Raw genomic sequence first — 70566 nt, forward strand, 5'->3', positions numbered from 1 at the left:
TGGCACCGGTGAATGCCGGAAACCCTCACTGAGAGAAGCCAGATCCGAAGGAGAAATGCTGTCGGATGCACTTGTATGGAGTATCTGAGCTGGGTGCCTGCAGAGACAGAGAGTGGACTGGAGGTTCCCATGAAGAGGAGAGTAGGTGTTAATGCTTGATGGTCAGAGTTTCTGTTAGAGACGATTTTTAAAATGTTTTGGAAACAGATGGGAGTGGTGGTTATATGACATTGTGAATATCATTCATGCCGTTGAATTATGCCTCTTCAAATGGTTAAAGTGGACAATTGTACGCTATATGTATTTTGCCACGATATATTTTTACAAAACAAATGGAACCAGTCAGACATGATGGTGATGGTGGTCCCACCCCAGGTGGTGTCAACAGCCAGATCCTGGCTCAAGTCCGACGCCCAGCAGAGCCCAGCAGGCACACTCCAGGAGCTTGGGTCCCTCGCCTTTCTGTCCAGGGAGGTGACCTAAGGACAGCTGGTTTTCCAGGATCTCTGTGGAAAATCTTGCTCTGGTCAAGGCTAGGGACGATCCTGAAAAGATCCATTTCTACCCCCTTTCCCAATATCTGGTGAAGAAATGAAGGGCTGATGGTCTCATACAAAGTCCTGGAGCTGAGGGGGGAGGGTGAGTAAAAGGAGAGAGATCGTGGTTTCTCCCACAGGTGCAGTCACTGGTGTGGGTGGCAAATATTCAACAAGTGTCTCTTCTGTAGAAAAATGTGTGCGTGCATCTAATTTTACTGTATGCACACAGTATTTATATAATCTCACTGAGTCTACAATTTTATTGATATAAAGGATTTAGAGCATGAAATTTACAAATGATCATCATATTCATACCCTTCCCTTCCCGGCAAATTCCACAGAGCCAACTGATTGTCACAGAACACGCTTGCTGACCCTCAGAGCCCTCTGGAATCTGTAGCCAGCCTATGGTTACAGCTGACAAGTGGGTGTCATTGCAACGTGAGTGGGGGCTGCTGCTTCCATTGACATGAGAGGGCAAACTGAAAGTGAAGCAACAAAAAACTATGCGCGACTTCTTTGCTTCGCTGGGTAATAGGTTTCAATTACCGCAAGACTGTTTCCTCAACGTTTTCGAGTGAAATAGGGAAGACGCAACACAGCTTTAGGGTTAATCTGCATTATTAAGATTTTCTCCATTGCTTTAAAGAGTCTACCATGACCAAACAATAGATGAAGTCCTGATTTGTAACATGCGCCGATGCCCAGGCTGGGAATACTCCCACCATGGCCAAACCCAAGTCACCAACGTGAAAGGTATCGCTGGATTTGGAGCTGGGAAGAGATGCCCAGCTCACCATCACAGCCAAGTAATGCATGTGCTACACGGTTCTGCAGACTGTGCCACGTCCTCAGACACCGGTCTCCTATGCGGCCTGAGTGTGTTATATGGGGAGGGGGGTGTTTTTACATGTGGAAATAGGAGGCCCTGAAAAGTACGTGGAGACCCCATGACCTTTGGCTCCATTTTTGCATTTGGTAGGCCCCTCTCACACTATTTCCAACTCAGACCTGCAAGAGATGTGCACAACTTTTAGAGCATACATAAATGGAAGCTGCAATAAAAGAATTGGAGCGGGGGTGGGGCGAAATGCTTGGAGTATTTGTTCCCCTTGTGTTTGAACATAACTTAATTAACTGGGCATTTATGCAGTTTAATTTTTAATAATGGTTGCCTTTATCAACCAGCTTGCACCCTGGCTGAGAGGTTGCATCGATCTCATGAGTCAATGACACAAGCCCAAACACCCCACTGGCTGTGTGTCCCCCAGATTCACTCATCTTCCTCGCAGGCTGGGGGAAGCTGCCACGCCAGAAACAGAGAAGCGGAGCTTGGAGGGAGAGGTGCGTTGCTCAGAGCACCTGGTAGCTGGTGTCCCAGAGCAAGGTGGCCGAAGGAGTGTGGTGGGAGTGGGCGGTAGGGGGTGAGGGGAGTGGCAGGACAGTAGGGGATTCTGAAAGAGCCAGGGCTCGAGGTTTCAGACACGGGCAGACAGTGCCCACAGAGGTGTGTTGGCACCTCCTTCTCTTTCTGCCTGTGGTGTATGTCTCCTAGATATTTAGCCCCCGAGGGCTTAAGACCCTCATTCAGATCCTGGCTTGAATGTCACCTGGGACAGATGTTTCTCTGTACCCCTTTATCTTGCTGCTGCTCATTGTCTAGTGGATTCCTCCCTGACATGGTGTTCTCCAGTAAAACCCATCCAAACAGAAACGACGAGAGGACGAAGCCTGTCAGAGAAGGAAAGCGCAAATCTGCCGAAGCCTGTGAGAGCTGGAAGTCAAGGGGATGCCTTGCTGTTTCCACCTATGGCAGGGCAGCCTTGTCAGCTTTCTTTTTCCTCTCTTTAATTGGGTGAACGTTTACAGAGCAATTGACTTTCTCGTCAACAGTGTATGCGCCTCTTGTGGTGTGAGTGACAGCCCTGTCAATGTGACAGCATTCTTCTCGCTTTCTCCCTGGGTCCCTGGTTCTAGTGCTCCTTCCTTGCTTCCTGGGCTTTGTCTGGGGGCAAATGCTGCCCCGTCAGTATTGTGTGCTCGCCGGTGCTGAGGACACACCCCTCCCTGATGCCCTTGCTCTCTCAGTACTCCTGTCTGCGCTCTGCCTGGTGGCTGATTCCTGGGGATCGGTGCAAGTCCAGATTTGAGAAATGTCTAAGGGTTACCGTTTCAGGGATTCTACCAGTCTCTACCAGACAAGTCTGGCCTTTTAAAAAAATCATTTAACATTGTGTCTGTATGTTTCCCTCCCTCTCTGTCCTGGACTTTCGACTGTGATCCTGCCCCGAGTGTTGGTCCTGGTGGCATGGTTTCATCTGCTTCCTCTGGTCTCAGTCTACAGGGTGTGTGTGTGTGTGTGTGTAAGTGGGGGCGGGGGGACCTCAGGCAGTCCATCAGTTTGGACTGTTTCTTTGATTTTCATCACTCTTCTTTCCTCCTGACAGGCAGAGACCAACAGCTGTAGCTTAGACGGCCACTTGCAAGCTTTTGAGACCCTAGTCGCTGCTCACTGCAGTAGCATGTAGAACATTCATGGATCAGATCACGCTGGTTGGACCAGATATCTCTGCCGACCGTAGACCTAAATCCCTAAGCCTGGGGAGTCATTCCTTCTAGGTGTTCAATTAGGGATAAAACCTCGGCCCTGTGTGCTCTCCAACCTCCTCAGATATATTTGCAGAACCTACAAGTGCATCTGTAGAAAGAGCCTCTGGCCAATGGCTACCCATCGGTGGTGCGCGGTCCTCAGATGGTTGCAGGATTGTGTGCACAACATTTCCCTGGGTGTACACCGCCCAGGCCCTCCCCTGCCCTCGGCCATGCTGGGCTGCCCGCTGTTTCCTTCAGCCTGGGTAATGCGTTTCTAATTCCTATTTAGTGATCTGCCTGCCTTTTCCCTCCCACACCTGGTAACCATCAAAAAAGTGTTTCTTTCTGTGTGTAAACAAACCCTCTCTTGACGCTTGATAATAGTGGTCTCGCACAATATTTATCCTTCTGTGTTGGACTTATTTCACTCAGCATGGTGGCCTCCGGTTCAGCCTCAGTGTGCATGTGATGAGGTGTTTCGTAGATTTTTTTCTGCTTCTCTCACATCAGGTAGCCTTCTGCTGTGTGTATATGAACCATTGTTGGTTTATTCATGTATCTGATGGGCACTTGGTTGCTTCCATCGTTTTGCTACTATGAATAATGCTGCAAGGAACACGGGTGTGCATGTGTCTGTTAGTCTCGCCACTCCTGTGTCCCTAAGGCATATACCTAGTAGTGGGATTACTGGATTATATGGCATTTCTATCTCCAACTTTTTAAAAATTCATTTCATTGGGAGCTCTTACACATATTGTAGCAATCCACAATTCAATTTGATCAAGTGTAATTGTATAATTTCTGCCACCATCAGTTTCAAAATATTTCTTTCTTCTTGAACTCTTTGATATCAGCTCCCCTTTATCTCCTCCCTCCTCCCCTACTCCCACCCCAAGGAACTCTTATTATATTATATATTATTGTTGGGATTTTTTTTGTTTGGGGTTTTTTGCCATATCTTGCACCATCTAATGTATCTGTTCACCTACAATCCTGTTATTCATTTCCCTAGAGTGGGGTTATATAGTCATTATTCCTATCAGTTCCCCCTGCCACCCTCTCTTACCGTACCCTCAGGGAATCGTTACTCCCGTTACTATTTCTGAAAGATTAATCTTGGACTTCATGCATCGAACTAACTCAATTATAAAAGTGAACATACACAGGTCTAACGAGATTAATGAGGTAAAACCAAGACCGTAATAGTAGAGGAGAGGAAATATTAAAGAACTAGAGGATAGTTCTGTGTTTCATAAGTGCTATGTCACACCCTGGATTCATCATCCCTCCCATGTGGCCCTTCTGTGAGGGACTGTCCAATTATCTTACAGATGGGTTTGGGGTCTCCACTGTGTCCACTCTCCTTCACCTCAATTTGATTGCTTGTTTTTGAACTTCTGATACCTATCCCCATCAATACTTCATGGTTTGCTTCTTCCATGTGGGCTGTATTGCTTCTTGTTTAACGTCCAACCTTTAAGACCCCAGACGCTTTATCTTTTAATAGCTGGGAACCTTAAGCTTTCTTCACATTTGCTTATGCATTCATTTTGTCTTCAGCAATTGTGTCAGGAATGTGAGTATCATACATTGCCACATTATTGGAACAGACCATTCTTATACTGAGGTGAGATTTAAGTAGAGGACCAAAGTCCATCTGCTTCCTTATTGTATTTACATAAGTATATAGACAAATACAACTGTCTTCATGTATTTACATATATAAGTATCTATATTTATACCTGTACATGTAATGTTTTACTTTCTTGTTCTTTCCTCTATTTCCTTTTTCTTTCATCCTATCCAACCTTCATGTTTACCCATTGTTCACCTCTCAGGAATTCCTCAGATACATTTCAATTGATCAAACATGACCAGGAATACTATACCCTCCTCATGGTCAATTTTAGATCCCTTGTTATTCCCCTGTCCCTGTCATTATTGGCTCACTCCTCCCCCAGCCTCCTCCTCTCCCATTCCTGTCCTCTTCCCCCCAACCATCAGTCCCATTGCTGTCTCCTTGGGATTGCTTATCCTACCTACCTTATATTAGACACCAAAAGAAAAAGAAAGAGAGGCCATAAAAATAGTTTCAGGTCTTGCTGTTGTCCTGACCCAGAGTAGATGTGTATCTCTCTGATAAATAGTGAGCAGGGCTGTTATATCCATCAGTCCAATTCCCCTTTCCTTCAGAGTCCCATGTCCCAGGACCCGCCTGCCTAACAGCACGTGTACCCTTTCAGTCCTTCTGTTTCCAGCGTCCTAAGGAAGCGCCATCATCCCATTTCCCATGGCGGTTGCATGGAAAATGTTGCAGTTATTGGCAGGTCTCCACAGCCTGACCAGCACTGGTTGTTTTCTGTGTTTTGTTGTATAACTTTGCTCCTACTGCCGGGTGACATGGTATCTCACGGTGTTCTGATTCCCATCTCTCTAATAGCTGAACATCTTGAGTATATTTTCACCTATTTGTTGGTGGCTTCTTACCGCTTTCCTCCAGCTGCTCCCTGAGTGGGAAATATTTGAGATTTCCTCCTCTGACAGGTTTCCGCCCTACACGGACTCCAGCTTCCACGAGTGTTACTGCATCATTTGGTAAAACAAGAGGAGAACCATGGAAAGATGGCACCGGTCAAAGGCAGGCGTTTTCTGAGACGTAGAATGGGGAAGTGGTGCTATCGAGGTTTCGCTGTCACAAGTCTCGCTGCTGACTGCACGTTTGCCTTTCCTATTGGTTACGTAACTTTCCTCTCACCGGAATCTAAGCTCCCTGAAGGCAGGAGCTTTGCGGCAGACCCCGTACAGCAGGTGCTTGGGGGCCATGTTGAATGAAGGCATGTGTACGTGGTTAACTCTGAGACTCTGAAGCCACAGCTAAGGTGACCCGTGGGCCCACTTACCGATTCCCACTGCACAAGTCCCAGCACCTCAGTTCTGCCTGGCTTGTTTCCCATTCAGCGCTGAAGATGGATTTGAGGTATAGGGGAGTGAAATATGTTGTTGTTGTTGTTGTTGTTGTCGTCGTCAGACATCACTGGGCATCTGTCCCTCCTCAAAGTGATACCATGTACAACAGACCAGAACTCTGCGCTGGTGCCATTGTGAGACGACCCCTGCTACGTGAGTCTCCATTGTTGTAGCCACTAAGCCACTCCACCTCCCTGCGGGTCTTCCTCTTTTAACGCCATCTACTCTTCCCAGCATGGTACCCATCGGGGACAGGCCGCTCCTGAGAGCATGTCCAAAGTATGAGAGGCAAAGCTTTGCCATCCCCTCGTCCAAGGAACAGCCTAGTTGCACTTCTTCCAAGACAGATGAGTTTGTTCCTTGCATGGTCTAGCCAATATGCTCTGCCAGCCCCATATTCTCTGGCTCATCATTGCCCAGCATTCACAGGACTAGGAGACAGTGGAAAATACCATGACTGAGTCAGGTCCGTCTCAGCCCTCAAGGTCACATCTTTGCTCTGTAACACTGTTAAGAGATCTTTTGCAGCAAATGTGCCCGATGTAACAGGTTGTTTGATTTCTTGAGGGCTGCATCCATGAGCAGCGATGCTGGATTCAAGGTAAAGGAAATCTTCCATAACTTCCCTCTTTCCGTATGTGTCATGCCATGGCCGATTGGTCCAGGTGGGAAGATTTCTGTTTCCTTTATGCTGAGTTGTAATCCATACTGAAGATGTTATTCTTAGTAACATTAGTAATTAGTAAATGCTGAAGATGTTATTCTTTGATCTTCATTAGCAAATGCTTCGAGTCCTCTTCAGTTTTCACAAGCAAGGTTGTGTCAGCCGCATATTGCAGGTCATTCACGAGCCTTCCTCCAGCCCTGAGGCCACCTTCTTTAAATGACCCAGCTTCTCAAATGATTTGCTCGGCGTACAAACGGATGCGTATGGGGAACGGATAGCACCTGGAAGCGCACTGTTCTTTGTTTTAAACCACTCGGTGCCCCCTTGTTCTGTTTCCACAGCTGCTTCTTGATCTGTGTACAGATCTCACAGGAGCACAACTAAGGTTCTAGAAACTCCCACTCTGAACAATGTTATTCTTCATTTACTGTGACCCACCCAGCTGAATGCTGTTCCACAGTCAGTAAAACACAAACGGGCATCTTTCTGGTTGGTATTCTCCGGTACTAATAAAACCCGAAATCAAACCCACTACCAAGGAGCCAATTCCAACTCATAGCAACCTAGGTAGGGTTTCTGAGACCATAAATCTTTATGAGAGCAGACAGCCACATCTTTCTCCCTGCGGAGCAATTAGTCGGTTTGAACCACTGCCCTTGAGGTTAGCAGCTCAGTGTTTACCCCACAGCACTCCCGGGGCTCCTCTAGTTCTTGAGTCAAAATTCTACAAGGCCCCACATGGTCATGAGCATCAACTTAAAGTCATGGCCCTGGGTTTGGATCCCAGGTGTGTTCGGTCCGACCTGGGCTCTGGGCATGCCCACTCAACCTCGTTGAGTCTCAGTTCCTTTTCCTGTAAAATGGGAGTAACAGAGGTAGCTCCTGATGGAGTCACCATGGGGCTCAGTGAAATAAGGTGTGTCGTGTGCTCGGCCTGAAAGTAAGGCAGGTGTAAACACGGCGTGGTGCGAATTTCAAAGCATTCGGAGGCAAGAAGCCCCAACTATTCCAGAAAGAAAGGAAAGAGCCTGAAAGAAGCAAACTCACTGCCATCGAGTCCATGCTGACTCATGGCGACCCCATAGGACAGGAGCGCACTGCCCTGTGGGTTTCGGAGACTGTACCTCTTTACAGGAGTAGGAAGCCCCATCTTGTCTCCCGAGGAATGGCTGGTGGTTTCAAACTACCGACCTTGCAGTTAGCAACCCAACCTGTAACCACTATGCCACTGCCACCGGGGCTCCAGGAAAGAGTCTCAGCCTATGAAAAGGCAGTCTCTTGAAAATGGTATCAGGGTGGGGAGAGATGCCAAAAACTAAGAACCGGCATTTTCCTTTAAAGGTTGTTTTCTCAAGTGACAGCAGTGGCAGCCTTCAGACGCCGGCAGAGCAGCAGCAGGGCACGCTGATGACCTCGAGCCTGGCGTTGGGGGGCAGGGCCACTCAGACCTCCCTGCGCCCTGATGGAGGCCACGGTGTGAGGCTGTCGCTGCTGCACCTTCCCGCCACCACCTCCCCGGGCCAGAATCTTGCTCCCCCAGGGTCCTTCCGGGCAGGGCCTGGCTCTGGGTTGCTGTGTGGCCTCCATCCAAGGATCCCCACCTGGCCCTACACCCACAGGCCGTGGCACCCACCCACCTCTAACCTCTCGGGGCGTGGGAGAAACGCAGGGGCCCGAGAGTCCCACAGACTCCAGTCCCGCCACTGTTCTGTGCCTTGTTTTCTGAGAGGTGTTCTCGAGCACCCAGTGGCCTCTGTGCAGACCACCTGGTTCACCCCACCGTCTCCCCCATGTGCCTCCATGTGCCTTTCAAAATCCCCAGCCCCTATTGACAGCTCAGAGCATGGTATGCTGCTCAGCTCCAGAGAGGCGCTGAGATTAGGCCCAGCTCAGGCTGCTAGCAAGCTCAGGAAGGGGGGGAGGGGTGAGTGGCAGCTTCTAGAGAAACAGGGGACAACCGGCAGATAAAGAGACGCAGAGACCTGAGTGGGAAGGCAGGAGGCATCAAAGAAGTGCTGAGACAGCACTATGAAACTGCTGTAAACCACCCTGCCTGCTGCTCCCAGCGCCCAGAGCCCCCGCAGCAGGAAGGGGGAGACCAGGGACATCCCTGCATGGCTGGAGAGCATTGGGCAACAGTTTGTTCTAAGTTGACAGGCCTCAGTTTACCCGGCCACAGTGAGAGGAGCACCCTCCCCTCCGGGGCCCCTTGCAGAGACCCTGCCTTGTGTGGCCGGGCACTGAGTCCCCCCTCACCCCACTCAGAGGTGGGTGGATATGGAGCAGGGTCATGATTCGTAATTACCATTCCTCACGGCATAACGAGGGAATCTCACAGAGCTCGGGAGCACGCCTCCTCCGGGCTGTGGAGTATTAACTGTGGAGTGTTTACGCCGCACCTCGCAGCGGGAAGACCACGGGCGTGGGTATTTTTCTCACTGGACTCCCACGATGACGCGGCTATGCAGATAAATCAGAGAACAGTTCCCCTTGTTTCACCAACCAGGAATTCAAGGTTCCGAGCGGTAAAGGGGCTGCCCTCAAAGCTGTGGAGGGGATCAGGAGCGCGGTCTCAGATTCCAGACCCCACTGCCCCCCTTCCCGCTACCTCACACAGAATCAGCTAGGTCCCAAAAGGATGATCTGACTCGGAGGTACTGAATCCGGGGAGTAGGTGGGACAGGGGTCCAGACACGGTAGAGAGCGCCCCTGGAACCAGAGGGCGGGCTCTTCTCCCAGCAGAGGGGTATAGGCTGGGCTGTCATCTCCAGGTCAGCAGTGCTCCCCTGGGGAGAGAGAGGGGCTTTCTACCCCCGTAAAGAGCCACTGTTTCAGAAGCTTCCAGGGGCAAGTCCACCGTCCCAGAGGGACAGGGTCACTATGAGTCACAGTTGACCCAGTGGTGGTGAGTTGAGCCACTGACGGGTGCTTGGAGCTGACCTGAACTCAAGATAGACCCGGGACAAGAGCCTTGTGTTTCACCCCAGACGTGCCCTGGGACGAAGCACTCGGCAGTGCAGAGAGCATGACTGATCTGAAAGCTAACTCAGCCTCAATTTGCTCAATGGCAGCAGGAGATGAATCCAAGACATTGTGGGGATTAGATAGGATGATCTGGGCAAAGCGCCCCTTCCCTTTGTCTCTGTGAGTGCGTGGACACCGCTGTTTCAAACGGCAGCAGACTAGTCTGTGCCGGGCAGGATTCCCTGGAGCTTCCAGACTCAGACAGACTAGGAAGGAAAGCCTGGCAGCCTACTCCTAACAGTGAGCCACCAGTGGCAGAGCTTTGTAAAGACCAGGGTTTTTCCTGTGTGTGCCGTCTTCCTTGGGCTGGATCCCCTCCAGTGGGCTGTGTGGTCAGGCAGGATGACGGGCAGGCTGTGGGTGGTGGTCACAGTGTTTGGTGTGTCCTTCCCTGGTAGCACTGTGGGTTAAGTGTCGAGCCACCTGCCATAAGGTTGGAGGCTCAAATCCACCAGTCACTCTGGAGGAGAAAGTTGAAGCTGTCTGCTCCCATAAGGAGTTCTGGTCCTGGGAACCTACAGAGGGTCCTGCGGAGTCACTGGATTTCCCACTCCCTCAGAGCCTGGCAGCATGGGCTGCCTGTCATGCCTCTGATAACCTCATTTTCCTCTAGAAGTCCAGCTGATGGCCTGGCACCATGCCCTGCCTCCTACCCTGGCCCCTTGGCCCTCCTCCAGGACTGTCTTGACCTCCCTTTGCCCACTTGTGGGCACTGGGCACGCTTGGCCACTTGCATTGGCCCTCGGGCGCCTCCTGTGGTCCTGGCCTCTGCCAGCAGCCAGCAAGGCCGACGCCATGCCCCAAGCTCGGAGGTGCTCCGCCGAGAAGTGGTGTAATTGAGCCTGGTCTCCATGTTTTGATTTTGCCCAGCTGCGTCTGTGTGCATTTACATTAATCCTGTTAGCCGGCAGGAGCGGGGCTACCTGCTGTTTATCAAGAGCGCTTGTGTGATTCCCATTTGATATGCATCCACCTTCCTCGTGGAGAATCCTCCACTCCCCTGCCTCCCACAAGAGCAGAGGCAGCGGGCCCACTGGAGAGACTGCTGGGGCCACCCACCCACCACCTACAGATCCATCCCCCGGCAGCCTGCACCAACTGCCTCCCGGACTCCGCTGTCATCCCTAGCTCTGCCTCCCTTCTAGAAGTCTCAGCATGGGGCATGCGTGTGGCTGCTCCTCCACCTAAGACCCGCCCCCCTCCACCTTTCCTCCAGGTCACACTCAGGGTGGTGTAGTCTGGACCCGGAAAACCCCTCTGAGCTGGGAACTGGAGAATACCTGCCCTGCTTCTGCTGAAGCGGGCCATGAGGTGAAATGAGATGACGTATTGAATGTGGTGTGGAATGTGCAGAGCTGGCCCAGCTACCCAGGGAAGGCAGTGGGGGGTGCATGTGGTGGCAGACAAGGTCCAGTGTCTGTCACCACCCCCATGGTTACTGTTCCTTTATCTGTAAAGTGGAGGCAATAGCCCTGTCCCTCTACTCAAAGGGCTGCGCTGGAAACAAAGATAAACGCAACCGGTCTTTACACTCTTGCCATGGGCTCTCCACCCCACATCTAATGTCACACCAATAACCCAGTGAGGCTGAATGGCCAAGTGCTCAACTGCTAGCTGGAAGGTTGCTGGTTTGAACCCACCAAGGGAACCACGGAAGAAAGGTCTGGCAGTCTACTCCCCCCAGATCAGCCCTTGCAAGCCCTCCAGAGCACAGCTCTGGCAGTTTGTCGTACTGCCGTGATTTGTGTGTTGCTACCGTGCTGGGAGCTAAGTCACTGGTACTTCAAACACCAGCAGGATCCCTCAAAGTGAACAGGTCTCCGTGAAGCTTCCAGACTCGAAGCAGACCATGAAGAAGGAACTGGTGGTCTGCTTCAGAGGAATGCAAAACATCATGCAAAGCATTGAAACATAGATACGGAAGGCCCAGTGAACAGAAGCAGCACTTGGTCAGAGATTGTGCCCGAAGATGAGTCTTTCAAGTCAGTAGCACCCAAAATGTGACCGGGGAGGAGCTGCCTTTGCAAAGCAGACTTGCGCATGGCGACAGGAATGGAGTGATGGCTTCGGGCCGCCATTTGCTCCTGGGCTACAACTCAACATGAGAAGAAACAGCTGTAAAAATGACTAATGAGTGGAACTTGGAATGTGCAAAGTATGAATCTGGGAACATGGGAAGACATCAAACATGAAGGGGAGCATATAAAGAGGGGTATCCCGATGTTACTGAACTGAAATGGACCAGTATCGGCTGCTTTGAAGCAAAAAATCAAATAGTTGACTGTGTCGAGAACGACGCGTTCAAAGGGAATGGGGCTGCATTCGTCGTCAACAGGGACATTTTAAGATCTACCCTGAGGTACAATGCTGTCTGTGATAAGATCAGATGTATCGACCTCCAAGGAAATCCAATCAATACAACTATTATTCACAGTTTTGCACCAACCAGTAAAGCTAGTGATAAAGACATTGAAGAATCTTCAGCCTGAAATTGATCAAACTTGCAATCAAGATGTGCTGATAGTTATTGGTGATTGGAATGCAGAAGTTGGAAACAAAGAGGAAGAATGGTCTTAAGATATGGCCTCTATGATCGAAACAAAGCCAAAGATCACATGACAGAACCGTGCAAGACCAAGGACTTGTTCATTGCAAATACCAGTTTTGAACAAGTCAAGTGGTAACTGTTGATGGACTTCTTCCGGGTGGAACACACGAGACCATGTTGACTACAATTGTGGGGAGAGGGGATGGAGAAGGCTAATATCAGCCACTGAGCCTAGACCAGGGGCCGGTGGTGGGACAGATCATTAATTGCTCATTTGTAAGTTCGGGATAAAACTGAAGAAAACCAAAACAGGTCCCCAAGAGCCCAAATGCGACCTTGGGTCCCTCCTGAATTTCAAGACCATCTCAAGAACAGATCTGCTGCATTGATCACGAGTGGCAGAAGATGAGCTGTGGAGGACATCAGGAACATCATTCATGAAGAAAGAAAGGAAAGGGTCTTTGAAAAGGCAGAAAAGACCAAGGTGGATGTCAGAAAGTATTCTGATGCTGGCTCTTAATCATCGAGTCGCTATAGCAAACAGAAGAAATGAGGACGTCAACAAGCTAAACAGAAAGTCTCAAAGGGCGGCTTGAGAGAACCAAGTGAGACATTGTAATGAAATGGGAACAGCCCTGGAGCTAGGAAACCAAAAGAAAGAATATGCCCAGAAAATCTCAAACTGAAAGAATCCAAGAAAAACTCAACCCTTAAGTTTTAAAGTAGTTAAACATTCTACAGGCAAAATATTGAATAATGTAGGCATAAAAAAATGGAAAGACTACAGAGAATCTCTGTACCAAAATAACTAGTCAACATTCCACCTTTCCAGGAGGTTAGCTTATGAGCAAGAACCAATGGTACTGAAGAAATGAGTTCCAGCTACACTGAAAGCATTAGTCAAAAACAAGGCTCCAGGAATTAATCGTATACCAACTGAAATGTTTCAACAAGCTGATGAAGTACTGGAAGCACTTACTCATCTATGCCAGGAAATTTGTAAGGCAGCTACTTGGCCAATTGACTGGAAGTTATCCGTATTTGTACCCATTCCAAAGAAAGGTCACTGAACAGCACACTCAAATTACAGCACAACGTCATTAATAACACATGCAAGTAAAATTTTGCTGGAGATCATTCAACAATGGTTGCAGTAATGTATCAACAGGGAGCTGCCAGAGGTTCAGGCCGGATTCAGGAGCAGATCTTAAACAAGGGATGTCACTGATGTCAGATGAATGTTGACTGAAAGCAGAGAATACCAGAAAGATGTATATGTGGGTTTCATTGATTACATAAAGCCATTCAACTGTGTGGATCCTAACAGATTATGGATAGCTTTGAGACGAATGGGAACACCACTGTGGAACTTGTACATGAATCCAGCATGAATCCAGAGGCAGATGTAGGAGCAAAGCAGACCAAGGGAACGCAGAGTGGTTTAAAATCAGGAAAGGCGTGTGTCAGGATTAGACCTTCTCATCATCATTCTCCAGTCTGTATGCAGAGCAAATCATCAGAGAAGCTGGATTCTATGAAGAGGGTGGCATCAGGATTGGAGGAAGCTTATTAACAACCTGTGACATGCAGATGACACAACCTTGCTTGCTGAAAATGAGGAGGATTTGATGAAGATCAAGGATGGCAGCCTTCGGGATGGATTATGAATCAATGTAAAGAAGGTTAAGATTCTCACAACTGTACAAATAAGTAATGCCATGATAAATTGAGAAAAAGCTTGAAGCTGTCAAGGATTGGATCCATAATCAATGATCATGGAAGCAGCAGTCAAGAGATCAAAAGACACATTGCATTGGGTCACTCTTTAGAGTGTTGAAAATCATGGAGGTTCTTTTGAGAATTATCGTGTTCCTGACTCAAGCCATGGTATTTCCAGTCGCCTCATATGCTTGTGAAAATAGGACACTGACTCAGGAAGGCCAGAGAAGAATCAAAGCATCAGAATGGTGGTGCTGGAGAAGAACATCGAAAGTCCCATGGACTGCCGAAAAGACAGACAAATCTGCGTGGGAAGAAGTACAGCCAGAATGCTCCTTAGAGGTGAGGATGGCAAGACCGTGTCTCACGTACTTTGAACCTGTTGTCAGAGACAGCAGTCCCTGGAGAAGGACGTCGTGCTTGGGAAAGCGGAGGGGCAGCGAGAAAGAAGACCCTCGGGGAGACGGGCTGACCCGGTGGCTGCAGCACTGGGCTCAAGCATAAGAATAATTGACTGTGAAGATGGTGCGGGACGGCACAGTGTTTCGCTCTATCATACAAAGGGTCGCTGTGAGTCAGACGGACTCCGGGTTCCCTAGCCACAACAGCAGAAGGCATGGGGAGGGCAGTTTCTGTAGTCTCCCCACTGACGTAGGCTGTGGTTCTGGGCCCTTGAGTGGACTGACACCCGCAAACCTTACAGGACAGAGAACAGCCCCGGGGGCTCCTAGGATCTCCTCTCTACGGACACATCACAGCTCTTTTCTCCGGGGGTGCCGGCTGGTAGGTTTGAACACTCAACCTTCTAGCTAGCAGCCATTCACTTAGCCATCATGCCATGAGGACTCCTCAGGGAAGGTTCTGTGGTTTCCTTATTTTGCCAGTGAGGCCAGGGAGGCATAGCGAGCTTGTGAAGACCATAGAATAGTATATGGCCATGCTGGGACTTGAACCCACATCTGCAGGATTCAAGAGCCACAAGCTACAACAACACTGTTTTGCCATCCCCAGAAGTGTGCCGGATGAATGGATGCTCGCCTGCATTGTTAGGGCCCTATGGCAGCTGTTCTTAACCTGTGGTTGGTGAAACCCTTTGGGACTTGAACGACCCTTTCACAGTGGTCACCTGATTCATAACAGTAGCAAAATCACAATGATGAAGTAGCAACGAAAATAATTTTATGGTTGGGGGGGTCACCACCACATGAGGAACTGTATTAAAGGGTCGAGGCATTAGGCAGATTGAGGATCACTGCCCTACGGAGAGCCCTGCTCCTCTGTTGGCTGTTCTAGCTACTTCCAAAGGCTTTCTTTTACTGAGCAGAACCTGCCCCTGAAGGCTGCCTGATGCCCAGAGAGCCAGTTCACCCCAGTGTCCCCAGCTAGTGAACACAGGCCCCTCCTAGTTCACACACTGGCACAGGAGCCCGGCTTCGTCTGCCTGGTCCCAGGGCACCACACCTCTTTCTAGACACAGAGAGAGCAGACCCCATCCCCAGGGACAAGGACTGTGCCCCCCTCGGATGATCCCTTCTTCTCATCAGCGGTGACCCAGGCCCGTGCACACAGCAGGTCGGGTTACGGGGGAGCAGAGCCCAGGTGAGCGGAGTCCAGGTGAGCTGGATGGGCCTGGCTGGCAGCCTGGGGAGAGAGGCAGACACTCATTCCGGCAGCCTGAGCAATCTCACGCTTGGTTAGCTCTGGGAGCAACGACTTCCTGCCTGACCCGACCAGAGCGCTAAGACCTGAGCCCAGGCTGGGGAGCTGGGATGAGGGGGCCAGAGAAGGAGTCTCCATGCCCCCCACGAGGACCTGAATTCTGCCAGCGATGCAGTCGGGCGCACCTGCTCCCACGCCAGCCCCTCTGGACAGACAGGTGGGGCCTTCACCTCTGTCTCCAGGGTGAAGGGCCCATTCTGCCTGCCGGTGAGAAGTCAGCCTGGGTCTGCCCGCAGGTGCCTTCAGTGAATGGCATTGGGGGCGAAGCTTTATCTGACCTCCGGCTTCCCTATTGCCCGGAGGCAGGGGTCAGACATGCTTTCATACGCCAACTGTCCCTCCTGCCACCCTCTACAGCCATGCTGGCTTCGCCACTCCATCTCGATGAACGCACAGACAATACTCACAATGACGAAGGTCGATTCGGAGAGGTAACAGGAGACCAAAAGGCGGGATCGATCAACAGTACGATCACAGTCACTGGTCGACAGCAACACCTCCTCAGCCAGCAACCAAGTCAGTCTCAGGTCGTCAGCCTCTCAGCCACATGGTCCTTTGGCCAATGGCTTCTTGGACTGGTAAGCCTACCCGCCACTTTGTCTCGGTGTTGTTCCTTGGGCTCTGCCCTGTGGCCTCGGTGACCCAGAGATCTGAGTGTGCTCTTCTGGTGGACCTGAATTTTCTCTTTCCGCTCCTGCTTCAAATATGGCGCCTCCTTACAGCTGGGGGTGGGGTCGGTCGGAATGAAAGCTGACCAAGCCCCACCGCCGGGGTTAACCACACTCTATTGGCATAGTGATTGGGTGGGAGTTACAGAGAGCTGGGTAGAAGAGCCCTCTTAAGAAATGTCACCACAGGGCCTAAGGTTCAATGTTCCCCCCTCTACCCCCCCCCCGCCCCCGCAGTCCAGGGCCAGGTTCTCAGCGGTGTCCTGCGTAAGATGGAACCCGCCTCGCCCCAACAGCACCTCAAACCTTACTTGTAAGTTAGTGTTGCCTTCGCGGGTCTGGCTTGGGGTTGTTGAGAGCGTACATCCCACCCTTGCAGGGTGCTTGATGGCTTTGGTCTCGACCTGTCTGTCTTCACACGGGAAGAGCGATCCTTCCCTTGGGCGTGAAGGTCAGATGAGCCTGCCCATTCGTGCCGCACGTGTCCATTAGACGCCATGCGGGAAGGGATTAGGGGTGGAAGCGGAGCACAGGCGAGTGGCTGCCAGGGGCCAGGCCAGTGGGGCCAGCCGGGAGGACGGTGCCCCAGGGAGGCAGCAGGAAGGGCCCTGAGGGTGAGGAAAAGGAGGGGTCGGAGTCTCCACGGCATCCATGTCAAGCACTGACTGCGACCGTTGGCATCGGGAGCCCCTGGGCAGAGGGTGCGGAGGTCTCTGCACACGCTCCTCAACGGCATGGGCACCGTCCGTCACTTCCAGGCAAAGGCTTACGTTTGCTTCAAAGTTGCTGACATCCTGTCGGGGCACTAGTCAGCCTGGCTCGCCCACTGCTCCCTCTCCCAGCTGGTGTGACCTGGGAATGAGGACCAGAAAACTGCCCTGCTGAATTGGGGGAGGAGGTAAGCAGTGCCTGACTCTATGTTTCTCAATTCCATCTCATAGTCGAGTCGATAACAGGGTAGCCCTGCCCTCTGGGTTTCTGAGGCTGTAGTTCTCTATGGGAGCAGAAAGCCATCTTTTTCCCGCGGGCTGGCTGGTGGTTTAGAGCTACTGACCTTGCAGCCGCCAGTCCAACTCGTAGCCATTATGCCCTCTCAGTCTCCTAAGTGTTTTGCACCTTTAATTCCTGTGCCTGTCCTAAGTCTTTCATAAATGCGTCAGGTGAATGAATGAATGACAATCACAGCAAGTGAACTATTGACCTCACGGGAAATGAAATGGCTGGGAGGGGGAAACACTTGGGATTGTCATCTGCGCAGCCGCAGGTTCCCCACCCCACCCGGACCCCTGGCTGGGTCCCGAGCCCGAGCAGGCTCAGTGCCTGCAAGGACAGCGGAGTGAGGCGCTTTAATTAGCGTGGAGTAAATTACATCGGACCAAGAGAGCCCCCGTTTCTGCCGATGGCGGAGAAAATAGAAGCCTAGCATTTTCAATTTAAGGTTTAGTTAGATAATGCCTATTGGTGCCAGTAGATTACAGAGTGGATATTCAATCCTGCAGGATTTGGAATCGGAGTATACAAGTGGAATCTGTAAGTAGGAGGAAGCTAGAGGAGCCGGCCCACTCCCCACAGCTAACCAGGGAGCCTCTCTGTGGAAGAGCGACCAGTCCAGACGCTGGGCCTCAGTGTGCCCACAGCAGTCCCAGGAAGGGTCAGAGGAACTGCCGATCCCTGAAATCTCAGAGGTGCAATCACTTTCCTTACCGGCCTCCAGAACAGAGTCTTCCCACGTTACAGATGGGCAGATGAGGGCCAAACACCACCTGCTTAGGGAGCCAGAATACAAACTCACATTTCCAATTTGTCCAACCCGTTTCTCCATCTTTTTCTAATCAACTCAGCCTTCAAAACACATCAAGCATCACCTCCTCCAAGAAGCTCTCCTTCTTGTTGTGGTTGCGATTAGAGGCTATCTAGTGAGCAACAAGCCATAGTGGCCGGTGCACAGAGAATGGAGCAGTTCCTGGTCCCACACCAACCTCACTAGTGCTGCAGCCACCAGGTCAGCCCGTCTCCCCGAGGGTCTCTTTCTCGCTGCCCCTCCGCTTTCCCAAGTACGACGTCCTTCTCCAGGGACTGCTCTCTCTGACAACAGGTCCAAAGTACGTGAGACACGGTCTTGCCATCCTCACCTCTAAGGAGCATTCTGGCTGTACTTCCAACGCAGATTTGTCTGTTCTTTTGTGAGTCAATACTTTCTATTAGCAAAAACTGCTTTCAATATTTTCACCAGCACCCTAATTCAAGTGCATCGATTCTTCTTCTGTCTTCCTTGGTCACTGTCCAACTTCCATATGCATGAGGCCATTGAAAATATCATGGCATAAATAAATAAATAGATAGATAAATAATATCATAGCTTAGGTCAGCTGCCCCTTAGTCTTCAAAAGAATCTCCATGCTTTGCAACACTAACGAGGAGCTCTCAAGTGGCAGATTTATCCAATGCAATTCGTCTTTTGATCTCCTGACTGCTGCTTCCATGAGCAGTGATGGTGGATCCAAGCAAGATGAAATCCTTGACAACTTCAACCTTTTCTCCATTTATCATGATGTTACCTATGGGTCCAGTTGTGAGGATTTAGGTCTTGACAGTGAGTTGTAACCCACACTGAAGCCTGCCGTCCTTGATCTTCATCGGCAAGTGCTTCGAGTCCTCCTCTCTCTCAGCAAGCAAGGTGATGTCTTCTGCATACCGCAGGGTGTTAATAAACCTCCCTTTGATCCCTTCTTTGGAGACTCCTGCTTCTCTGACTACTTTCCCAGGCCCTCCCTTCACTTGAATTTAGCTCCTCCCTCTGTGAGGTCTTGGGCTTCCACCACCACTTCACTCACCACTGAATATTACAACCAAGCACTCAGGCTTCTCCCTCCTCCTTCAGAGGGCAGCCCTTTGAAGGAAGTGGCAGCGGCCTGGCTTTACCTGCTGACCGCTCGCCAAAGGACTGGTGCTTTCATGTTATTCTCAACAGCGAGACACCGGGAGAATTCTCCTGGAGAACGGAAGTCAGACAACCTTGTACTGGAAGTCCTAGCCAGCACAATGAGGTCAGAAAGGGAAATAAAAAGCATCCAAATTGGCAAGGAAGAAGTAGAGCTATCCAGATTTTCAAATAATATCGTTCTATATATAAGAAATCCCAGAGACTCGACAGAAAACTACCAGAACTAGTAAAAGGATTCAGCCAAGTGGCAGAGATTAACAATCAAAGATCAGGCCAATCTCTCCCCCTTAACAATGAGGTTTCAGAAAAGGAAATTATGAAAACAATTATCCCATACAACAGCCACCAAAAAGCTAAAATCCTTAGAAATAAAGTAAAAGAAGGATGTGAAAGGCTTATACAAAGAAAACCACAAGCCACTGTAGCTGTGAGCACTATAGAAACGCCCATAGGAAAGATGTCGGCGTGAATGGAAGACTATATAGCATATAGATAAGAAGACTTACCATGATGAAGATACCAATGCTACACAGGGTGATCTATAAATACGAGGAGGTTTTGAAAAAGGCTGTGGACAGCTGGAGCTAAAAGACAATGGAATTTTCCTGAATACATGTTGAAGCCTCCTTGTATAACCTAGAGAAATAAGAGCCACCATACAAACAGATATCTGCACATCCTGGTCATTGCAGCACTGTTCAGCCAAAAAACTCCCCAATCCTTGTGACAACCTACAGTTCCATCAGGGGAAGAATGGGGGGCGCGCACACAGTGAAACTGTATGAAATGTTAACGAGCAGTGCGGAGTCTGTGAACGCTTTCACAACACAGAAGAACGCCATTACGCTGCGTGAAATCAGTCGATCACAAAGGACAAAGGAGCACACGACCACGATTATCAAAAGGTTTATCCAAAGAAAGAACCTTCTGTGAGGGCTTCGGAGGTAGGAAGGGGGAGAGAGGTGGTCAAGCAGGGAGGGGCAGCAGGCAGGGGTTACTCCGCGGGAGGCTCACCTGAAAGCCAGCAGCTGGAACCCACAAGCCACTCTGCGGGACAAAGGCTTTCTACTCCTCTCGAGACTGATAACCTCACACACCCGCGGCGGCAGTTCCACCCTGACCCCCACAGTGGCTGCGAGTCAGTCTCACCTGGATGGCGGTGAGGTCAGTTGGAGGTGGAGGCCTGTACTAACGTAGGTGAAGGGAAAGGCAAGGCATGGGAACAGGGAGGTGGGAACCGCAGGGCCAGACAAAGGCAGAGCCTGGGAGGTACCCCGCCGAGAGCAAACTGCCACAGCAGCACTGTGCTGCAGCACCCACCATCCCGCATGACAGTGACCATGAACAAGAGCGGGCGGGTGGGTAGATGCATCCATCGGGACTGGTGTACACCCAGGAGCAAGTATGATGGGTTTGGCAGAGGATATTTCTACACACATACTTGTATGTGCTGCAAATACATCCGGGCACATAATAGAGCACACGGGCCAAAGTTATGCAAATCTCTTAACCAAAACCAAATACCTAGAGTCCCTGGGCTTGAGAGCTTCGGGCCGTGAGAACGCAGAAGTCAATAGGCAAAACTTTAAGAGTCCTAGTGGCATAATGGGCTTGCTAATTCCAAGGTCGGCTGTTCAAACCCACCAGCTGCTCCACAGGAAAATGATGAGCCTTTCTACTCCCATAAAGATTGACAGCCTTGGAGACCCACAGGGGCAGTTCTACTCTGCCCTGTAGGGTCACTCTGAGCTGGAATGGACTCGATGGCAGTGAATGAATGAGGCGGTCCCAGCGATGTTTCGATCCGCCGTGATGAGCAGTAACCGGTCTCTTCCCATCACAGGCAAAGAAGAATGCATGTTGGAATTCAAAGACTCACGGAAACAGTCGGTCCCAAGAACTAAAGGGGCACACAAACCTGCCCTCCCCTAGACGGAGATGGGAAGGACTGGCCGCTCTGGGGAATGGAATTCAAAATCATCAGACAGGCCAGACTTGTTGGTTGGACCCAGACTGCTGGGACCCCTGGGTCGTTAGTCTCAGGCATCCTCCCCTCCCCGAGACCACCATGCAAACAGTGGACAGGGACACCGCGACACCAGGAGGGAGCGCCTTCCTCGGTACCCACCACCATACAAGGTCCCAAGTCCACAAGGCTGGAAGGAGCAGCCAGGATGCCAACAAGAATGGAAAACCCAGGGAGGGAGGGCGGAAAGGGCTGTGGCATTAAGGGGATGGAACACGGGTAATAAAACAGAAATGGGTGTAAATTACCAAATAGGAAACTTCTTGGCTCTGTAAACTTTCGCCCAAGCTGCAATGAAAGGTTCAGAAATGGATAGATACTCAGAAGGGCCTCGGCAGAAAGGCCTGGCGATCGCCTCTGAGCAGTCGGCTGCTGAGAACCCAGGGGAGCAGTGCCTCGGACGGCCACGGACTCATGTGGCCTGGGCCGAGCCACGGCATCTGTGTGTGTTCATCTAGCCCTGCTCTTGGGCACAAAGAGGCCCCGAGGACACGTTCACTGCCCAGAGAGCATGCTTACACTAGATTTGTATACTTTTCTTTGGACAGTTGGTGCACTTTGAGCATGTGGTCCATGCTGAGAAGCACAAAGGGCTATGTGATGAGAGCAGCCAACCTCTGTGCATCTGTCCGGAAGAGCTGCGACCACACAGGCAGATACGTGGCCGGGGCAGCGGTGGCCCCTTTCACAGCACCCGTAGCAGAGGATGACACCCACGAGTCTTCTCTCCGATCTCTTTCTTAACCATCGCTCTGGAAACGGTTCTCAATCATTCCACAGACAACCGCAGCATCAAGCCCACTGCCTTCAAGTCCAGGCTGACCCTAGTGGACAGAGTAGAATGGACCCTTTTGGTTTTTAAGACTGTGAATCTCTTATGGGAGCAGATCGCCTCACTTTTCTCCCGAGGAGCAACTACGGGGTTTGAACCACCAACCATATGACTAGCATCCCAATGCCGAAGCCACTGCAACATCAACTGCACCCCAGGGATCCTGACCATTCAGCAGAGGCCGTCTGCATTTTCCCTGTTAGCTTTGGCCCAGGCCCTGCTGCTTTAGGACGAGGAGCTGGAGGGCAGAGAGGACAGACACCCAGGCCTGGCTTTTCCCTCAGATGGGGATGAGGGATGCATCCGGGTGCCTGAGGGTGGCCTCTGAGGCTCCCCTAGAACAAGCAGCCCAGGTGTGTGGACACAGAGAGCAAAGCCTTCGGCGGAGCCCACCGCACGGTGGCAGGGACATCACACGCCTTCCCCGGGGTGGATTCTGTCTCCAACAAGCCCAGCGTGGAGGCTGGGGCTGTGTAGAGTAGGGCAATATAGAAGCTTATTAGTTTAAGCAGGATGAAATGTGTAAATTAATTACCCCGGCCACCCGTGCATGTAGCGGCCGGCCCTGTGCGCCAGCTGGGAGGGGAAGCGCTCTTTTTCAAACCCGTCTGCTGCTCAGCTCTCTTTCCACGCAGCCCCGAGGACAGCTGGTCCCGGAACAGAATCCAGGTCCACGGTGGTCTGACGGGGATGACCGGGCCCTCCTTGGACCGGTGAAGCTGAACGCCAGCAGCAGCAGCAGCAACAGAAACTGGGGCCAAGCAAGAAGGGACAGGGAGAGAGGACCCACCTTCAGTCCTGTTCGCCAGGTGTATCTGCTGCGCACAAAGTCACGGGGTTGCAATGCACCAGCACCAGGCGAGCTGGCTTCCTATCACATGACCCCCACGGCATCCAAACAACAGTGGCTATAAGGAAACTGCATGTTGGATTGACCCCAGCAGCCTCAACTCAGCTGCCACCTCCTCACAGGAGAACAAGCTCCCCACCCCACCACGACGTGTTCCAGCCCACGCCATGTCCTCTAAGGCATCGTCACCACCTAACCCACCTTCACAAGTGCAGGCATGCGTTAGCAGCTGCTTCCCAGCCAGACCTGTGGTCCATGAAGAGCAGGGGGGGTACCTGTCTTGCCTCCCTCGTGTCCTGAATCTCCATGCACTGAATCCCTGTACAAAGTCTCCTCCCTGCCCCTCCAGTCCCGGGCAATGCCACGGGGCCCCTCCCTGCCCCTCTGGAACCTCTGTGCTCCTCTCTGGACCCACGCCATTCCTGTCAGGGGCAGAACACAGCGCCCCTGGCCTCCTCAGGGTGAGCCTGGGCGGTGCCATCGTTCCACCTGTCAGGTTGACCTGCTCAAAGCTGGTGCGCCCATGCATGCGCACGCACACACACACACACACACACACACACACACACACACACACACGGCTCCCTGTCCTACATGGAGAGCCTCAGGGACCCAGGCATCTGGGGATGAGATGGCTGGCCCCTGCCTGTGGCCACGCCCTCTGAGAGAGAGTCTGATGGCCCCACAGGATGTGCATGCTCCCTCCCTGTGCCTGGCCCCCGTCCCAGCCCCACAGGGTAATGCATTGGGGACCAGGAGCAATTAGCGCTTATCTCCCTGGTTTATGTGGCTGGACAAGAGTCCCTTTTCAAACGTAATCGTCAATACTCAGGAAGATAAAACTGCCCAGATCACTGCTGGGTGATCTGAGGGTTTGCTGGGAGACCCAGGAGGGTCTGGAGCCACATCTCTGGGCCCCAGCACCCAACCCTGGGCAGCACCCACCCCATTCCTGGGACGAGATAGGTAAAAACCCTAACAGACCCGTTTGACCACCCTCCACAGTGGGTGGGCCTCCAAGGAGGAGGGAGACCAGGGGTTCCACCTCTCACCTCCTTGGGTGTTCATTCTTGTCCCAGAGGCCCTCGCTCACTTCCTGCCCAGGGCACCTTCCTTCCCAGGCACACCCAGCTCTGCGGGCTGATGGAAAGGGAGGGGCGCATCTGGGGGAGGATCGGGTAACAGGGCCTTTACGAGAGAGGCCTGAATCAAAAGTCCACGGCCACAAACTCAGTTCCACCTTATAGCGAGTCACCATTCCCTCCTCCCCCCCTCCCTCCTTCACTCCATCAGCCAATTCCACCTCACAGGGCAGAATGGCCCCTGTGGGCTTCTGAGACTCTACCTCTCTACAGGAGCAGAAAGCCTCATCATTCTCCCTCAGAGAAGCCAGTGGTTTCGAACTGCTGACGTTCAGGTCGGCAGCCCAACACATAACCCATTACGCCACCAGGCTCCCCGGGACAAGAGCAAAACCGCTCCCTCGGGTTTCCAAGGTATCCCGGGGGGGGGGGGCGGGGTTGGGGAGTGGGGGTGTATGTGTGTGTGTGTTTTTAATAATATGAAGTATTTTATTTTTTATTGATCATTTTATTGGGGAACTGTTGTACAGATGCTGCCATCATCATTTTCAAAACATTATCTTTCTTCTTGAGTCCCTGATATCCGCTCCTGTTTGTTCCCTCCCTCCCCCGCCCCGTGAATCCTTAATAAATTATGTTATTATTATTTCCTTATACCGTCTGCTGTATCCCTTCACCCACAGTTCTCTTTTTCAACCCCCTGCTGGGCGGTTACACCCCCATCATTGCTACCCATCCCCAAGGCACAAGCCTCGTGGACGCAGACAGCCCCATCTTTCTCCAGCGCAGGCACTCCTGAGTTCCTGAGTGGCCCTGCCCCACGCCGGATCCCTGGCAGGAGGCCTCATGTCCATCCACAGCAGTGGATTGCTGCCACCCGCTGGCCATGCCTCAGAACTGCGCTCACTTCCGTGTGGCCTGGTGGCTGGGTGGGAGGAGAGGAGGGAGCCTGGCTGCCCCAGACCCTGGCCCTCCTGTCCAAGTGCCCGAGGCTAAAACCACAATCAGCCCAAACATACTGCCAGCCATCAGGTCAAGTCCAACTCATAGAGACCCTATAGGGCAGAAGAGAATTGCCCCTGTGGGTTTCCAAGACTTTAAGGAAGCAGAAAGCCTTGTCTTTTTCTCTCGGATCAACTGTTGGTTCTGAACTGCAGACTTTGCAGTTAGCAGCTCCAGAGGCTAAGGATGGTGGGAAGCCTGGCATGGTCCTGGCCAGCCGGGGTGCTGCTGTGGAGGGGTCCCCACTGCTGCTCACTATTCAGTAACACCCCCCACTGCTGAGCACTTGCCCACCATGCACACTGCTCTTGTCGCCCCTTTGAGCCTACATGACAGCGTCTGTGGCTGGCGGGGGCCACGCTGAGGCTCAGGGGGACTAGGGATGGGCCCAAGGGCACTCAGCGGGTGCAGAAGGGGCTGGCTCCAGACTCTGCTTGAGGCTATAGACCGTGGCTCAAGGAGCTGACCCCCTGACAAGCAGAGAGCCCCGTGCCCCTCACTGGGCATTCTCCCAACTCTCCTTTGACTCCTTTGACCCCTCCCTTGCCCGTCCCCAATTCCCACTTTCCCGCCCCCAGGCCTCCATCCCCTGGCCTCCAGTCCTAGCCCCCAACTGTCATGGAGTTCATATTCTAGTGTGGCCTGAAGGCCTAGCCCCAGAGCAGAGCACAGGCACTCTGCAGGCCCCACCTCCCTCCTGTGTGAACAGAGGGACCACATCCTACATCCCCCCTGGGTGAGGGGTGCAGGGGGCCACAGGAAGTAGGGAGTCCAGTGTACCTCAATCTGGAACCCAGCCCTGCTCACGCGGAGCCCCAGTCTGGAGCCAGCTCTATCCAGACCCTCCCTCCTGGCTGGGGTCTTTGCCTCACAGATAATTAAACAATAACAAAACCCGAATACACACAGTCAATTTCAAATCATAGCGACCCTAGAGGACGGGGTAAAACAGCCCTGTGGTTTTCTGAAACTGTAACTCCCCGTCAGGAGTAGAAAGCCCATCAGGAGTAGAAAGCCCGTCTTGCTCCCTCAGAGCAGCTGCTGGTTTCGACCTGCTGCTCTCACAGTGAGCAACCTGGAACTGTGCCACTACGGCTGCTCGTGGACGGTGGGGGCCCAGAAAGGAGCTCCAGGTGGGTCCGTGGAGGTGGAGACCAGGGCCAGGCCCAGAGAGGGCAAGCAGCCTGCCCAGGTGACACAGCCCAAAAGCAAGGATGAAAACTCAGGGCTCCCAGCAGCTGGGGCTCCTCCCTCCAGCCCAGCTCATGGGGCCGGGGCCGGGGCCGGGGCCGGGGCCGGGGCCAGGGCCAGGGCAAGGATTTGGCTCTTGTCCTGAGGGTGAGAAGTGGGAGGGGAGGCCTGCTTCTCTCCTTTCTCTCTCCTGGGAGAGGATCCCACCGCACACACACCTGTCCCCATGGTCTGCTCACAGGTCTCCCAGCTCACTCGTACACTGAAGGGAGGCTTCCTTGCATTGCTGCAGCCACCCAACCAGAGGCTGAGAAGACTCTCAGGACCGAAGACAGGGTGGCGGCGATGGACCAGGATGTGGTTGGGTGGGGAGCGTTGGGATATCCGAAGGCCTAGCAGAGGGGAGGTCTGCTCTCCCAGGACACAGTGTCCTCCCCGTGGGTCCTTGGTCCTGGCATCTTGCTCTACCGGTAGCAGTTCAGACACGTCTGACACTCCCGCCTCCCTCCTTTCTGAAAAGGAAGCCAGGTCGGAAGTGCCCAACTACCACCCTAAATCCCTGCCCTAGGAAAGCAGCCAGACCCAGGCTCCTGTCTGTACCCCACCCTGGCCAGGCCTGCCTCTCTCGGGTCCAGGAGTGAACCTTCCTGGTGCTGTGGCCCAGGGTGCAGAAGGTTATGGGGTCTCAGGGGTTGGCTTCCCACACACGGGCACCCCGGGTCACAGATCAGAGCCAGCACCAGGACAGGGGGCTGGGAGACAGCTCTGGTCACGCTTGACCTCTAGCCACCTAAGGGGGGCACTGGGGTGGCCTAGGGGTCCTCATGTCAGCCTCCCCTTGCCCAAGAACCCCGTTGAGGTCCAGCTCTTTCTCCCTCGATTCCTTCATGTCCTCTTTCCTTCTGTCAGTCTCTCCATCCCTCCGTCCCCTACCTCCTCTTGGGAAGCCCCTTGGGAGGCCTAGCCCCTAGCTGTGTATACCAGAAGGGTGGCAGTGAGGAAAGTGCCCCCACCCCGGAGCACCAGCAGGGGGCCCACCTAGATGCTCCCCTCAGTGTAGGGCTACTGGGGTTAGGGTGGGGCTGCCTCTGGAGCGTCTTGGGGCTTCTGTGGGGAGCGGAGAGCTGAGGGGCCACACCCATCACTACCAAACCAGGCTTCTTCTTGTCTTGCCTTCCTCCTCCAAAAAAACCTCTCAAGTACTCCTTCAAGCCACTCTGTGCTCCCAGGGAGCAGCTAGCCGGTCTCTATCCTCTGTCTTCCAGGCCCAGGAGGCTGGCTCTCGCACTCACATCTGCCATGGGGTCCCGCCAGTAAGAATGCAAGCCGAGGCTGAGACGACTCTCAGGACTGAAGCTCCTGGCCAGCCCCCCTCCACCCTGGCCTATGAGAGCCCTGGGTCCTCCTGGGGGTTGGCTGGGCTGGCCAGGAGGTCTACTCTCTGCCTCGTGGCTCAAGACCGTTCAGCATATGCCTAGCAGGCGCATGTGCACACATATGTACAGGCATGTCCCTGCACATACCCAGTCTCCCTTCTACTGTCAGCCACTGGTGGCCTCAGGACGCTCCTGCTCCCTGGTGGCTTTGCCAGGGGCGAGGCTGGGAGGAGGCCGAAGGAGGGAGATGGGGAAGGGAACTTGAGACGGCCTACAGTCAGGTTCACCCGACGGACCCCAGGGAAACACGCTCAAGACAAAGATGTGGCTGGTCGCGGATTTATTCGGGGGGCAGGAAAGCCCAAGCAGACCGGCTCCCTCCCTCCCACTATCCCTCCCTCTCGCCCACCCTGTCCTTAGCCCCCACTCCTGGGGAGCGAAGTCAGAGAGGGTCTGGGGTCAAGATGGGGTACACCCACTTGCTGCTCCTGCTTTGGTCCTTTCTCCAGGCCCAGGTCAGAGGAAGGAGGAAGTCTGTGTGATGGAGGCAGTGTGGGGGGGCACCCCTATAACTACACAGCACCTCGCAACCCACCCAGCCACCTGGCCACCAGCTTGCTCACATGCCATTGTGAAAAAGAATACAAAATTAGCCGGTAAATGAAATTCTGTAGGAAATGGTATTTCCCTACAGGGTGACTGGGCTGGTAGCTATTTTCATGGGTACATTAACACACTGAGGGAACTGCCCACCCTGGCAGGAGGAAGAGGAACATCTTTGCTAAGACCATCCTGCTGGCCAGGAGGATGCAAAGTGGATGTGGAGCCCCCAGACATCGGAGATGCTGCCCTCCGGCCTGGCTCAGGGCTATGGGGCCAGGCCTCTCCTGGCAGGGTCAGTCAGGTTGCCTAGTCACGGGATCTGTGTGGATGGCTGATGTGCAGTTGTTTGGGCCAGGTACCTACTGAGCACATATCATGGGGGCGGGGGACTTGGGGTGCAATGCTGGACAGGCCTGGAGACAGCAGGGTGTGGACAGGACAGGCAGGCTGAGGTCACGGGGATACCCACTGCTAGTGTCAACCACCCAGCTCAAGAGGAGGATCATGGGTTTGAGGAGAGGAACCCCCCGATCCCCCACCCCAGCCGTGACCTGGTCTGTGGACATCAGAGCGCACACAGCTAGAAAGGGGCTTGGAGCAGCAGGGGAGGCCAGGCTGTCAGGAGCGGACCGGCCGGCCGGCCGAGAGCTGGGGAGGCAGGCGTGTGTCACCCACACAGGAACGGTAGGGGCCGGGGAGGTGCTGGCAGCGGGGGCAGCCGACGGCAGGGCTGTTGGTGTCTCATTCCCTCCTGGCTACACCTCACGGGGCCTCGTTGGACCCAATCCCGGAGCCTTTGTTGACGTAGAACGGCCGGTAGTGAGACTGGGGGAGACAAGAGTGGTCAGGGCGAGCAGATGACAGCCAGCCCACCAGCCAGCCCCGCCCCTGCCCAGGATGCAGCAGTGGTCTGAACCCCAACAACCCCCAGGGTCGTGCAGCCCAACCTGAAAGTCCAGCTACCCCTTGATCAAGAATTGGCCCCCAGTCATTATCAGCGTCAGAGCTCAGCTCCAAACTGGAGCTCATCTGCTTACCAGGTTGATGAGTTTAAAGCTCTGGTCCTGCATTAGACTCTCTCTCTCCTGGGTCCAGGGAGGTCCCCCCAGCACTGCCATGGGGGTGGTGGTGGTGGCGGCTGCCATCCATTGATTGCCCCTTCCCAACCCAAGACAATCTCAGCACGTAGACTGAAATGCTGCCTGGGCCTGGACTGCCCCCTGGCTGCAGACTGGTCCCCACTGTTCCCATTGGCTGAGCTGTGGAAAGTCAATCACCGGGCCTCCCCTTTAGCCTGCCTTGGTCTGCAAGCACTGTTGACACGTGCTGGGTGTGACAGGCACAGGATGCCTGGCACACTGACTGGGAACCGGATGTGCGCCTCGCCCGTTTGGAAGGCCTGAATTCTACCTGGGAGCCACCACCGACTCATTTCTACCGCGCGCCACACGCTTCCAGCTGAGTTCCACAGCTCTCTTCCGAGTGTTTCATATTAAGGCCCCGTCTACTCTGAGCAGCCGCCCCATGCAGCATGCCCCCGCCCGCTCTAACCACGCACGGCCATCCAGGCCTTTCTACAGCGCGACCCCGAGGGCTTCTGGGACCAGAGCTTCACAGAGTAGAAAGTCTCACCCTTCTCCTGAAGGAGAAGCCAATCAAGACACAGCAAGGTCAGAGACTCTGCCAAGGTCGGTCAGCCAGCCGGGAGAGGAGAGCTGGCCTTCCAGTCTGCGCAGGGCAGCCCCAGAGTCCACACCCCGTGTCCTGGCTTTATGCGTCTGCTTCGCCTCTCTGCATCCTTGTCCGGGACAGAGGGGGTGCACTGAGGCAACAGCAGCCCAGACTAACACAGACACACACCCCCATCGATATTTGCCCCGTGACTGGCTCCCTCCCTCCCGGGACAGAGCCAAGTGGCTTCCCCAGCCTGCTCCGTGTTACCTCACTTATCATGTCACAGTCCTTTCCCAGGCCCCCCAACCACGGCCTCTCTCAACTCAACTCCCACGGCCACCAAGTCCATCCCCACATCCAGTGGCCCCCTGGGCTTCCGAGACTGTAACTCCTTACTCTTCCCTCCCAGTGGTTTGGAACGGCTGACCTGGCAGTTAGCAGCCCTGCTGAAAACCACTACACTAATAGAGCTCTCGGGAGAGCCGCCCTGCGGGCAGGAGTGAATCTGTGCTGTTACTCCACCAGGCAAACATGGCCCCTTGAGGGTCCCAAGAATTAGCTCTGTCCAGAGCTGGGTCAGAGACTGTCCTCTGAGGTACCACTGCCCCCAACCCTGCACACCCACAGCCTGCCCTCACATCTGCCTGCCTGCGAACTTCCAACTGAAATCTGCCACTCAGCCTCCTCACACCTCAGCCGAGTTCCAGAGCAGGGCGGGGGGGGGGGGGGGGGGGGCGGGAGGAGGGCAGGGGGCGGGGGCGGGGGCGGGGGCGCTATAAAATGCTGGGCCAAGACTCCTGAACTCAGACCTTGACTTAACCAATCAATGAAGGATGATGAGACGCAGCCCTGAGAGGGTAAAGGACAAAGCCAAAGTCAAACACCTGCTTAGGAGCAAGCATGGCCTGGGACCAGCCTCTTCACCCCAGGTACCAGCCTGGACCCCAGAGCAGTCAGCAGGCAGTTAACACACCAGGAAGTGGCTGCAGCCTCTCTCTCAGGAAATCCAGGTCAATAATATAGATCGCAGAGGAGAGTAGTGCTGTCTGGCTAAGAGCCCAGAGTGGCGGGAGAGACGGAGCCTGGGCCCCCCACCCAACACCCGGGCACCAGGCAAGGCCTGTCCCTCCCTGGCTCAGAGTCACAGCACCTAAGAGTTAGCTGGAAGGGCTATTGATTCTCCAGGCCAACTGACTCATGTCACAGCTGGGGAAAGAGAGGCACATGACCTGCCCAAGGTCACACAGCACGCCAGCACACCCGGGACCAGCCCTGGGGATTCTGCACACTAACACCCTGTCTCCTTCTCTCAGCACTGAGGCTCAGGGCGTAGAGAGCCTTCTCTGGTGGGACGCAGGCTCTGGGCGGGTTTGGGGGTTCGTGGTAGGGGGGTAACCGAGGCAAGCAACAGAACTCTTTCTTCTCCCATATCTACACTTGCAGCCCTGTTGTGGCAATGCCCGGGGCCCACACTGCCACTTAGCTCCTGTCTCCAGCAAATTAATGATTCTCTCCAATTACCCCACCAGGCCCTGCTGTGGCCCTGAGCTTACCACCTCTGGTGCCCTGGCCTCTGCATGCAAAGACGGGGAGCAATCCCTGGGCCCAGCAGGTGCCCCCCTGCCACCCACATCCCAGGGCAGCTGGTTAGCATCTTCCACAGGGCCTGGTGAGAGTCCTCAGGAGATGCACTGGGGGACACAGAGGTACAGCTTATAGGAGGGAGTCCCTGAGTACTGACTTCTCAGCAGGGGCCAGGCCTGTCAGATCTAAGCGGGATTAACCCAACCCAAGTCAGCTGCCCTGAATTCCACTCTCCCTGGGAGAGCCTATAAGGCTTTCAGCGGGGTTACAACCCTTTGGGAAGCAGATTGCCAATTCTTCCTTCTAAGGGGACTCTGGTTGGACTTGAACCGCCAACCCTTTGGATCAGTTTGCACCTCCAGGGACTCCCAAACCACTCAAGTGGATTCCTACTCATGTGGTGCCAAGATCATCCAATCTCAGGATCCAGCTGGGGGCCTTGTGCTGTTCTTCCGATGTCCCATTCTCCAGCCTCCCCTCGCCATGCCATCACCCCAATAGCCTCTCTGCTGAGAGCTGAACAGGTGTCCCTGGGAAGGTGAGACCCATCTCTCAGATGCCTGACCCCTGAGCCATCTACAATCCAATGGCCATGAGGGACCAACCTAATTTAAAGAAGCCTCAACACTCAACAACACACATCTACTGAGTCAAAAATCAGTGCTGCCCACTTTACAGATTACAAAACTGAGACCTGGGAAGTATGTGCTTAGCTTTGAGTCTCTACGACCCTTTGCTGTCTGCAGGTATTCAGGCCACTGCTGCCTCCTTCCTCTGCCACACAACCCAGCCTCCCACGGACCCTTGTATCCCCCAAAAATGAAGCTGAGTCCAGGGCTCTCCTACAGTCACTCACCAACAGAGTTTGCTTGCCTGACTTCCAGGTCTGCGGCTGGGCCTTAGGGCTCTGGCTCCGGATGATGGAGGGGTAGCCTGGGGAGACACGAGGTACCGATGGGCCAGGTCCCAGAGCCGGGACAGCACAGCTTCCTTCCCCCACATGACCACAGAGCCTTGCCAGCTACCAAATGCAGCCACCCTGAAGGGCCGTGGCAGCAGCCGGCCGATGCCACTGGACCCCAGGGGAGCTGGTCAGAGGGCAGAAGCAGCAGCAGACAGAAGAAAGGGTAGTAGGCCAGGAGGGTGGGGACAGGCAGCAGGAGTGGCCCTCAAGTCAATAGAACCATGCCAGTTCCATGGGGCTTCTCCACCGCCCCGCCCCCCTACAGATGCACACCGTGCCTCCGCTTGCACCCAGTGTCCAGGCCAGCTACCGCACCCTCTCCCGGTCACCCGGGCTGAATGGACAATGATCCCCATGTCCGCGCCCCACTGATGCCAGGCACTTCCCAGAGCCCTGGTCTGCCCGCCAAGCCCTCAGACAAGCTCCACTCTCTCAGCCCAGAAGCGCTCATCCTCCCACGGCCTCTGAGTCAGTGCTGATTCGGAGCGACCCACGTAAGACAGGGCAGAACTGGCCTCCGAGTTTCCAGCACGGTAACTGTATGGGAGTCAAAAGCCTCGTCGTTGTCCCACAGAGTCGCTGGGATTTCAAACTGCTGGCCGTGCAGATTGCAGCCAGATTACAGCCTGCGCTGTCAGCAGCAGGGAGGACTTAAGCCTGGTTTCCCGCACCCCAAACCCATATTTGTGCTCCGTGTCCGGCTGCTGCCTCTCTCACTTCCCCAGCAGGAAATGGGGGCCCAGAGAGGGGCACTCATTTGCCTGCATTGTGGCTGTAGACCAAGGCGGAGGCAAGCCCGGGGCCTGGGGTGCCCACTGGCTGGATCACCAGGCACAGGTGTTTGTCTCCCCACTGCTCCCCTTAGCCAAAGAGTCTGGCCCGTGCACCAGCCTGCAGCGCAGGGCTTGCACCCACGTGGCCTTCAGTGTGATGTCCACCCAGCAGTGTGGGTGATGCCAGCCACAGGGACACAGGTTGTAGTGCTGCAGGGAGAGGCAGGTGTAGTGTGTGAGGACAGAGGAGCTCAAGACTCGGGGCCTGTTCCTGGCAGGCACTGGCAGCCCGTCCCTGGATGCACCAGCTCGGGTGGCCCTCCTTGGGGCTGGCGCTTATCAAGAAAGCAGGGAAGAGACAGCTGATCTGTCTTTCTCCATGGTGTTGGGAGGGCAGCCCTGGAAGGAGAGGATACTATAGGCCTGAAGGAGAGTGAGCGGGGGTGGGGTGGGGGGGGTGCAGACCTCTCCTTACTCCCCGAAGAGAAAGCACCATACCAGGCATGGAGATGGGAGGACAAGGAGGGGTTGGGGCAGGGGTGGGGTCAGAGCAGGGCCGTGGTCCAGGAGACCCACTATGGCAACAGGCAGAAAACAGGGATGGGGAACTAAGGGTGCGGGTGAGGGTATATACCCCTCTGCCAGGGAGTTCTGGGGAGGAGGGACCAGGATACCCTAGAAGTGGCAGAAAGCCCCACCAGAACATCCCACCCGTCTTGTGTCACAGAAACATAGGGGTGGGGGTGGAGGGTGGGGATGGGAAACAGGCAGGTACCAGGATTGTTTTTAAACCGACCACTGCCATCCATCTGTTTGGAAAACTCTGAAGTGGCCTGTCCCAAGGTTGTGAACTGATAAGGGGTTTTCCCAGTGCCTGCCGGGAAAGAGAGATCCATTAGCAGCACAGAGCATGGCCTTCATTGGGGCTGCTTGTGACGCCGTGTGCATGGGGCTCCCCTCGTGCATGGGCAGCCCTGCCTGGAACCCTAGTCCAAAGCCCCTGCCAGCTCAGGATGTGGCCGGCAGGGTTCCTGGGCCATGCCTCCAAGGGTGTGGAGCAGGGGCTCCCCTAGGGCGAGGCCACAAGTCTACACAGGCTGGAGGGGCTTACTTGGAAGCATAAGAGTTTCAAATCCCATGGGAGGGTGGCCATCTGCCATCTAGGGGAGAGGGGGCTGCGACTTTGGTCCAGAGAATTCAGGCAGCCTCTGGAGGCCAGAGCAAGGTAAGACCCGGTGCTCCTCACGCCTGGCCTTGGGCTGGGACCTCCATGCTCTCTATGCCCCTTGCCCAGCTGTTGGCTTGGAGGTACACGGGCTGCACAGGCCCTGGTCCTCCCCTCCTCCCTGCCCCGTAGCTGCTTACCCTTCCAAGTGGAGCCAGGGTCCTGGGCCCACAAGAGACCTGGGGTCTGCCCCGCACGCCACACCCACTCTGCCCCTAGGACCCTTGGGCACAGACATGAGTGGAGCCCAGGCCCTGCCATGAGCCTGCTTCCAGCCTGTCCAATCAGAATGGACTCTAGGATGGAGGCAACAGCGCCTCGTCCATGAGCTCAGGGGTGGGGGGGCAAGGCAAGTGGGAGGCCGGGTCAGATTCTGATTGGGGTCAGCCGTGAGGCTTTCTCAGAGCGCTCTGCGCGACCCTGCCTCTGCAGGGATCTGCTGGCATCACAAGGCAAGAGGGTCCCACAGCTCGCAGTGGGCTCCCCGGACTGAGCCGAGGTTTCCTAACAGAGCACCCCCAGGGGCTCCAGGACGGGGCTGGGCTCTGGGCATCCTCCCTCCATGGACCATTGGAGCCTCAGCTGTAGACCCTCTTCAGGAACCAGTCCAGGGTCTTTCTGTGTGGGCACTAACTTGAGGGGGAGGGGGGCAGTGTCTAGCCCTGAGGAAGGCAACCCCACCCTTGTTTCACAGCGAAGACAATGGGTGCCCCCAGGTCTTGCCAAGCCCCTGGTCAGCCTCCAGACCGGTGCCCGCTTCTCTGTAAGGTGAGAGGCTGGGAGTGGGGGTGGCGCCTGACCGGCTTGTGGAGGGATGGGGGCAGCCACACAGGCGCCCTGTGCTGGGTTAGACGACAGAAGGGCCAGGTGGGGTGAAAGTGAGGGGCTGCAGAGGCCTGGGGCTGGGGTCTCACCTTTCAGGGAGAAGGAGGAGCTTCCTTGCACTGTGGGCATATCGTCCGAGTTTTGGACGGTGGAGGAGTACTCCCAGACCCGGCTGGTGTAGTTACCTGGAAGGAACAGGAAACGGTGTTGGAGCACGGACACCCCACCCCAATGGAGGCAGGGTGCCATGTGGGGCTGTTACGTGGCTCTCTCTCCAAGTCCCTAACTGGATTTCCCTCCCAATCACGCCGCCACCAAACCTTCCTGCCGTCCAAGCTGCCTTTCTATATTTACAGCTCATCAAGTCTCCTCACGTCCCTGCCGACCGAAAGACTCTCCATAACCAGAATAAAGCATAGAGCTCCTACCTGGCACTGCCAATGGGCCTTTTCATGACCCGCTCTCCCATCCCACCCTCCACACCAGTTCCACTTGCCCTCTGTCCTCCCACCTCCCGGTCCACCTCAGTCACTCAAAAGCACCCCCCACCTCCAACCCCCCGGCTGAAGGCTTTGCCCCTTAGACACACGGGCTCTCTTGCCCCGGACCTTTTGCACCTGGGAAGATTTACCTGTGCCCTAACCTGAGGGAGCCCTGATAGCATATGGTGACACATTGGGGTGCCATCTGCAAGGGTAGCAGTTCACAGGCTCCATGGGAAAGGGGCTTTCTGCTTCCATAAAGGGTCCCAGACTCTTTCTGGAAACTCACGGAGGCACTCCTACCCTGTCCTGCAGGGCCACGACGAGGCGGCATCGGCCCAACGGCACTGATGGGGTTTGGCTTTTTGTTTCCCAACCTTAGGAGGTCCAGTCAGGGCTCAGCTAATGTGCAATATCCCCACCAAGTCTGTCCAAGGGGCTTCAAAAGCGCCCGTGGGAAAAGCCCATTATCTCCCCCTTCCATTTCCCACAGACTTTTGAAGGCCCTTAGCTCGCGGTCCTTCCCTCGGTGGCTCGTCTGACTCCCTCCCTGTGGGTTCCTGGGGACAGGAGGCAGGCCCGTCGGACAGGCCTCACAGTGCGTGGCTGGCACGGAGCCCGGGAGCTTGGAGGTGCTCGTTATGTGGTTGGTGAAGACGTGAATGAACAAAGCAACAAACAGATACAAGCACAGCCAAGCACCAGGACCAGCAGCTGAGGTCACTCCAGGCATGTTTGCCAAGTTGAATAGACAGACGGACGTCTGTTTGCCAAGTGCGTCACTCAGACTGCAGGAGGAGGAGGCTGTGGGAGGAGAGTGGGGGGCAAAGGTGGTGCTGAGCGGGCCATCAAGGAAGGGCTCGGTGGTCTCTGGATGCTAGAGCCACGACACACCTCACTGGGCCCCCATCACTCAGCATCACAAGCCCCATAGGGGCGCCCAGACCGGAGCAGTAAGCCCAGCCCTGGTGGGGCTCTCCCACAGCACCTTGCAGCTCAGTAGCCTGCCCGAAGCAGCCCCTCCAACAGAGGCCTAAGGGGGCCTCTTCCTAGAGGCCCTAAGAGCACGCCTACCAAGGGTCAGAGGCCACACCTCTTCCTTTCATTTAATCCTCCTTCCTTCTCTCTCAGTGAGTGCGCCTTGTGAGCCCCTCCTGCCCCTGCCCCCAGGGACTCCAGTCTACTGTGCATGTGGAAAAGGGGCTGGCAGATGGTGACAGCTGACCACCAATCTGGGCAGAGATGCCTGGGCCTTGCCCTGTCCAGCAGGTACTCCTTATGTCCCTGAGCCCTCTCTGCCCTCACAGAGTTCTCCCAGGCTCCTCCTCACCCCAGAGCTGCCCTACTCTCTGTGGCCTCTGGCCCATGCAATCTGCTCCCTGAACACAGTAGGCAGTCACCCTAGGGCCCGGGGGATGGACTGAGTCCATGGGCCTGTCATTGTACAGAGTTTCCCCTGAGCACTGGGCCAAAGGAGGCCACGCATGTAGGGACTCTCCCTAATTAGCCAACTCCCCAGCTACTTCACTCGTCTCCCAGGACAGCCACAGTGGCTGGATCCCCAGGGACGGCCCAGCGCACAACGCCCTCCCTTCCCCCACCCAACTGTCATCTGTCTGTGCCACTGTCCACCGTAAGCCCGCCCCCCTGACGCTGCCGGGGACATCCCCACACCCAAGCCCAGATGCCAATTTGTCCTCTGGGGAGAAGAGGAGCAGGTGGACATAGGGAATGCTCATGGCTGCTAAGGCTCCTGGGCGGCTTTTTTTCTGGTCTAATGTGGTATAGTGGGTTACGCACTGAACTGCTAACCATCAAGGTAAGCGGTTCGAACCCAGCAGCTGCTCCATGGGAGAAAGATGAGGTTTTCAACTCCTATCATGATTCACTGTCTCCAAAAGCCAGGGCGGGGGGACAGTTCTAATCTGCCCTATAGGGTTGCTATGAATTGGAATCAGTGAAATGGCAGTGAGTTTCGCATTAGGGGATCATGCCTCACACGCAGACACACACACATATTACTTTAAGCATGACCTCCCCTACCCTGCCCGATCTTCTCCACATTCCTCTCACATCCCAAATTCCCTGCATCAGGACCCAGACCTGGCCTCCCACTCCCCCCACACACACACACAAAGTTGGGCCCCCCCTGATTTGAGGCAAGCCCCCACCTTTGGTGCCATAGAGATTGTTGAAGTTCTTCTGATTGGTCTCCTTGGAGAGACGGCTGGGGGAGGAAGGCTGGAACGATGGCCGGACTCCACCTGTGGGGCCAACACGGGAACTCTATCATTGCAGAAAGGAGGCACGGTCTCCACCCGGGGTGATACGCAGGACCCCCTGCCTGCACACTGGCTCCATCTCCCCACCCCACAGCTTGGGCCCACCATGAAGAGAACAAGGTGGCCATTGAGTTGTTCGTCCCCCTCAGGACACCGCTCACAGGGAAAGGGGTGCCACTGCAAGTCCCCCCAAGACCAGCATGCGCAGGCGGTCCTGGGTAAACTCTGGCAGCTGCTCACCCTTCCGTGGTCACCGGAAGGCCAGAAGTCAGGACCTCCCTGCTGAGCGTGGGCCCTGGACAGGGAAAGCCCCGCCACTCTCTGGGGAACGTTGTGTGTGGTGACCCAGGGGCAGGGCTCCTGAGGGAGGCGAGGCCACTCAAACCCACAGTGGGAGGAGTGTGGACCCCTGGCCTCATGAGGGGGACCAGTCTGAAGCTGGCCGGGCAAGTCACACCCACAGCGTCCTCCAGGTGCCAAGATGGCAGCTGCTGCTCATCCCACAGCCTGGATGGCACACAGTCACGTTCTCTCTCCCAACCTCCAGACAACGCAGTGACCGCAGACAGTGCCAACACCTGCAGGTGCCTCTGGACCTTCTACCACCTCTGCCCTCCCCGCCGTCCCCTCACCCCCACAACCCTGACTCTAGTGCACTGAGCCGCAGCACCTGCTGGCCCCTCTGCTAAGTCTCCGGCCTGACGGTCCCCTCAGCCCAGCGTCTTCTGTTCAAGGCCACGTCCACCACAGCCACACCCTCTACTGGGCACCCACGTCCCCTTCAGGCCTCCTCGCTGCTCAGCCCCCACACCCCAGACTCAGGCACACAGTGGCCTGGTCTCCCTGTCCCACCGGGTGACTCTTGGTCCTGGCCTTGCCTCCCTGAGCCTGGGAGCTGCCAGCAGGCAGCTGTCCTGTCCTCAGCGCCCACAATGCTCAGGGTGGGGACACCAGGTGAGCCGGTTCTCTTCCACCTGCAAGAGTCAGAGACTGACTCACAGTGATGGCGCTGGAAGGTCTCCGAGCATCGGGGACCCCTGAGGTCGGTGGGGTGAGGTTGGGGGGGGGGCAGCCTAAGGGCTATCTAGACCCCAGCACTCTCAGGTCCCATTGGGGACCTGATGTCACCTTAGGGGGTGGTCCTTGGAGGAAGGAGGCCCGAGGGACTGGGCCAAGGTGAAACAGAGGAGGGATGAAGGATGAGTCCTCCGTGTGGGTCCCCTGCCACAGAGCTGAGCCCATAGGGACAGAGCTCCATCGAGGGCATGGGCAGGACGGGCCGGCTGGGGCCTGGCCCACACCAGGAATGTGGACCAGTGGGCACAGGGCTCTTTCCCCAGAGCTCTGCATGGAGCCCAGGGGGAGTTTCCAAACTGGGTGGGGTAGCAGGAAGTTCTTCTCAGCTGAGTTCATCCCTCTAATCCGTGTGTGTGTGTGTGTGTGTGTGTCTGCTTAGGGTCTCAGTTCTGTGTGTGTGTGTTTGTGTGTGTGTCTATGTGTCTGCTTAGGGTTTAGGGTCTCTGTGTGTGTGTGTGTGTGTGTGTGTGTGTGTGTGTGTGTGTGTCTGCTTAGGGTTTAGGGTCTGTGTGTGTGTGTGTCTGTTTAGGGTTTAGGGTCTCTGTGTGTGTGTATGTGTGTATGTGTGTGTGTGTCTGTTTAGGCTCTCAGTTTGTGTGTGTGTGTGTGTGTCTGTTTAGGGTTTAGGGTCTCAGTGTGTGTGTGTGTGTGTGTGTATATGTGTGTGTGTGTGTGTGTCTGCTTAGGGTTTGGGGTCTCAGTTCCCCCTCCCCAGTCCCTTTGCCTTCCTCTATGTTTCTTCCATCCCCTGCTCCCCCACTGCCCTCACTGCACAGGCGCCAGCCCAGGCACCCCCCTTATGTGCAGGCATTGTTGTGGTTTCTTGCTAGTGCCAAAGAATGTGGCAGGCTACCACAGGGAAAGAACAGGCGGGTACTGGTCTATTACCCCCAGCCCCCACCCCACCCCCAGAACACAGCACAGGCTGGGGCTCTCCAGGGCCAGGGAGGGGCAGGCTGCAGGCCCAGGGATCCCGCAGAGAAGAAACAAGAAAGGAGAAGGTGCCCTCCTGTCCTTAAGGACCAGAAATGGGTTGGGGGAGACAGCCCCCAACTACGGAGGCTCAAAGCCCTCGACAGGCGAGCTGGCAGCCCAACACAGCTCCAGCCACCAGCAGACGGAGGCCAGGTTGCCCAGTAAGAGGAGACCCGCTCAAGAAGACAGGGCAGGTGCAGGATGGAGCAAGGGGAGGCCCTGGCAACACCCGCGGGGAGGACTCTGCGGGGCTGGGCGAGCACATAATTCATCCTCTGCACCCACCAAGTATGAGATGGGAAGGAGGCACCGCCAGCCCCTGGACCTGGAAACAGTGTCTGCCAACTCCTGAGGAGGACCTGGCTAAGCCTCTATGGAGGGCGGGCACCCCTGGCAGGAAGAGGACACCTGGACGGGGCCCGGTCAGTAGTCCTTACCCTTGGACGTGAGGTACATGGAGTATCTCTTCATGGTGTCTGGCGTGCTCCACTCCGTCCCATAGTTGTTTGTGTAGTTGTTCATATAACGATGGTCTCCTCCTGAGGAGGAGAGAGGGCTGGTGAGGGGGTGCTGGCCCACGGGCCCACCGGCTCCGGCTCCCAGACAGCCAGGCGTTCCTGCCTCAGGGGACAGAATGCTCTTCCCAGCATGCATTCTGCTCCTGAGCTCTGGGGAGTGCCAGCCACCCTCTGTCAGACCGACCCTTGGGGCTAACAGCACAGGCCCTGCACGCTGCAGTGACAAGGTGTGGCTGACGTTGTTCCTTCCTTACGTGTACCCAGGACACAGAGGGCCAGGAAAGAGTGAGTGGAGCACCTTACCTGGACAAATCAGGGAAGAGTTGGGGGGTGGGCACTGGTGCCTTGCTCCTGACTCAGTCACAAGCCCTGCTGGCAGCCCAAGGCTTTACTTGTGACTTTGGCCTCCAAGACCCAGCGTGCTTTGACAGAAGTTCAAGCTCTGGACAGGTGTGGAAGGCAAGACTGACTCTGACAACAGCAGACTCCCGTCTCACACCAGCCTTGAAGCCCACCCCACCTCACCCGCAGTCAGCCTCCTTCATAACCTTCCGTTCTCCTTACTCCTCCATCTTTCTTTCCCACTGTCCTCCTTTCCTGTCTGGCAGGGACCTGACCCACAGCAAACACTTGGTGACCAACCAAATGCCTCTCTCTCCCCATCGCTCTGAGCCTGGCATGGCGCCCTGGCCTGGTGGGAGGGCTGGTATCGGGAAGGAGATGATAGCAGTGTGGAGATGTGACTCACCGTCTGCCCATCCCCAGCCTCCCACAGGCAGACACACTCCCCACAGCAGACGGCAGTGACAGCCCACAGGGAGCCTCCCAGCAGCCCCGGGCACAGGTGCAGGGCGCTGACATCCACAGTACCCCACCCAGCGCCTGGCTGCACACCTTGTACAGGGCCACAGGGCCACCCCTGCACAGTAGCCATCCCAGCACAGCTGTGACCTAGAAATAGGACGGAGGGGAGCCAGGAGGCTGGGACACCCCTGTGAAGTCCATAAGCCACCCCATCCCAGGCAGGGCTAGCCTCCTGGGTCAGCTTCAGCCCTCACCTGAGGGGCTCCCCCTGTCAGGATCACCATGGGCCCCCACGCCGCCACCTCCACAGACAGCAGCAGGTCCTCACTTGAGAAGGTCCAAAGGTGGCACGGCAGGGTACGGAACCAACAGCATGCCCTACTTGGCTGTGTGACCTTGACAAAGATCCTTGTCTGAACCTCAGCCTTCCTCCCCTTAGGAGTTGTTAGGGGGAGTAAGATCAGGGCAGCAGCTGGCACACGGGCACCCCACCAGCGTCAGCATGGCCATTGACACAGCGAGGTTCCTAGATCCTCAAGCTGGCTAGGACATGGCTCATGTGTCCTTAGGTGTGCTTGAATGGGGGAGCACACTTCACAGGGACACTGTGTGATATCCCCATCAGCCTGGCACAGAGATGGCCCCAGAGCCCAGACCCCAACACTAGCATTGCTCTCTCCTCCTCAAAGATCCATGGGCAGCTACAAACCTTGAGGAAGGTTACAGCTAGAGGCCTTTAACTAGGTGGCCTCCTTGAGGGCTGACAGAGAGTCCTGGGTTAGGCCAGAGACGAGTCACTGGGTGGGGTCCTGGGGAAAGTGCCCAGGCTTTGGGGCCTAAAGGGACCAAGATCTGGCAGGTGAAAAGGGACTTAACTAGGCCGTTTCTCAGGTTAGGAGGCTTCCTACGAGATGATTCAGCCGGCCCCACTGGGGATAGCATGACTCAAGGAGAGAAGTTGGCTGTAGTTGAGCTCATGAGTTGCCAAGTGGCTGTGTCCCGTCATCCCTAGCCTGTCCCAGCAGGCCAAGTGCAGCCTCTGGGTCAGTTCTGCTCAGCAGAGCCACAGGGATCTGCCAACCCTCCTTCAAAACATGGGTGAGGTCTTAGGTCATGTCAACATGAATCTCCAAGCAACAGGGCTCTGGCTTATACTGGTTGTGTGATCCATGCCATGCTGGATTGGGCAGTAGACCTTAAATCATAGTTCAGAGCAGCCTTGAGTGGGAAATGGGGTGTGTGTGTGTGTGGCTGGAATGGATGCCACCTGGATGGAATTGGCCTGGGACCCACGCACAAGTCGAGGGGCCCTACCATTCTCCATGTGGTTCCTCTCGATGAAGTTTCGGCTCAGGTCTGCCTTGCACATCTTCTCCACATGGCGCATGCACACATTGAGCAGGTCATCCCGGAAGTTGCCCAGCGACTGCCCCAGGCCCTCCCCCTCCAGCAGAACATGGTAGGTGGGTAGGGGTGGGGGGAGGGAGTAATTGCTCATCAAGGCACCAAACTCCTAAGAAGAAAGGAAGGAGGCCATTAGCTGTGGGGGTCTTTGGGAGCGATGAGGCCCCTCGCCTGCCAGGAGCTCTCTCAGTCCAGCTGGAGAGCCAGCACTGGGAGCTGGGGCCCGCTCTTGCTTGGTGATTAACCAGCTCCGCTTGTCCTCACTGCACAGTCTTCTGGGAAGCGCTGGAGCTGGGCTGATGTCCACAAACTGTTCTCTGACAGTCTGTGGTTCCCGGGGTCCCGCCCTAACCCAGGTGCCTCACTCCTCCCACACAAAGGGGTAGGAGAGGGGCCCAGCTGTGACTACTCTCCGGGTAAAAGCCCTGAAGAAACGCTGGCCACTCTGGGGGTGAGTCCCATTGGTTGGCCACACCCAGCCCTGCCTCTACCACTTATCATTGTCTTTCAGTCACTGAAGGTCTCTCCTTCAGGTCCTAACCAGCCTCCAACGCCAGTTCAAATTCTGCCTTCTCCTCAAAGCCGTTGTACCTCAATCTGGCCTGCTGTCCCTTCTCAGGGCTTCCACAAACATGTATCCCCTGAACCACATGCTCTATCACCTAATTACACCCTTCTAGGGTGTTCGCTAATTGCACGCGCCTTATCTTCCCAGCTGGAATGCAGCTCCTTGGGGGAAGAGGCCTGTCCCATGCTTGTCTGCTCACCGTAGCACCTAACAGAGTGCACGGCATTACTGGAGTCCCCGAAGCACTCGTGCAGTTGGAAAGATGGACTAACAAGTAGACGTACAGACCAGATTGAGGATAGCAAGTATGTGCACTCATGTGTCACCCCCACCACACATATCCAAAGCAGGCATCACTAATCAATTATAGACCTCTTTCCTGCTAAGCCTGGAGTACCGTTAGGAAACATCAGTTGAGGTTAGACCAGGTTATAGTTGTGTGCTATTATTAGACTAGGAAGGGAAATGGCTTGCATGGAGAAGTAAATAGGTAGAAGGAATTGAACAAAATGGATTGAATGATGGAATGTGATTAGAAATGGGTGGATAGAAGGAACAATGGGTGGGTGGATGGATGGATGGATGGATGGATGGATGGATGGACGGATTGAGGGATGAAAGGATGGATTAATGGATGGATGGATGGATGGATGGATGGATGGATGGATGGATGGAAGGAAAAATGGATGGAAGGATGGATGAATGGATGAAAAGGATGGATGAATGGATGGATGGATGAATGGATGGATGGATGGATGGATGGATGGATGGATGGATGGATGGATGGATGGATGGGTAGGTAAGTGGACAGATGGATGGATGGAAGAACAGACGAGGAGTGAGGAAAATGAATGGGAAGACTGGGGGCTAAAAGAGACTGGAGCTGAAGTACCTGCAGAAAGAGCACGGAGTCGCTGATGCTGTGCAGCTGGTCCCGGGTCTGCTTGTCCTCATGCAGCTGCGTCGCCCTTTCCTCCAGAGCATCCACAATCACTTTCGCTTGGTCCACAGCGTCCTGCTCCCGCTGCTCCAGCGCAGCCCTCACTTCTTCCTTCTGCTTCTCCAGATCCCGTACCAGGTCCCTGAAGTTCTGCTCCAGGATGGCCTTCTCATTGGTGGTGAAACTCTGGATCCACAGTCAGGGGAAGGAACACAGGAGGGGGCCGTAAGAATTAAACTTCCCTAATGAAGTGCATCCTTTGGTTCCCAAGTCAGGGAAATAGAGAGACGACAGCTATTGATTTTTCAAATGCCATCTATTGCTGCCATACTGGTTTATACATGAGGCTGCTAACTACAAGGTCAGCAATTCAAAGCCACCAGCTGATCCAAAGGAGAAAAATGAGATGCCTTACTCCCATAGAGATCTACAGTCCCAGAAACTCACCAGGGCAGTGCTTCTAGGGAGACTAAAGGTCAGAATGGACTTGGTGGCCATGAGATTGGTTTGGTGTCAGCATCCCTTATTTATCTATGGATCCTTCCCCTTGCTGGACCAGCAGCAGCCACCAGGTCCACCCCTGGGCAGCTTCCCATAGACCCAGAAGGTCCCCATGCTTAAAACCAGTTACCATAAAGTCAACTCCAGGCCATGCCAACCCCGCATGGGTCAGAGCAGAACTGAGCTCCACAAGGCTTTCAATGGCTGGGGCCTTTCAGAAGCAGATTGCCAGCCTTTCTTCTGAGGCCACTTGGGGTGGATTCCAACCCCCAGCCTTTCAGTTAGCAGTCAAGTATGCTGGCTGCAGTGCCCAGGGAGTCCAGGTGTGCTCACTGAAAACTAATTAGCTGCGAGTTTATGTAGCACAGTCAAGGGTCAGTGACCTCGGAGTGTGGATTGCAAATACCCAAACCATGGCAGACGAGCGTCCAACCGCACTGACTCCAACCATAGGGAAATGGCAGTTTGGCAGCCAGGTAATCTGGTGGGAAGACTGGAATGTACTGGAGGACAGGTGAGCCGGAGGTCCTTATTTGCTAAAATGATGCCAAGTGAACATAAGGGGGATGGGCCAGGTCCCACCTGGCCGGCTGGCCCAGACTTGGAAGAGGCGGGAGCTGGTGGGAATGCCAAACGGGTGAGGAGCCCAGAAAATGTAAGCTTAAGAGACTGATGGGAGTCTGAGGCCTCCAGCAGGCTCCAACGCCGTCTTCCTCTTAGGACAGGCAGACAGGTAGGCCAGGGCCCAGCCCAGGAAGGCCCGGGGGTCCCCACCTTGATGCGGTCCTTCTCCTTCTGCCACTTCTCAGCCTCGTCCTCAATCTCGATGATCTTCAGCTGCAGCTGCTCCTTCTGTAGAGAAAGCTCCGTCTGCAGGGAAAGGTGCGGGGTGGACCAGAGCGTGAGCGGGGCGGGGCGGGGGTGGAAGACCACCAGAGAGTCAGAGAGGGCCCGGCCAGGGGACCACTGGCGCAGGACTCATCCCTCAGCCAGTCACAGCCCTCCAGCAAACATTCACTAGGACTGGGACATGAGGCATCGCAGCCAGGTCTTTCCAAGAACCTCTGCCTGCCTCCTCCCTGCAGCTCCAGCAGGAGGGAAATGGATGTTCAGGATCTTGCTTCTCTGTGTGGACCTGGGGCCCCTACCTCTTTCCAGCTAAAATCACAAAGGGACCGAGCTCAGCTCAGCCCAGCCCAGCCCAGGGAGGGGATCACGGCAATAACCGAGGGCGATGTTTCTGACGTGGCGCCCGCATTACCAGCAGGGAATCTGTCTGGGCAGGCAGCACTGTAAACCTGTTTATGGGAAAGTGGATGCATTCTGCCACTTTGACAAAACTTTGACTCGGGGACTTTGACTCAGGGTTCCTAGCGGGGGAGAGAAGCCAGAGCTCGGTGGGTTCTAAACGGTCCTCTCGGCAGAAGCCCATGGCCCGTGGCTGCTGGGGGTCTGCGGGGAGGGTAACAGTGTTGAAAAAGGCCCCTGGGGAATGTGCTAGGACTTGCACTGTCGTGTCCGTATTTGCCTCCCATCTAGAGGAATGCTCTTCTCTGGGAAGCAGCGAAACTGAGGGTGAAGGCCAACCCAATCCAGCCACACCAAGAGGCACCACTCTCATTCTGCTGGGCTCCCCGGCGTCGGTCCCACCCCTACGCACAACAGGACGCAGCGCTGCCAGGCCCCTGGCCAGCCTCATTATGGTCCCCACGCTTGCGTCCCGCCTTGCAGAAATTGTCCATCCATCTCCTCAAAGGCCTTCACCGCCCCTCTGCTTTCCCAAGCAGGATATGGGGGACACGTCCAGAGAGACCAGTCCCTGGAGAGCTCCCCTGTAAGGGCGCTCAAAGTACCTTCCAATCAGGAAGACATGAGGGTGGTCTCCACGTGACAGGCATGAAGACCAAGTCCCCCCACCCCCAGGAAATCTCAGATGGCTCGAGATCTCCCCAAGGAACTCTACAGCTTGGGCCCAGGGCCCCCTTTCATCCAACTGTGGACCTGCAAGTCCCCAAGAGGAGAAGCTACAAGCCACAAGGAACACGAGCATCGTCCCCAAGGAGCCCCTCAGCGGGGCAGAGAGCTTCAATATACGTCGCACCTTTGCACCGTCCACCGGGCCAAGGGGACACTGCTCAGAAAGCGTTGGAGAGGACATGGGATGCTGGTCCGTGAGCCTCTCCAGCTCCCATGGGAAAGGTGTCGGGAGGGCTGGGGAACTGGTGGGGAAGGTCCCGGCTGGGAGCCAGAGGAGGCGTCTCTGACACCATGCCCCTGCCCCCCCCCGCCAGCCTCCCCCCACACTCCCCACTGCCGACACCCCCTGGGCTCTCTGGGCATCTGCCTGGTCCACAATGGGCTGGAAATTCCAGGGTCCAGCCACGAACGATGGTTATCGAAAGAAAAGGACTAAACAGAGATGGGCAGGAGGTTTGGCCTGGTCTATGGAAAGAGGAGAGGATTCAGCTCTCAGCAGACACCAGTGGGGAGGGCGAAAAACGAGGATACGTCCCCCTAGGGATGGCAGCAGGGTCGACCTCAGGCTCCCTGAGGCTACAAGGCTGGAAGGCCCAGAAGACAAGCATCCCCTGAGCCGATGGCCACAAAGACCCCAGAGAAGGCTGTGGAGGTGTGGGGAAGACGGAGGGGCTAGACTGGGGGTCTAGCCAGGGCAACCTTCCCATCTCGGAAGGACTCTGGAGCTATGCCTAAAGTTGAAGTGGTGCCAGCCCCTCCGCCCATTCCAGCTGAGACTTCCCAATGTGGGTCAGGGACAGGAGAACTAGCACGTGGGTTTCTCAGCCCCCTCACTACTCCCAGAACCATCTGCAGCCCACCTTCACTGCCATAAGCAGACAGCCCAACCTTGGTAAAGTCTTACGTACAGCCGGCAGGAAGCACAGCCCCTGCCCCCCACTCCCATGCACACACGAAATACAGAACAGAAAGGCCTCCCAAGTACAGGTGGCCTTCAGAGAGGGTGTGACTGCCCACCATCTCAGTAATGTCACCTGGTAAGTAGCAGAGCTGGCCCTGCCTCCCCGGGGACATTGTGAAGATCGACTGGGAAAGGCCCAGCTCTCAAATAGCACATGGGAGGGGCTGTCACTGTGTGCAGACCCCAGGGTGGGTGCCGGAGCCCTGCTGGGTGATTTCTCTGCTGCTCACAGGAAGCGGGGGTTAGTGTGGTGGGCGGGGAAAGAGCACAGGTCATTGAGGGGAGCGGGCATGGGTGATGCTCAGTGGTGAGGAGGAGGTGGCTCTGGCAGAGGGGCCCATGGTATGAAATACATGGTCTAAGGGCTGGCAATCCCAGGGAAGCAGACCAAGAGGCTGTGGGGTCAACTCTGATGCTAAAGGTCAATGGGGAGACTGGATGATCAAATTCTAGATTGGCCTGTGGGTAGCAGTCTTGACCAGAGGGGAGGGCCAGGACAGCCACTAGTGTGGAGTGAGCATCGCCCAGTGGGAGTCCTGTTGAAAGCCACTTGGGGAGACCAGTTTGGGGCAGGGCCTGCAGGAAGGCCAAGGGAGGCCTGACACAGGGAACCTGGATTGGCTGGGCCAAGGGATGAAAAGGGAGATTAAGTATTAAGTAGGTATTTCAACATGGAAACGCCGGGAGGGTTGTAGAACAATGCAGAGGCAGCGCCCAGAGCTGCGAGAAGCCAGGCTCCTGAGAGTCTGGGGAAGGCAGTGGGGCCATGATGTATGGAGAGAAGAGTGCAGGTGCCTGCCAGTGATGTGGGTGAGGAGGAGGGAGAGGTTGTTGATCTGAAAAGTGTGAGGGCAGGGTCAAAAGCAGAGCCAGGCTGTCTGCAGCAGTGGGCGGAAGAGCACAGAGGGTGGGGGAGAGCCGAGCCTGCACCCACTTTCCCAGGACACCAGGCAAGCCAGACAACAGGGCCTGGGAGGGGACCCTGCTCCCACAGCCCACCCTGCAAAACCAGACTTGCAAGACATAGCAGGATCCTGGGAGGCGTGGGGGGCGGGGATGAGGGTGGCTGTCGGGGGGCGGGGGGGTGAGGTACTTGTTCTGGGTGACTGGTGACTATGCCACCGAAATGGCCCTCTCTCGCCTCTGGAGTGAGTCTGGCTCCTGGCAGGGAAGAAGGAGCTGGGCTGGGCTGGGAGCACTGGACGCAGCCGAAGCATATGGTCAACTTTCAGCTGGGTTTCCCCGCTGGCAGAGGCTGCAAAGAGCAGACGGGTGCTGGAGATGCTGAGGCCTCCTGCAGCAGCAGGAATGCCCCGTGACACAGGCAGCTAGTGTAATCCCATTGTCCAGATGTGGAAACTGGGAATGACTACATGCCTAGCCTGAGTTCTAACCGCTCGAAAATGGGAGGGCCTCATAAATGCCAGACTGTCCTCTAGATCCTAGGTGCCCAGGCCTGGCTTCTCTACACTACATGGACACTACAGATCCCTGGGCTCCATTTGCAACCTAACGAGTCAGGATCTCTAGGGGGGCAAGCCCAGGGATCGATAAGGGCACCAGATCCCCAGGCGAAATGGGCCAAGATTGGAAGCCCAAGCTCTAAATCTTCTAGGACACTAGCCTTCCTCCTTGCAATCCTATGAATGTAAGCCCACCTGGCCTCCCCTCCCACCCCACCTTACTGATGCCTCAACTAGATGAGTCTACAGCTTGCACCATTGTCTCTCCAGCCCCTTCCCAGGCTGCCCTAGGGCCTGGCTCCCTCCCGCTCCTTCCTTGGAATGGACTGAAGCCTCTGAGGTAGGACCTGCGCCTCCGCTCTCCAAAGCACCCCTGCCTGTACTTGCTCCTACTCTACCTAGTCCGCCCGTCACCCTGCCCAGGCCTGTCCCTCAATACTTCCTTTGTTCCCTTCTCCCGCTCTCTTCTGGTCCTCCGCTGCTCTAACTCCTGGGACAGGCCAGGCATGCACGGGCACCAGCCTTTAAACTCTGCCCGCCTAGAATGAGGAGGCTTCCTCAAGAGCCGAGTGGGGCTCAACAGCCAGCGAATCCCCCACTTGACCCGGTCTTCAGGAGCAGGCACACCTGAGCATGCACCTGGCTGTGCCGCAGGATACCTGCCCTTGCGCTGCCTCCCCACCCCGAAACGCGGAGATCGGCCCGCAATCTTTCTCTAACCCAAATTAACTACTTGGGCCGTTGACTGTGACATTAGCCAAATGATCCAGTTAATTGCCAAATTTGTAGTCTCTGACAAATGGTAATTATTCTGGATAAGAATCTGAAATGCTGGATAGATTTTCTCCTTTCCTCCCAGATGACAAATAGTCTATTAGATAGCCGGCTTGATTGGAGTTTAGGGCTCCTCTACTTCCTGCCACTGCTGCGCAATCCAGAGAGGGGGCACTAAGGGCCAGGGTGAGCCTCCTGGGCAGCCTCCCATACAGGGGGCCCCTCGGGTAAGTCACTCCACCTCGTGGTGGAATTGGTCCCGCTTTCTGATTCCTAACCTGGCTCCTCATTCCACAGAGTAAAACTCCAGGCCCGGGGCCCAGCCCCTGACATCCCAAATCAGAACCTGCTTGAGTTAAAACTTGAGAGTCTGTTTTAACAATTCACCAGGCAATTCCGGTGAATTACTCTGAGGAGTAAGGTTTGGGAACCCCTAGACTCAGCAGAAGGTGCCCTGGTGGCACTGTGGGCTAAATGCTGGGTTACAGCAAGGTTGGCGGTTCAACCCCACCAGCTGCTCCTCAGGAGGCAGGTGAAGTTCTCTGCTCCTGTAAAGATTTACAGTCTTCAAGAGCCACCGTAGAACGGCTTCTGGGGGTACGAGAAGGCCCCCACCCGCACCTCCATAGGAGAAGGTTGTCGGCAGGAAGCGAGAAACATAGAATGTAGGCCTGACCAGCCGGCATGTCTACCAGCCTTTCTCTTTGCTTCCCTGCCCCCTGTCTGGAATCTCTGGGAATGTGGACCCTTTCTTGCTATCGATGTGAATGCAGGATCCCCACCCCTGCCGGGCTTCACCCCAACACCCCAGAGGCTACCTCCCCTCCTTTTTCACTCATCCTATACCTGTTCCCCACCAATTCTGGGAAAAGGGCTCCAGCCCCTGCACAGCACCCCAGGCCTTTGGACCTGGGTCCTTTTCCTGAATTCCTGTCACGGCAGCCTGCCCACAAAGAGCTTGCCTGCCCAGCCCAGCCAGCTCAGACCCCTCAAGGGCCATGCAAGGGCCGCCTATGCCCAGCAGCTGCTGGTTCCACTTCGGGGGAGGAATTGAGCAGCAAGAGGAGAAACGAAGCCACCAGGCCAGGTCAAAGAAGAACAAGCTGAGCCGAATGACAGAAGGGACAGCAGACAAAGTGTGGCCTCTGAGCTCTCTGCAAAACTAGGAGTGTGACCGCCTGTCCCTCCACCTGCCGAGTGCCAACCCAGAGGGCAGGCGGCCAGTGTGTGCAGAAGCCAGGCCACCCTCCCTAGGAAGGGTGCTAACATGCCCACCTGCTTTAGCAGGAGGGACTTGGAAGGGACTGAGACAGGGAGGCATGTGTGAAGCTTCACCTCATCTGCCTAACCTAGCCTGGGCAAGGCCCGGAGACACGGCAATGGACTGGGTGGTATCAACGGACCCCCAGTGTGACATTTGGGGTGGGCCTGGAGACATTCTGACCCGGGCCACTGCCCCACTGCCATGCCACACCAAGTGACCGTCATACACTTAACCGCTGCCTGTACTGTGTGGGCAGAATCAAGGCCCGGGCAATGATCCTGGGTGTATCCACTGTAGCCTCCTGCAACTAAGCAGGGCAAGTCTGAGCTTACCTCACCTGGTCTTCACCTGCAGGCCACAGAACCGGTTTTGGACAGGGACCCTGCTCAAAGCAGTGTATGAGCTGGTGTTTGGGTGTGTGGAGAGGCCCCTAAAGGATGTCAGGACTGACATGCTCCTCCTCTTCTGTCCCCCACCTCCCTCGCCCTGCTCAGGGCACTGCCCCCCAATGTCTGACACCCCCTACTCAGCTTGCTCTCCACCACTCTTCCCCGCCTCCCTGCATTGCAGGCACAGGCACGCACACCTCAAGGCCCTGCAGAGGCAAACATATCCTGAGCCCCAGCCCCCTGAGCCCTTCCCTGGGGCTCTCAAACACTGGGAGAAGCCTTCATCTTCTTGGATCTGTGTTCCCACCTCCACCTGCAAGGCAGAGGAAGCGACTGACGTGGCTGTAATGTTTTGAACAGTGTTTACAGACAGCTCTTTCTGCATAACGGGGCGTAGGTGCCCAGGCTTGTTTGGGAGGCTCAGCTCTGCCTCCTGACCTACATATCTTTGATTCCCACAGTGGTCTCAGTATCGGAACACAAACTCCAAGCTCATGGCACTTCCAGAGAGGGCTTTCTGAGACCCCTTGCCCACTGAACAGCCTCATGATCTCTCTCAGCACCGGGGCATTACCTATGGGATGACAGCGTTGTTTTGAACAAAACTTGGAGCCAAATCCCATGTACGAAACAGATAAACAAGGGTGTGTTCTGCTGAGGAGAGTCTGCTCGGCTCCCTTTGCCTCTCTGCTCACCCCTGAGGCTTGGAAGGCCTCTCTGAGAAGCCCAAGGCTCCACAAGGTTGCTGGCAACTCCCAAACAAGCCAACACCTTGGTTCCTTCCACATGGAGGAAAAGGAGAGGGAGAGAGCTGAGCTGAAGGGCCTGTCCAGAGTCTCACAACTAATGACGGGCCAGAACCAGGGCTGGAAACCGGGCCTCCAAAGAGCGGCCAGCAGACACGGCATGCCTCTGAGGGACAAAGGTGCAGCCCAAGGCTGCCTGCCCGACAGCCGACCCTGCGAGCCCACCTGGCAGCACCCCGCAGAAAGGCCTGGCCATGTGCCCCACGAAGACTGCAGCCAGGAACGACCTTTGCGGGCGTCTTTCTGTCTCGTGGTCTCCCCGAGTCAGAACTGACAGGATGGCGTCCAACAGAGGCAGCACCACCAACTCGAAACCTCATCTGAGGAGCTGCCCCGTTTTGGATACAACTGGAGAACTGAGCACCACGGTTCCAAAGAGACGTCCTGAGGCTGGGGTCCGCGTCCCTACCCATCTCTAGGCCCTGTAAGAAGCTCCCAGCTAGGCAGTGGAAGAAAGCTGGCCACATACCTCCTGCCTGGGCCAAAGAGAACATCTCGGCATTCAGCCGTCCCAGCCCAGAGGTGTGGCAAGGCGTGCCAGAAAAGAGTACCAGCAAGCTCCTGGTCAGGAAGGCTGGGCAGGGAGGGGTGCTGCACCCCTCAGCTTGAGGGGCACAGAAGCTCTTGAGGAAAGCCAGGTCCCCTCCCCACACCATGGGCAGGAGGGTTTGCATTGGAGGAGGCCACCCACAGCAGGGAGCTGCGTGTCTGTGGGCGGGAAAGCTCCGGCACCTGTGGGGCAGGGGCAGCAGCCACACTGGGCTCTCGGTGGAGCACGCCTCTGCAGGCGCGCCTCTCACAAGCCTGCACACGCTGTATCAGCCTTGCTCAGAGCGGACAAATCCACAGGCACGGCGCCCGAGGAAATGTACTCACATACCATACACACAAATACGTGCCGACACCCACCTAGGGGCATAAACACCCACGGGTGCGCATAGAGCGCTCACACACGCACAGACACCAGTCCTCATTGATCATGTCCCTCTACAGGCCTATTCCAGTCCACAGGTAACCACACGCACAGCACCGCTGAAAGAAGGCTAGCAAGGGGCCTGAACGGGAGTCCCTCGGGAGTCAGGAGGCTGGGGGGGGGGGGAGGGCATCAGACAGACACACACCCCCCCAAGAAGTCTCAGGGCTGCAAAAGCAAACCCCCGAGGCCAGACTAAAAAGGGGACTTACAGTGGCCAAAAAGTGTCACCTCTTTTGCCTATCTCCCCTCCCCTCTGCCCCATGGGCCGGTCTGCTGTGGGGGTGGGAAAGAATCTTCTCTCCCATAAACCTGCTGAGAGGAAGAAACGCCCAGCCAGAAACAGAGCCCAGGGCTGACCTGGATTCATCCGCCACCTTGGTGGTGTCTCCAATCTTCCTGAGGCCTTGACTGCTGATCTGCGACACCACTGGGTCTCCTGCGACCTTACAGACCACCCCACCCGTGTGTCCCTCCCCATGGCCACCCTGGGGTGTGAAGGGGGCAGGTGGGTTCCCCAAAGGGGCTGGTGGAGTTGAGACTCCTGCGGGCGGCAGGAGGTGTGCAGGGGCCCGCAGTCACCTCCTTCTCGGCCTTGGCCTCTTCCACGGTGATGGTGCTGTGGTTCTTGTGCTCTTGAAACATGCACAGGTAGCAGATGCACGTCTGGTCCGTCTGGCAGAAGAGCTCCATGGTCTTGCCGTGCAGGGGGCACTTGCGCGCCTCGAAGTCCCGGATGGGCTCCAGCAGCTGGTGGTCTCGGAAGGCGGCCCCCTCCAGGTGGGGCTTGAGGTGCAGTTCGCAAAAGGAGGCCTGGCACACCAGGCAGGACTTGACGGCCTTCTGCTTGTTGCTGATGCACGAATCGCACAGCACCTCCTCGGAGCTCGCCTTGGGCCGCAGGTGGATCCCCGAGTCGGCCCGAGGCGGGTAGCTGTTCCGCCGCCCCTCGGCCGGCTCCACGAGCGACACGGTGGGCTTCCGGGGCTCCGAGAACATGGACCTGCCCCGCAGCTCGCCCTTGTCTGCGGCGAAGCTGACGGCCGGCTTCTTGGAGGCCCCCAGCTGGAGCCCGGCGTAAGGGGAGCGCTTGCCGTCGGCGGAGTCCATGCTGAAGTAGTTGGGGCCCTTGTCGTCCACGGACTCCACAAACTGGATGATGGGCCGCCGCCACTCGTTCCCGGCGAACAGGGCGGCCTTGCCTTCCCCGGCCTTCAGGGCACTGGCCGCGCTCTTGCCCTCGGCCGCCTCCCCGCCGTGCCCGTTGGTGGTCTTGGCATCCTTGGCTTCAGGCTTCAGCCCGCTGTCTGGGCTCCCGTTGGGTCCTGGGGGGCTGCGGGCGTCCCTGGCTTCTGGGCTGGTCCCGTTGCTCCTGGACGCATCCGCGGCTTCCATTGCGGGTCTCTGGGCTGGGCTGGGCTGCTGGGCGTGCGGGCTGCAGACGTGGCCTGTGTCCCGGCGCGCGCGCGGCGTGGAGCAGGGCCGGCGGCGGGCGCACCTATAGTGCCGGGGCGGGGCGAGCCCAGGGGCGGAGCAGCGGGGGCCGCCCGACACAACGGGGCGGCGGACCGCGGAGCCAGCAGAGCGGCTAATTACCCAGGCCCACGCCCTGCACTTTCATACCTCACCTGGATGTTAAAAGAAGTGTTTCAACTCCCCTGGCTTAATTGTTTTTCCATAACTCAGCAACCACTCCGAGCTGCTGCCGTCAGAGACGTGGGGGAGCCTCTGTCCTCCCAGTCAAGGCTCTGCCTGTCTGGGGGGGGGGGGGGGGGGAGCTGGGGCCCACAGACAGAAGGGCTACTCATCTGGTTGTATAAGTTAAACCACCTTGAAATTCTGAGCCTGGGTTTCAAAGGAGAAAGTCCCTTCCCTGGGACCTGGGACTGCTGTTTACCTTGGATTTGAAGTGACTGGCCTTCATGTCTCTGGGCCGGAGGTGGTGGTGGTGGTGGTGGTAGAGCCATTGTTAAACATTCTTCTCAGCACTTTACAAATATAAATCTTCCTTGACCTTCACCACAATCTTTTCCATTAGTCATATTAAATATATAGGAAATGGACGGTCTTAAGAAATAACTTCCCTAAGTCAAGTGAGAATTGACCCTAAGACCCTTGAGACCCCAAAGTCCCTTCTTCAGGAGAGTGATAGGTCAGGAGGTCATAGAATGCCCTGGAAATCTTGGCAGAATGCGGCTTCTGGGAGTCCTCGCTGTCCCAATACCTTAGGCTGGTTCTGTGAGAGCAGGGCAGGACCTGCCTAGGTCCGAGGGACGAGGAGACAATGGAGAGGGGCATTCAGGCAAAGAGTGCCAGGTGGCTTGGTCCTCCGAGTGCAAACACTTAATTCTCACCTATCTCAATAGGTGTTGCTGTGTGAGAAAGAAATCAGCTCACCTTCCTTGGGCCACAGGTTGGTGATGGTGGTGATGGTGGTGATGGTGATGGTGATGGTGATGGTGATGGTGGTCATGGTGTGGTGATGGTGGTCATGGTGGTGATGGTGGTGGTCATCATGGTGGTCATGGTGTGGTGATGGTGGTGATGGTGATGATGGTGGTGGTGGTCATGGTGGTGATGGAAGTGGTCGTCATGGTGGTCATGGTATGGTGATGGTGGTCATGGTGGTGATGGTGATGATGGTGGTGGTGGTCATGGTGGTCATGGTGGTGGTGGTCATGGTGGTCATGGTGTGGTGATGGTGGTCATGGTGGTGATGATGGAGGTGATGGTGATGGTGGCGGTCATGGTGGTGATGGTGGTCATGATGGTGATGGTGGTCATGGTGGTGGTGGCGGTGGTCATGGGGGTAGTGGTGGTGATGATGGTGGTGGTGGTTATATGCCATCAAGTGGGCCCCTGACTCAAGGAGAGCCCATGCATATTGGAGAAAAATGCTACTCAGATGGCTGTGAACAGCCCATTGTCATGAATGGAGTTTCCTTGGCTAAATTTCAGAAGTACACTGCCAGGCCTTGCTTCCTAGTCTTTCTTAGCCTAGAATTGCCACTGAAACCTGTTCGGCATCATAGCAACTGGCAGTCCTCCACTAACAGGTGGTGGCTGCATGTTGGCCAAGAAGTGAACGGAGTCTCCGGATAGAACCACTGGTGTTCTTCCTGGACCACAGGTAGGAACCCCCAAAAAGAAAGTAGACATGTGGGACTCAGAAAATCTCAGAAGTGACAGCTCAGCTATGACGCTGTGGAAATACAAAACTCAGAGAAGGAAGCAGAGAAAAACTGCTCACAGCCCTCTTTCCAACCTGCTGCAGAAATACTGGGGACAGTCCTCACAGGACTTGCCAGACCATGCCAGCTGGGTCCCGAAAGCCCATACCTGCCCCTCATCCTCTCTCCAAGCGATAGGGCTACTCTCCCCGCAGCTGGGCTGGGCAGGGCCAAGCTGTGAGTGAGTGTGGCTGGTGTGGCAGGTTCTAGACTGTGTGGAAGGGAATGGGTTTCTCTTCCTTCCCCTCAAATCCAGGCCAAGCTCCGAGAGTCCTGCCCCTCTGGCTCACTGGGCTGGACAGCTAATCCTTTGCAATAACAGGTCTTGGAACAAAGACAAAGCCAAGCATGGTTCACAAAGCAGCCAGAAGTTTTAAGAGGAGGTTTGTGGGGGTGGTGTTTGGGTAGGGAGTGCTGGCTTCATGATGCGAGTCCCCTCTTACGTGACAGCCCTGTTCTCAGGCCCTACGGGAGCCCCCTCCTGTTTGAACTTGCTGGTGAGTTGGCCAAGAGCTCAGGGAAAGTTCTGGGACACAAAACCCACTCTCAAAATGCCAGGCCTGAAAGGAGAGGTAGAGAGAAGGAAGTATTGGTCTGGTCTGGTCTGCTGGAGAAGGACACCCCAACCCTCTTCCCCAGATAGGACACTGCCTGTGAGAACAGACTGGGGGGAGTGCAAGGGGGGAGGGGGAGGGGGCGAGGAGTGGGTGGAGTAGAGCAGAGAAGACAGGAAGGAACAGAAAAGGAGAACTCAATGGATCCAACATTAGTGCTCCCTGACCCAGGGCTGCCTCGCTGGGAGGCCTCTGCTAGTGCTTTCAGCATCTACCTTACAGAATCTCGAGAAAGCTCCTGTGTCGTAGGAATAGGCTGGCACGGCATTGCTCAGGACACACTGGGGAATGGATTGAAGAAACGATAGGTGACCATAAGAGCAGGATGGCTAATCAATAAGGATACTGGATGGATGGGTGGACGGATGACAGATGGGTATACAGATAGTTGAATAATCAGATAAAAATGAAGGAGGGGAGGGGGAATCAGGAAGGTTACGTGCAGGACAGAGTGGAGGAACCAAAGGAAGCTGACCAGAGAATGAGTGGACTGACTGCAGTGGTGTGTTGGCCAAGTTTACCAACAGACTCTTCCCAGGAGAAAAAGAGCGAGTTTGCAATGCTGCCAGTTCCCATGGTGTAACTATTCTGGGCAGCCCCGCTGCCAACGTGAAGTGTGCTGGGCAGACGCGGGCTCTCTCTCAGCTGTGGGAGCTGCCCGAGGCAGGTAGAGAGTAGGAGGGGCGGACAATAGGTGCCGAGAATTCCACTGTGATCATCCTGAAGACAGAGTGAACAGACTCTAATGACTGTGCTACCCAGTCATTCCCTGCGGGTTTCCAAGACTTGAGGGCAGTCGAAAGCCCCATCTTCCTTTGGTGGAGCGGCTGCTAGTTTTGAATCTCCACCCTCGATGCATAACCCACTACGCCACGAGGGCTTCTGCAAGCAAATGGAAAGCAGAGATAATATATGGTCTCACCGCCGAGGCTTTCCCTGCGCTCCCAGTCCACAGGCACTGCCCCCTCCTCGGCAGCCCTGTCCTGCCCCTGCTGCCTCCCTCGGAAGGCCTCAGCTCAGATCCCCTGCTGCTAATGGTTTATTCATTCACACATGTTTACCAGGCATTGGTACCAAATCCTGCCATTGGGGAGCTCACGGTCCAGTGGGAAACCGGACAGGTTAATAAATGATTTGAATTTGATGTAAATGCCAAGACTTGGAGTAGCCCAGAGGAGGGAGCTCCCAGGAGCTCTGCTAAAAAGAGGCCTCTCTTTCCAGTCAGGCTGGGTGCTGCTCTCTCTCCAAGCACCCAAACACCCTCCCTCAAGCACACAGAAGAGGCCGTATTTATTTAATTCAACAACGTGTGCAGTAGATTCTCCGCTAGTGCTGCTTGGCTGGTCTTGTGGTCCCCTATGCTGGGTCCATGTGATCTATCTCCCCTGGGGGCTGCTCCCTCCAAAAACCTGGTAGTGGCTAGAATGTCTAGAGCAGCGGTTCGTAACCTGTGGGTTGCGACCCCTTTGGGGGGTCGAACAACCCTTTCTATCACAGGGGTCACCTGATTCATAACAGTAGCAAGATTACAGTTACAAAGTAGCAACAAAAATAATTTGATGGTTGGGGGGCACCACAACATGAGGAACTGTATTAAAGGGTCATGGCATTAGGAAGGTTGAGAATCACTGGTCTAGAGCCCCAACAGGGGGCAGGGCCTTCCCTAGTGAATGAGCCAAAGAAACAATTCTTCCAGGCCTGACCTGGCCCTCACACCACCACCCTGTCCCCATTACCACCAGCCATCCTGGAGCTGAGCTGTGTCGGTCAGTTTTAATCTGTCAAAGTTGGGTGGACACTGAGGACCACTGAGAGGGGTCAAGGAGACCCTCCCTTATTGCTGTTGACAGGAGTATGTCCCAGGGCAGCCACAAAGAGAATTCTACCACCAAGCCACCCTTGCTCCTGTAGCAGCCACAAAGAGAAGCCAGGGTATTTCCCCAAATTCTAGACCAGGGATGTTCCTTCATGGAGACTGGTGGGTTGGAAATGGTAACCTTCTAGCTAGCAGCCCAGTGTGTAGACCCCTGTGTGGCCAGAGGCCTGCATCGAGGAGCCCTGGTGGGATAGTGGGTCATGTGTTGGGATGCCAACTGCAAGGTCAACAACCCGAAACCAGTATCTGCTCCACAGGAAAAAGATGGGCCTTTTGACTCCTGTCTTGGAAACCCCCAAAGGACCTTCTCTCTGTTCTAGAGGGTCACTATGAGTCAGAGTAGACTAGATGGCAGTGCTTTTCTGCTTTTAATTCAGAGTAAACAAGGCGCAGAGGCCAGGACTTAGGATGGCAGATCCCTCTGGGCACAATGGCTCTGAGGCTGTGCAGGGCTACACCACGGTTCTTGACCACTGTGCACACATCAGAGGTCAGGGTCATCCTGCCGACCACTTTCCCCTGCGGAGACCCACCTTGTCTCAGCTTTGATGCTAGTTCAGATGGACAGTGAACCCCCAGTGTCTGTGTAAGGCAGGGGTGGGGAACCTCTTTCATCCTGCCAAGGGCCATTCAGGTATCTATAACATCATTCGAGGGCTATACAAAATTATCAACTTAAAAAGCAGCCTGCTCTATATTCCCATACATTTAAGTAACTCCTCCCTAATGCGATAGCTGTAGGAGCCCTGCTGGTAGAGTGGTTAGGAGTTGGGTTGCCATCCACAGAGTTGGCAGTTTGAAACCATCAGCCACCCCCAGGAAGAAAAACAGGGCTTTCTGCTCCGGGACAGAGTGACAGTGTCAGAAACTCACGGGGGCAGTTCTACTCTATCCGATAGGGTTGCTCTGAGCCAGCCCGGCTGCATGGCAGTGAGTTTGGGTTTGGGCCTGTGGCGACTGGAATGGATTCTGTGATGCTAGCTGATACTGAGGATTCCAAGGGCCATCTATGGAAGTGCCCCATCCCTGCTTTAGGGGTAGATGCTTGTACAGGAGCAAAGGACTGCCCTTGGAATAGGAATCACTGGAACAGGAAGCAGAGGACTGCTCTTTGAATCCTGAAGGGCCTGGCAGGCCAGGAGCACTGGAGGCCGGGACAGGGTTGATGTTGGCATGTTGGCCAGCCTACAGTCATGCTCCTTGCCCTTGCCCTGTCCTCTCCACGTTTTGTGGACATTTCCCTACAGCTGGGCAGCTTTGAAGCCCCCCAGCCTTCTCGTGGAGGCCTGCACCCTCCCTAAGAGGTCACAGAGACAGTGGGACATTACAATTGAGCCCAAGCCCTCCCTGACTATGGTTGCTTCTCCTTTGGTCCTTTGAAAGGCCAGGTGCTCAGTACCTCAGGCCGCGCTGCCCGTGCAGTGAAAGAATGTCCATATTAAACTCAGAGAAGCACTTCCTGCAGTGAGTCTTAGGACAGCTTACAGGGAGGGCTGAGGAGGCTCTGGATTTGCAGGCTTCTGACAGCAAGTGTCTAGCTGGAGTCTTGCCCGGAGGCAGAGAGGAAGATGGACCCACTGGGATTCTGAGGAGGAGCTTTCTCCTTTTAAGGGGTTCCCTCTTTCCTCTGAAGATGATTGGTGGTGGAATCAGGTGTCAGCAGGTGAGTGGGTGGGGCTGCTCCACCTGTTCAGTCCAGGCAGGCTCCTGGGCGCGGAGGGGATGGGCTCTGAGCTGCCTCATGAAAGAAGCCGGGCAGGTGGCTGGGGTTGGCTGGCAGGGCAGGGCTGTCAGAGGGAATCGAGGAGGTGGGAGGCTCCTAGTTCCACAGGACCCAGCTCAGGAAGTCGCACCTGCCTGCTCGTCTGAGCTCTCAAGTCCTGCAGTGGGGTAGAGGTTGGCAGCCAGTCCGTGTCCACGATTGCTTAACAGAAGGAGCAATGTTGCAGCAAGAATGCTTTAAGCTAGCGCAGCGGGGGAACAGGGAGGGGCATGAGCCGCGTCGAGGACCTCCCTCAGCCACAGTGGCGGGTGGGGTAGGATGGTCTATAGGGGCTTGGGCCCTGTTTCCATCTGAGACACAGGCTGCCCTTGGAGAGGGAGAGTCCCAGCAGGCAGGGTCAGGTGCTCCAGCCCCTTTAGGGGGGCACAAGGAGCCAAGCTGGAGTGAGGAGCAGAGGGGGAGTTCTGGGAGCATGACCAGCGCTCAGGAAGGCTCTCAGCCGAAGGAGATATGGCTCTGGTCTCTCTGAATCGGAGTCTACTTGATGGCCTTGGACTTGGAGGGATGGTTTGTTTGTTTGTTTGGGGTGGCTTTGTTTTCCTGTCTGGAGGCTGCAGCAGGACACTCTCCCAAGACACATGCAGCCGGAGTCAGTTCCCTCCCCGACTTCCGATCGCTACCATCTCATCGCCGTCCTGCTCTGGGTTCCGGATGTAGTGCACCTCACACAGCTGTCCCTGATCCCCGCCTCTCTCCTTCGGGCTGGTGCTCTGTACAGGTGAGGAAAGCGAGGCCCAGAGAGGTGAAGCAACTTCCCCAAGGTCACACAGCAGAGCTGGAACGTAGCCCTGTGTCCCCATCTGAACTGCATTGTCAACCCACGAGAGAACTGTCCCTCGTTGTACTGGTCAAGAAAAGAAAGCCGAGCAGTTTATCTGCTTGCCCACAAGTCAATAGCGCCACATCGCCAAGCTCCCCAAACCTGAACACTCTCTTACTAACTGGTGGGGGCAGGGGGCCCCCATTACCTTTCTGCGGCTGTTTATCACATGGTTGAGGAAGTAAATCCCTCTGAGACCCGCCAGTTGCACCCTTTGGCGTCAGGTGGGGACCAGTCACCTCTCAAACAGAGGGACTAGACAGACTAATGCCTTGTCATTGCTGTTACTCATGAGGCCTTTGCCACGCAAGCAGCGCTGTGCAGAGCCTGGATTACCTCCATCGGGCCTCCCCAGGATCTCAGGAGTCAGAGGCTGGCATCCTCTGGTGTAAAGATGAGGGAACTAAAGCACAGAGAATAGGTAACTTGCCAAGGGGACAAGGTTAATCAGTTGCAGAACTGGGTTCTGAACCCCACATAATCTGACTCTAGAGTACTCTCCCTCTAAGCTGTTAAGCTGGCTCTTCAGTTTTCCTCCTGAGCCAAGTGCTCTCGCTGAGCTCAGAGTCTGACAGCCCCTTGTACGATGTCTCTCCAGCTCCTTTCCAAGCCTCCCAGGATTATCCGTCTACCCCAGACACGTCCACCCACCATCCAGCTCACCGCCCACGGTGGCCTCCAGGACTCAGGAATAGGGACCAGGAAAGGCCAGGGGCAGGGTGGGAGGTCAGGATCTACCCGAGACCCTACCCCATGGCATGGCCTTGTTCCTGTTTCTGGTCAGACACGGGGCATTCCTGAACGACCAAGGGGGCAGAAGTACCCCAGTACCCCAGGGCCCCACTGAGGCAGAGGCCATGAGTCACAAGGAAGGAGAAGCAAACTCAGCTGAGTCATCGCCCACCAGGGGGCTACAGGGAAGAGGACCGGTGAGGCCAGGAGGGGAACCAAGGGAACAGAGGGGCCCTGGGGTGCCAGCTCAGTGCCTCCTACTCAATCTAGGTGCTTCTCTGGAAGAGGGAGACCAGAGCCCACCCTGACTCCTCCTGGCCCAGGCCAGAGCTTCATTGCCAAGTGGGCGGGGCAGCGGGGAGGCCAGGCGAGGCAGCTCCTGACAGTGAAGCTGTGGGGCTCTCCGGGCCTCACCCTTCACACCCAAAGTCTAACCAAACTGAACTATGCGGGGTTCCCAGGATGCCCTGCCTGGCTCACAGGCTTTGCCACCCCACCCCCTTGGGTCTTAGCTTACTTGGCATTTCCTTCAAGAAATGATTCTTGACCCTCGACCCCACCCTAATCCGGTGATGCCTCCGGAGTTTCTCATAGCTCTGTGATGTTCCCAGACCCTCAGTTACACCACAGAGTAACCTGTCATGGGCCTCCAGTCTGGTGACCCAGGCTCAGGCCCAGCACTCAGTGGTGCTCAATCGCTGCTTGTGGAATTAGTGGGTGGAACACAGCGCAGAGGAGAAGGCAGGTAGTTGGCACCTGAAGAATGTTTCCCCAAGCCCAGGGCTCCCAGGGAAGGACCGGCACTCAGCTGGTGGCCGGTGGTCAGGGTTGGAATGAGGCAGTTCTTGGCGGCTGAGGAGCTGAGGTGGAGGCTGCTGGGCAGAGCAGGTGGCTTCACAAAGAGGGCCTGGACCCCATCTCAAATTTCTTTCCATTCTGAGGGCCTTCAGGGAAGCCAAGGACAGGAAGCATGTCAGGGCAAAGGCAACCTGTTTGCCCTGTTGCTGAGCGCTGGCACACACAGTCAGGGCAGCCAGAGCAGCACCCCCTCCCACAGGGAGAAACCAGGAGGCTGGGTGGTGGGTGGATGCCAGAGAGGAGAAAGGGCAGGAAGCGGTGCCTTGAGGCAACTTGAGCCCCTCCCCTGTAATCTCCCCCAGACCCAATGGTTCCTCAAGGCAAGGCCCTCCCTCATCCAGCTTGCTGCCCTGAGACCCCTCCTCTGGCCCATCAGGTGCCCTCACAGGGCAACACAAGCTTCAAAGGGGCAGGGAGGCAGACAAGGGAGGGAGGAAGCACGGAGTCCAGGGAACAACAGAGACACAAGTCCACGAGCGGGAAAGGAGAGGGTGAGGGAGGCAGATAAAGGGGAAACAGCGTCCATCTAAACGGGCTTGGCAGCCTGCAGAACCCCCACCAAGGCTGTCTCCCAGGCACGTACCACAGTCCCATACAGTGGGCTTACCCTTACTGCACCTCCCATTTATTTACCTTCGCATTGTGGGAGGGGGAAAGAAAGGCACCAAAGACCATAATCGAATGACTGAAACGCCCGGCACCCATCACCCTACTTCGATCACGATCACCGTATGCCATCTCACGGTATTTTCACCTACTTGGTTGCTATGAATTTTTAACATTATACTCTACAACCTGTGCATTCATTGAAATGTCCACACGTCAGCTACACAGCGTTAATAACTGCCCAGAGTCAGTAGCCCACTTCCACATCCGTTACCCTCTCACCAGAAGGCTCGTCCCCCCATTTCCCACCGCCACTCATCCCCCCATTTCCCCTCCCTCAAACAAAGCAATTTCTCACACCATCCATTTGGGGTGCCTGATCTGCAGCCCCCCATAAACAGAAGTGTGCGGTGTATGCTCTAACTTGCAAGTCTGGCTAGACCAGAGGATGTACACTGGTACAGATAGGAACTGGAAACACAGGGAATCCAGGACAGATGATCCCTTCAGGACCAGTGGTGTGAGTGGCGATACTGGAAGGTTAGAGGGAGAGTGGGTTGGAAAGAGGGAACCAATTACAAGGATCTACATGTGACCTCCTCCCTGGGAGACAGACAACAGAAAAGTGGGTGAAGAGAGATGTTGGACAGGGTAAGATATGACAAAATAATCATTTATAAATTATCAAGGATTTATAAGGGAGGGGGAGTGGGGAGGGAGGGGAAAATGAGGACCTGATGCCAGAGGCTTAAGTGGAGAGCAAATGTTTTGAGAATGATGAGGGCAATGAATGTACAAATGTGCTTTACACAACTGATGTATGTATGGATTGTGATAAGAGTTGTATGAGCCCCTAATAAAATGATTTTTTAAAGAAAGAAAAGGGGGGGATAAAGAAAGAAACTGTAGGGGCAATTCTATCCTATAGGATTGCTATGAATCAGAATCAACTTGCTAACAGTGGGATTTGATTTTTTTTGGAGTGCCAGTGCAGTGGTAATCGTATAATGGTTGTAATTTTCATCTCCCTAACAAGGATCCTGTGTTTGGTGAGGTTCTTTAGAGAAACAAAACCAGGACACTTATGATTTATATATATATATATATATATATATATATATATATATATATATATATATATATATATATATATATATATATATATATATATATATATATATATATATATATATAAAAGGATAGATTTATATAGTGAGAAGGCATATAATAGGTAACTCATCCACTCATCAGTACAGAGGGCGCAACCCAACTCACTTTTGTGGGCAACTGATATACTGAAGGGCCTTCCAACTCACTCCGGTCACTGGTCCAAGGTCAAGGAGGCAGAGAGCTAAGTTGCTGGCAGGAGGTACAAGACAAGCAGAGTCAGCCACAGGCAGCAGACAAGGCAGAGATGCTGAGGCACAGCGGAGGCCAGTAGCAGTGCAGCAGCATGGTGAAGCAGGTGTAGCACAGCACGGTGACATCATGATCCACAGGTTGGCTCACCCAACAGGTAGCGCAGCACACAACAGCGCACTGGTCGGATCACCAGGAAGAAGCTGGCCTCAAAGAGCCATTTATCTCGGTTGCCCTCCAAACAAGCTGCAACCTTATTGACAGGCTAAAGTCTGCCCACATGATCCTACAGGAGCCATGTTGACACAAAAAGCCTATCACAGATCCACAGTGGGTAAAGATTGATCATTCGGGCCCACCAGTGACTAATGATGGAAAGACATTTTCCACATGCTTACTGGCATTTGAGGATCCCTCAATGTCAGCAGTTGGAACCCACCAGATTTTCAAAGAGGAAAAGCTGAGGCTTTATAAATAAAGATTCGTGGCCTGGAAAACACAGTCCTGCTGTGTCCTAGAGGTCACCGTGGCAGTGGGTTTGCGGGCATTTATAGAACGTCTTTCGCTCACTTTGCTGCTTGTCTCTTTGCTATTGAATCAGGGGAGTTCTTGGCATGTTCCAGTAGCATGTCCTTTGGTAGATTATATGCTATTTGAATATGTTTCTCTAAATCTGTGGCTTGCTTATTCATTTTCCTAATGATGTCTGTGGCAGTTAGCATTCATATCAACTTGATCCCATGTGAACATGCGGGGCGGGGGGGGGGGAGTCCAACCTGTCAATCAAGTCACAATCTGATGATGCCTTCTTGAGGGTGTGGCTTTTTGTTAGGGAGAACTGGAGACGTCTCACTCTCTCTCTGACCCTTCCCCTTCCTCCTTGCTGGCACTCCATCTGCTTCCAGGGGTGGCCCCTGTGGGCTGCCAAACCCTAAGAGCTGTCAGCCCCTTGCCATGTTTCCACCAACCTTGGATCCAGGCGACTCTGCACCCACCAGCCTGTGACCTCCCTGTCTCCCACTTCACCTTTAACATCATCAGCCTCCAACTTTGTGCGTCCGAAGAGGACCCCAGCTAACCCCGGACCTATGGACTTGAGTTGGACTGGGCCGGGTTGCCGTCTGAATATAAAATGACTTCTTGTTCTAACTCACTGTTTTTTCTGAAGTGTCTCTTCCATTTGCCTTCCTGCCAGCACTGGTGCCTCCTCATCGCACCAACACACAGTAGAATTGTCCCTTTCCACGTGAGCCCTCCTTGGTGACAGAGCGGTAAAGCGCTAATGGCTCGGGAGTCGGTGACAGCCACCAATGACGTAACAATGCCACAACTTGTTTGCCCCCATTTGTTCGCTTTGTTTACATTTGGTAAAAATGGCTCTCCGAGTCTGTTGCCCTTTTTAAAAAAAATAGTTTTATTGGCATATACTTCACATATGATACAATTCAATCGTTCTGTCATATTCAAAAGAATGGTGCGGTCCACTTCAGACCATTTTCTTCTCACACTCATGTGGTAAGCTCCCCAGGCCCCTCAACCTCCCCTGCCGGGCCCCTCAAAACACTCAAAACCACGCTCTCTGCCACGGAGCCCGTCCTGACTCCTAGCAGCCCTGGGGGACAGGGTGGAACTGCTTACAGGAGTGTACGGAAAGCCTGCTCTTGCGAACAGCTGATCTTGCAGTTAGCAACCCTATGCGCAACCACTAGTCCACCAGGGTTTAGTAATCCAGGCTCTGGATCGACAGATATACCTATCCTGGATCTCACACACAGAAAAACATACGAAACAAAGAAGAAGCCAACAAAATAACCGACAACAACGATAAAACAGGAAAAATACTCAATTGAAAAGACAGTGGAAAATATTGAAAACTCAAAAACCATTAAATGGGTCTTGAAAGAGAGATCGTGTAATAAAGTTTTGTTTGTCTTCGTATTTAATGGGTAAATTTTTCTTCTAACCTGGATCTAAGTCCTTTATTGTAGTTTTACAAGTATTTTTCCATCACTACAGCTTGTTTTTTTTAATCATGTCTTATAAAAAGAAAACCCTTTTTTTTTTAATTTGAGAAAGTCTAATAATTGATTTTTGTTCTTATTGAGTTGTGCCTTCTGTGTCCTAGCTTATGTGTCTTCTATACATCGAATCTTGGCTAATCCAATGTAATCTGTACTTTAATGTAGTTAGGGAAAAAATCTCCTTTGTAAAATGCAATTAGCCCAAGGTACTTTACTGAACGCAGTCTCTGTGGGTTTTCATAACTTGCTACATTGCTCAAAAGCAGTCAGGTTGGATGCGGATGTCCCCTGCAAGGGCCAGATACTGCTGGGAGTCCTCTATTGTTCATCTAACTGAGAGGAGCCCGGGTGGTGTAGTGGTTACACGTTGGGCTACGATCGGCATGGTCGGCTACTCAAAACCACCAGCAGCTCCAAGGGAGGAAGACTGGGCTTTCCACTCCCATTAGCAGTACCCACAGGGGGTCACTATGAGTCAGTATGGACCTGATGGCAGTGAGTTTGTTGGTTTGTTTGTTGTTGTTGTTAATGATTAAAAGCTAAGTCCTGCTAACTAGTTAGTCAAAAGACTAAGACTTAGCAAACCTTGCTCTGTTTGCTTGTTCCCAGTTGACAGAAGTTTCCCACGGTTTCCCTGGAACCTGAGTTCATGTTAAAGCATCCATATGTGACTACCCAAAGGGCAAAGTCCAAGTATGTTCTGTGTGTTCTGGTTTCAAACGGGACACTACACAGAAGATCTGCTTTGCACTCCTGTGGCCTCCTCGCTGGTGGACCTTGGAAATACAAAAGCCTCTTCTTTTGACTTGGAGCGGGTAAAGGCGGTGGGCTACTTCAGGGCCAAACACCTGCATTTCAGGTGGCACCAACATCTCAAAGATTTTAAGTCTCTTCCCCAGCCACCATCTCAAGTTGTTGATGGGATGAAGTGAGGATCAAATGATTTATTCTTTTAAATTATTTTCATATACATCCAATTGTCCCAACACCAATTGTGAAGGCTAGAGGTTATCCCACTGACTTACCTTGGCATCTTTGTGGGAAATCAATTGACCAAACGTCCATGTCTGTTTCTAGACGAGCTATCCTACACCATAATACATCACTGTAGCTGGACAGCAAGTACCACAGGGAGTCTGTACTACAAGCCTGCTCTTGATATTTCTGTCTCCTCTTCTTCTTCCCCCCACTATTATAGTATTTCTTTTCATTTCCATATGAGTTTCATCATCTGATTATCAATTTCTTCAAAACCTACTGGGATTCCAACTCAAAACACATTAAATCTGTAACTCAGTTTGGGAAGAATTTACATCTTAAAAATATCAAGCCATCTGGCATGATTATGGCGTCTCTCTCAATTTATTTAAAACATCTTTAATTCTCTCAGCAGTGTCTTGTACTTTTCTCTTGGCTATATAAATGTTGCTAATTTTATTAAGTAGTGCATTTTATACATGATAAATATATTTTATCATTTTCCAACTGTTCATTTCAAGTATAAAGAAACACAACTAATTTGGGACTAGATGTACTTCTAGCCTGCACAGTGGCTTGCTTGTTGTCTGTTTTGCGGCTCCTTGAGATTTTTCACACAGGCATTTTATACATTTCTTGACCGAATAAAGATAGCTCAGGATTTTCCCTTCCAAACAGTATTCCCCTTATTTTTCTTACATTGTTGCGTCAGCAAGGACTTCCAACGTAGTTTAAAATGGGAATTATCCCTGCCTTCCTCCTCATCTGAGAGGAAAGATATTTAGTCATTCCTATCTCGGTAGGTTGTTACATGTAGGCTTTGTGTCACTGCATTTTCTTCAGGTTGTGTAAGTTGGTGAGTCTTAGTTTGCTAAGATCTTATTGAGAAACTGAATTATGTCAAAGGCTTACTCTGTCTAGTCTGTTAACATGATCATACAGGTGTTTGGGGTTTTGTTTGTTTTTTTTCTTTAGAAGGCTGTTTCTATTTTGTTTGCTTAAAAAAAAGGCCACACAATTAATAATTTAAGACCATGCAAATGTTTTACTTTACAATTTGGGTGCCAAATATCCACAGCCGGTGTCCCCAGGGGGAAATCAAGCTGTGTTCCTTACGGGGCTGTAGTGGATGATCCATTTTCTTGTCTTTTCTGCCCATGCTTCCTGGTTTATGGCCCCATTCTATCTCGCCCAAGGGACTTGAGAGCAGAGACACAAGTAGATGAATGTACACCAGTGCTCACTGCAGCATATTCCCAATAGCCCAAAGGTGGAAATAACCTGAATGTCTACCGGCGGGTGACTAGATAAAGATGTTCCATACAGACTATGAAATATCAGCCAGCTAGGAGAGGAATCATCCTGACACGTGTTGCAACATGGGTGGAGCTTGAAAACAACGTGGAGTGAAATAAGGCCACCACAAAAGGGTCAATACTGTATGACCTCACTTATAAAAAGATAAGAACCGGTAAACATATAGAGACCGAAATGTAGTAGTGGCTACCAGGAGCCCTGGTGGAATAGTGAGCTACACCTTGATCTGCTAACCACAAGGTCAATGGTTCAAACCCTCCAGTCCTGCCACAGGAAGAAGACAAAGCTGTCTATTCCTGTAAAGATTTAAAGTCTCAGAAACCCAAAAAGTCCCTTCTAGTCTGCCCTTGGATTGCGCTGGGTCAGAATGAGCCCGATGGCAGTGAGTGTGGCTTTATTTTGAGGGAGGTGAGAGGGCCGTGGGAAGGAGGGGAATGTTGAGAGTGATTGTTCGTAAAGCGCTGACTTTATTGACACCATAGGTCCCCAGATTTATTTGGTCCACTGCCCCCTTTTCAGGAAAAAAAAACTGCTCAGTTCCCCCTGGCAAGTAAAAACTTTTGTCCTATAGCGCATGCTCCAGAGTAAAGTACAGGTCTCTGCTCTTGCAGCCCCCTCGCCCCCACCAGGAATGATTCCAGCGCCCAGAGGGGATGGTACTGCCGACTTGGGGAAACAATGGTTTACAGTGACGGGGAAATTGCATTAATGAAGACTAATGGCTCGTGCAACCATTGTGGAAAGCAATACGGTCCCCCCAAATATCGGGACTAGAAATCCTATATGCGCCTTTATGATGCCTCCGCTGGATACATCCCCT

General features: G+C 54.5%; 1 protein-coding gene across 1 annotated transcript; it reads right to left on the reverse strand.

Moving 5' to 3' along the window:
- Positions 1-28137: 28137 nt before the first annotated feature.
- TRIM29 (tripartite motif containing 29) lies at positions 28138-55007 on the reverse strand. Its single transcript, XM_075546716.1, has 9 exons — positions 54135-55007; positions 45720-45815; positions 44397-44630; positions 42847-43045; positions 40648-40749; positions 38048-38140; positions 35484-35579; positions 32464-32540; positions 28138-29174 (listed from the first exon to the last, which is right to left on the reverse strand). Exons 1-9 carry the CDS (start codon positions 54945-54947, stop codon positions 29112-29114), a joined length of 1773 nt encoding a protein of 590 aa, XP_075402831.1. The 5' UTR covers positions 54948-55007; the 3' UTR covers positions 28138-29111.
- Between the last annotated feature and the right edge of the window lie 15559 nt (positions 55008-70566).

Source organism: Tenrec ecaudatus, chromosome 4 (genome assembly GCF_050624435.1).
Source record: "Tenrec ecaudatus isolate mTenEca1 chromosome 4, mTenEca1.hap1, whole genome shotgun sequence".
NCBI lineage: Eukaryota > Metazoa > Chordata > Mammalia > Afrosoricida > Tenrecidae > Tenrec > Tenrec ecaudatus.

Coding starts and splice junctions, on each gene's coding strand:
- TRIM29 (XM_075546716.1), bottom strand. CDS start 54,947: ATGGAAGCCGCGGATGCGTCCAGGAGCAACGGGACCAGCCCAGAAGCC. Junction 43,046..44,396: donor ACTCCGTGCTCTTTCTGCAG/GTACTTCAGCTC, acceptor CTTTCTTCTTAG/GAGTTTGGTGCCTTGATGAG. Junction 29,175..32,463: donor CAGGCAAGCAAACTCTGTTG/GTGAGTGACTGT, acceptor TGTCTCCCCCAG/TCTCACTACCGGCCGTTCTA.